Source organism: Carcharhinus amblyrhynchos, chromosome 9 (genome assembly GCF_965287045.1).
Source record: "Carcharhinus amblyrhynchos chromosome 9, sCarAmb.v2.hapA, whole genome shotgun sequence".
Classification (NCBI taxonomy): domain Eukaryota; kingdom Metazoa; phylum Chordata; class Chondrichthyes; order Carcharhiniformes; family Carcharhinidae; genus Carcharhinus; species Carcharhinus amblyrhynchos.
In genome coordinates, this window is record NC_137332.1 from 35746467 (window position 1) to 35818555 (window position 72089).

The 72089-nt window shown below is 42.5% G+C and overlaps 1 protein-coding gene across 1 annotated transcript; it reads left to right on the plus strand.

The window, feature by feature from the left end:
* The first annotated feature begins 16331 nt into the window (after positions 1-16331).
* On the plus strand, positions 16332-23817 carry tspan1 (tetraspanin 1). Its single transcript, XM_080195438.1, has 8 exons — positions 16332-16448; positions 18608-18685; positions 21221-21427; positions 21829-21903; positions 22298-22396; positions 23008-23151; positions 23226-23309; positions 23759-23817. The coding sequence occupies exons 2-8, from the start codon at positions 18629-18631 to the stop codon at positions 23813-23815; spliced, it is 723 nt and encodes a 240-aa protein (XP_080051564.1). The 5' UTR covers positions 16332-16448; positions 18608-18628; the 3' UTR covers positions 23816-23817.
* Positions 23818-72089: the final 48272 nt, after the last annotated feature.

Below are 72089 nucleotides of genomic sequence, written 5' to 3' on the forward strand. Positions count from 1 at the left end.
GGCCGTCCTCATGTATGTGGAACTTGACTATCAGTTTCCGTTCAGTGATTCTGCATTGTTGTGTGTCATGTAAAGGTCACCTTGGAGAACGCTTACCCGAAGATCAGAGACTGAATGCCTGTGAACGCTGAATTGTTCCCCAACTAAAAGGGAACACTCCTGCATGGTGATTGTCATGCGGTGTTCATTCATCCGTTATCATAGTGTTTGCATGGTCTCCCCAGTGTACCATGCCTCGGTAGATTCTTTCCTGCAGTGTATCATGTAGACAACGTTGGCAAGTCGCAAGAATATGTATCGTGATTTGATGTACCTATAAAGACTTGTATTCCAACCATTATTTTGTAAATTGAGTTTATGTTTGTATATAGGGCATTGGTGAGGCCGCAGCTGGAGTACTGTGTGCAGTTTTGGTCGCCGCACTTACGCAAGGATATTTTGGCCTTGGAGGGAGTGCAGAGGAGGTTTACTAGGCTGATATCGGAGTTGAGGGGGTTGAGCTATGAGGAGAGGCTGAATAAACTAGGCTTGTACTCGTTAGAGTTTAGAAGAATGAGGGGAGATCTCATTGAGACATATAAGATGATGAATGGGATGGATAGGATAGAGGTGGAGAGACTCTTCCCGCTCAGAAAGGACAGTAGGGCTAGGGGGCACAGCCTCAAGATAAAGGGGGGGCAGTTTAGAACGGAGTTGAGGAGGAACTTCTTCACTCAAAGGGTGGTGAATCTCTGGAATTCTCTGCCCGTTGAAGTGGTGGAGGCTGCCTCGCTAAATATTTTTAAGACGCGGGTTGATGGGTTTTTGATAAGAGAGGGGATTAAAGGTTATGGGGAGAGGGCGGGAATGTGGAACTGAGCCACGACAGATCAGCCATGATCTTATTGAATGGCGGGGCAGGCTCGAAGGGCCAGATGGCCCACTCCTGCTCCTATTTCTTATGTTCTTATGTTCTTATATGCCCTGTTTGTGAACGCAAGTCCTCACTCACCTAATGAATGAAATCTTGTGCTGCCAAGTAAACCTGTTGGACTTTAACCTGGTGTTGTGAGACTTCTTGCTGTGCTTACCCCAGTCCAATGCCGGCATGTCCACATTTTGTCACATCAGCATGTTAGCTGGATGACATTTTACTTAATCTCTCTAATACTCTCTATATAGTTTTCAAAACCACCTAAAATGTTTCTTTTGATTGATTGAAATCCTTTGACCCTTAGGGCCCCTTCATAAGCTGTGATTGTTGCCTGTCCTAATAAACTGATGTGATAGTCTACATTCTGTATTTATTCATCTCCTTCTTACAGAAGGTTTATAGATCTCGCAGTGACAGAGGCTTCAAGATAGGGAGGGAGAATTCTCATAGCTACTTGGACTACACTTCCTCACAGCCCTCTGCCTGTAAGGGCTCCATTGCGTTCTCCAATTTCTATCTTCCACACCAGTGCTTTGGATAAACCTTCCTTATTTCGCAATTGAGGATTCCCTGACAGAAAATTGACAGGGCCTTCGATCGTGGCAGTCCCACTTCCTGTACTTCTGTTTCCACTCCTTCCCTTCCCACCCAGACCCCCAGCGGTGTTCCCCTCATCTTCTCTTCCACCCACGAACTTCTATATTCAATGTTTCACTCTCTGCCATTTCACTCACTTCCACTGTTACACCACCACCGTGCACACCTTCTCTGGCCCACACCACCTTCCCCCCACCCAACCTTGCAGCATCTGAAGGGACTTTCCCCTCTACAAAATCTTTGTCCTCTTCCCAGGACACCTACTTATGTAAGTGCAGGAGATGCAAAATCTGCCATTTTTTCCTTATTTTTGCCCACCAACTAAGACATCAATCACCTCTTCCAGGTGGAACAATGATTTACTGTACTTATTTTAATATGCTGTGTCATCTAGTCACAATGCAATTATTTTGACATGGGGAGACCAAACACAGATTGGGTGACCACTTTGCAAAACACCTCCATTCGGTCCATCAGCATGACCCTGAGCCTCTGATCACTTGTATTTTAACTCTCCATCTTGCTCTCACACGGCATTTAAGGCCTTGTCCAATGAAGCTTACTGCAAGGTTAAGAAACTCTTTAGACATGACATGACAATACTCCCACACCACCTCACTAGTGCACTACCCTCTGCAGCCCAACTCCATGAAAACATAATTCCAGATTAAATGTGGTAAGTTATATTATAGAGTACATTCCCAGCAAGCCAGATATATTATATAAACATTAATCCTGATCCTGTGGGGCATTGTCTCGAGGTGATTCAGGGTCACTCCAAAACATGTCCTTACAATTCACTCAAATAAGTAAAATACGATGGATTCTGGAATCTGAAAGAAGAACAGAGGATGCTTGAAAAACTCAGCAGGTCTGGCAGCATAGAATCACAGAATCCCTACAGTGCAGAAGGAGAACATTTGGCCCATTGCATCTGCACCGATGCTCTGACAAAACATCCGCCTTGCATCCATTTAAGCTTTCTTCCCAAGTATTCACCCCACTAATCCACCTAACCTACACGTCTTTGGACAATTGCCTAAGGGCCAATTTGCCATATTAATCCACCTAACCGACACATCTTTGGTCACTAAGGGGCAAATTAGCATGGCCAATCCACCTAACCTACACATCTTTGTTTGGACTGTGGGAGGAAACCGGAGCATCCAGAAGAAACCCATGCAGACATAGGGAAAACGTGCAAACTTCACAAATACAGTGACCCAAGGCAAGAATTGAACCCAGGTCCCTGGTGCTGTGAGGCAGCAGTGCTAGTCACTACGCCACCGTGCCATATCTGTAAAGGCAGTAAACAAAGTTAATGTTTTGAGTCTATTTGACTCTTCATCAGAGCCAAGGAGAGGGAAAATCTGTTGGATATTATATTGAAGCAGAAAGAGATTGTAATAAGATATAACAACTTTAAGTGGGGGTAATGGGGAGGGGAAATTGAGACAATAAATGTATGGGATATAAAAAAATGGTTTAAGATGGAGGAGAAAGGTCACAGTGTCAAGTTGCCGAACTCAGTGTTGAGTCCTGAGGGCTGTAACATGTCTAATTGGAAGATGAGATGCTGCTTCTCCAACTTGTGGTAGGTTTCACTGAAACATTGCAGCAGGCCTAAGTTGGACATGTGGGCGTGGGAGCGAGGTGCTTTACAAATGACCACAACGATTTATATTTCAGAAGAAGTGAGGCCTGATTAAGTGGCAGGTTTAGTCTGATTGATGGGGCATTGCCATGGAGAAAGCAGCAAAGAACTTGCTAATACCATATCCAACATATAGGCTGCTAGGTGATTTAAAATAGATGCAGGCTTGAACATATTCCTTGTGCTTGCAGAGAACATGTCCCTGCCTATAAATGTACGTTGTTTCTAGTAAATTTAATTGTCCACATTACAAGTTGGACTGATTAATTTAAATTATTTGACCATGTAGCTATTAGCTTACTCAGGTTCTCCCCAACTGCAGAAGCATAATTAACAGTAAATGTTTTGTTTAGGAATTTGCTATGTGGGCTGGTTGAGTATGGTTTTTATCCTGCTTGTTACAAACAACTGAAGGGGCAAGCAACTTAATTTGACCAGTTAATCAATGTAACATTTAGGCTACATACCCAACATCGTATGACCTTGCTCAATTGTGTGGTAGGCAGAATATCTGTTTGGACTGATGGTAGCATCTTGCTCATGGAAAATACCTCTCACATAACCACTGCATTGTAACAGCATGAAACATGCTGCTGAACCTGGTGTTCAAATTTTTGAAATATTTGCCTTTCCGGGATAATTTGTAGTACATTAGGTAATTTTCAGGCCTGCAAATGGTGGCCATTGGCCCATTTGCACAATACACAATGAACAGAAATCTGATTAGGATAGCCATTATCTCCGAGTATAGCATTGATGTTCTCCATTTCTGCATGTGGTTAGTAAAAGGCTAGGGTTCTATTTACAGGATTGCTGATAAAGCCAATCTGATAGTGCAAGGAGCTATACAAATCCCACCGTGTATACTGATCAATGAAAATCGGCATCTGGTAGAGAATGATGAATAACCCATGAGTAGAATTCTCAGATAACACTCTGAGAATAGGGAGTGCATTAGACTGTTCCATCTCATAAGTGATTGAGGCATGGGATAAAGCAAGTGGGGAAGGAAATCACATAGGAAGTTGGAGCTCATTCCATCAAAAATGCTTCTCTCATGGAAGTAAATGTAAGTGTCACGGGCTCAAGGTGAGAGGGGTGAGGTATAACTCAGATATCAGGGGGACGTTTTTTACACAGAGGGTGGTGGGGGCCTGGAATGCACTGCCAAGTAGGGTGGTGGAGGCAGACACGCTGGCATCGTTTAAGACTTACCTGGATAGTCACATGAGCAGACTAGGGATGGAGGGATACAAACAAATGGTCTAGTTGGACCAATGAGCGGGACAGGCTTGGAGGGCTGAAGGGCCTATTTTCTGTGCTGTACTGTTCTTTGTTATTTGTTAGTGAACCCTGGACCTAGATGGGGATCCAATAGATACACCATCCACTTGGGCAAATATAGTGTCATTAATACCAAACTCAACTGTATAAGTTGGTAAATTCAATAAATACAGATTCAGAAAATGGCAGCATATCTACATTGCCTTGATATAGTGACACAGTGCAAATGTGGGAGGCTCCCTTCAGCAGCGAGCAATGTTAAATGAGTACATACAGAAGGTGTTGTATCAATACGTGACCCTTCATTAAGGTGAAAGAATCCTTCACTGTCCATGTGGAAAACTCACTAAGAACTGGCTGTAGCAACTGACTCGACAATTTGGCCATTTCATGTTGCACATAATCAGTCATTGATAAAATAAAGCTTTACAGACCTGACAGCACTAGCTGCATTAAGAACCAATTAAAGGTAGTCAGTTGAGCTCATAAAGTGGCTCATTTACTCTTGCTGGAAGGACAGAACATCGAACATTACAGTGCAGTACAGGCCCTTCGGGCTTCGATGTTGTGCTGACCTATGAAACCAATCTAAAGCTCATCTAACGTACACTATGCCAATATCATCCACACGTTTATCCAATGAGCATTTAAATGCCCTTAATGTTGGCAAAGTGTCATACATTCATACATAGCGACCCATTCTCTGCAAATAAAATGCCTGGGCACCTATAGTTCTTCATGCAATGTCTCAGCCAATCAGAATGGACTTGCCAGCCATCAGCACCCTTTTCTCCTAAAGCATTTTTTTGTTGTGATTGTTTGAAATTTGGCATTCTTATGTTTGTCCTGATGAGTGCAAGACAAAAAGCATCAGCAACATGTCTCTGATTTGATTTGATTTATTACTGTCACGTGTGTTAGTGTACAGTGAAAAGTATTGTTTCTTGTGCGTTTTACAGACAAAGCATACTGTACATAGAGAAGGAAAGGAGAGGGTGCAGAATGTAGTGTTACAGTCATAGCTAAAGTGTTGAGAAAAATCAACTTACTATGAGGTAGGTCCATAATTAGAGCACTGTCGGACAGTTTAATAGAGTTAGGGTAGAGTTCTAGAAGCATAGAATGTGAATAAAAGATAGAATCAAAGGGTTTGTTGGGTACAGCTCGCAAGAAGTCACCTCGCTCTGGCGCCATCTCTTTTCAGCAATATTATAGAAGAAATCATTAAGCCTTTGTTTTGAATCAAATTACATATCTTTCATTCAGATTATTTAAAGGGGCAAGGTATTGTGGGTGTCAGTGCCATGGTGTGGTCTAAAGTGTAGAACCCTGACACTGGAGTACACAAGAACAAACATGAGCAGAGGGGATGTGTGAGAGAGAATCCGCTACCATTACACAATTTCTCCTTAGAGAGGCATTTTGTACTTGTGCAAGACAACTTGCATTCATATAGCATTTTAATGTAGTGAAGCATCCGGTTGTTCTTTGTTCTTTGTTCTTTGCTCATGGGAGCATTCTCAAATAACATTTGGCTCCAAGCTACCTAAGAAGATATTAGGGAGAATGGCGAAATGTTTGGCCAAAGAGATAGGTCTTAAAGTATGTCTTAAAGGAAGAAATGCAACATGTTTAGAATTTCAAGTTAATTATACAATAGTCATAAGGGAACAATGAAGTGCAAGCATTGTAACAAGGTTCTAAATACTATAATCACTGAGAGAAAGGCAACCGCTCGGCTTTAAAAGAGCAGGTGAACTGTTGGCATGAATGCTTTTATCTCCTGTTTAGCCTCTCTTATGGTATCAACAGGGTAACTATGGAGAAGTTACTCTCCACATTGATTATGGGTAAACTCATAAACATTGCTGGAGACTAACCTCTGGGTGACAATGATGTTGTTTCTTGTCAGACGGCAATTTTGTACTGCCTCTAAATTTATTGAAGGGGGACTGCATTTTAACCAAAAAATGGCGGGCTTATGTTGGGTGAGGGAATTTAAGTTTGAAATATCAGATTTCCAATCCAAACCTATGTTTGGAATCGGCCCACTCCTGGCTTAACTGAAGTGCAGCGGAATGGGTGATTAACCCTCACCAAAGAGGCCGGAAAGTACTTTAAATATGATAGTGAAGCTGTAAATTTCATTGTTATTCAACTTTCCAACTTTAATTCTTGTCAGCTGTTTACCAAGCCTTAGAAACCTGAATTCCAGATTCCTGCAAGAAGTGACATTTCCAGGAGCATCACCCCCACACCCCCCCACCCCCCACCCTCCCAGATCTAACGTGCCTGTCTATGGTGCTTCCACTGGCCTAAGGCCTCCATAGTTGACGCAGCTATAGTTAGAGTACCCTGTGTGTAGTTGAAGATTGAACAACATAGGGCAGCACAGTGGCACAGTGGTTAACACTGCTGCCTCACAGCGCCAGGGACCCAGGTTCAGTCCTGACGCTGGGATGACTGTCTGTGTGAAGTTCTTACATCCTCCCCGTGTCTGCATGGGGTTCCTGCAGATGTTCCGGTTTCTTCCCACAGTCCAAAGATGTGCGGGTTAGGTGGATTAGCCATGCTAAATTGCCCATAGTGTCAGGGGACTAGCAGGGTAAATACCTGGGGTTACGGGGATAGAGCCTGGGTGGAATTGTTATTGCTGCAGGCTTGATGGGGCGAATGCACTGTAAGAATTCCATGATTCTAATAAAGCCACAGAAAGCATGCGGTGTAGGTGAGCTGGAAGATGTCAGACAAAGGAAACTATAGTAATAGCAGATGTTTCAATTCCTTTGGGGCAGAGAAGGCTGAGGAGCTATCTGCATCTAATCCCTTTCCCAGCTCTCTCTTCTAGAATAATATAGATGCAAACAAGTCAGTGGATGAGTGTAGTACTAGACAGTCAATGCAAGTTTATTAATTGTCTTCAAGTAAATCACAGGGATTAAATAGTCACTAGTCAAATGATAATCATAGCGAACTCTCCTTAAAATTAATTGTTAGGATATGGATTTTGGTGGAAAAGTAGGCATTTAATATCTGTCATATGTTTTCCTGAGAAGGTGATGGTGGACTGAACTGAACAGAACTGCTGTTAACGATCCGTTCCAACTGAAGGGTTTGTTAGACCACTTCAGAGGGCAGATAAGAATCAACTGACTGATGAAGAGTCACCCAGACTCGAATCATTAGCTCTGTTCTCTCTCCATAGATGCTGTCAGACCTGCTGAAATTTCCCAGCATTTCCTGTTTTTGTTTCAGATTCCAGCATCCGCAGTGTTTTGATTTATCTAAGAATCCACCATATTATTGTGGGACTGGAGTCATGTATAGGCCAAGCCTAGTAAGCAAAGAAATCCCCAGGGATGGACACTAGATGGAGTCAATGCTCCTGAGTGCTGAACAAAACTATAGTCAAAATCTACTAGACAGATGTATCCTGCAAAGTCAGTGAAAAGACAGGAAGTCCCACAGAGCCAACTTGGTTCCAATTTCCAAGGATTATCCTTCTCTCAGTAATTATGGATCTAGTTGGTGACTTATGATCTCCTGAAAGCATTAAGTGAAGTTTCGCACAAAAGATAGCTTCTGCAGTTTAAGTCTCCTGCATTGAATTTAAAGGAGGGTAAGAAATTAGCTGGAAGTGAATAAGAAAGTAGGGGAATAAGTCAGACTGGGGGGATGTGTTGTTTCTCATCTTTTTTTTTGTTTGTTTTTATTCCAATTCAATTCAATCAGGTCCAATTCAGAGTCTCAACAAGTTGAGACAATCCCGATGCAGGCTGACAAGACAGGGCTCTCACCTCCTGTCTTGGGCTTGATCTACATGATCCAAGCTGATTGGAGCAGGCATAGCTCCTTCTCCAAAGCTTGATCTCATTTGCATCTTAGCCAAAAGGCCGAGATGCCGCTTTTAAAAATTGCTTCAAATGAAGCTGAAATGTAAGCTCATGACTTACAGCACAGCATTTCCACACCACACCTGATCTTAGCCAAAAGGCCGAGAAGTGATATTTAAATAGCTTGCTTTCAGAAACATATTGCAGGTTTGCCTGATTGGCATATTATACAAACTTAACGGGCAATAGGATCAGACATACCAGTCAGAGAATTTTGCATGAGTGGGAAAAGGTAGATTAATGCAAAATTGTCAATAGTGGATTAAAAATGGAGTATACACCTAATGAATGGTATCGTCCTACTGAGCGCAACAGCCAGAAGAAATCTGAAAGTGATAGGAAATGTAAATCTGATCACATCCTGTCATTGTGAAGCAACATTAAAGCAAATATTAACATATCAGAGGGGATCTCCTGCTTGTTCTATCCTGCTAGACAGAAGAGCACCCAAAGGATAAAATTCTTCCCTTGCACCAGGATTTCATGCAGTGGGTTATTTACATATCAAAGGTACAGGCATTTTTACAACATCCTACTGCTAGAGAACAGGAAAGGAAAATTAGGTGAAGGTGCAGGATAAGATTCTGATGCCACCCACATCAGGTCTGGGGACTTTCTAACCAGCAACACCAGGAGATCCTGATTTTCGGGCTAACAGCATTTTGTTCTAATTGTGGAAACTAATCCTACATTGCAGCCTGCGCCCTGCTCTTGGAGTCCAGTACCCCATCACAGATTAAATACAAACAGAAAATGCTAGAAAACCTCATAGGTCGCATCTGTGAAGAGAGAATCAGAGTTAACGGTTTGAGTCCATAGCTTGGCTCCATTAAGGGGCGATTGTTCATGGGTTATGTCATCGTCCCGGGACCTATCGGAACAGGATGCACAAACCTCGGCCTAGCGAGTATTAGGGTGCAGGCCCAGTGTAAGCCTGGCAGTCGGTGGGACTAGACCCATATCTGTGTCACGCTTGTGTGTGTATATATTGTTTAATAAATCACCACTGTGATTTAGAACTTCCTTGTCGTGTTACCTTGTGCTACAATACATTGTACTTTTCTTCAGAGCTAAAGAGATGCAAAATGTGATGGATTTTATTATCTTAAAGAGGGAGTGGAGCAGAAGAAAAGGCAGGAATTTATTAAAGATGTCATGGGCACAAACAAAGGGAGAGTTAATGGTAGTGTTAAAGACTAAAGCAGGTGCTGATAGTGCCATAAAGGTAAAGAGCAAGATGTGTTAACAAAGATCAATGCTCTGTGAAAGCAAAACTTCAGAACAAGTGACAAATGGCCTTGTGGGGGACTGAGAGGGTTTGGAGATTGGGACAAAGTAATTGATTTAAAAAGTAGTGGGGCTGGGGTGGGGATGGGGGGTTGGGAGGGGGCTTCATGCTTTGAAGTTGTTGAACTCAATGTGCCGAATCAGAAGGTAACATTCTGTTCATCCAATTTGCATTGGGTTTCACTGGAACATTATAGCAGGCCAAGGGTGGACATGTGGACAAGAGCGCAAGATCTGAGTTGAAATGGTAAGTGACAAGAAGGTCAGGGGCACGCTTGCAGACCACAGGTGGTTCAGTTATCAGGACTATACAGATGGCCTTAGTGCCATGCTCCTCAGCAATTGGAGGAGATAGTGGTATAGTGGGTAATGTCACTGGACAAGCAATCCAGAGGCCCAGGCTAATGTTCTGTGGACATCGGTTCAAATCCCACCATGGAAGCTGGTGGAATTTAAATGCATTTAATAAATCTGGAATTGAAAGTGGTCTCAGTAATGGTGACCATGCTGTTAAACACCCATCTGGTTCACTAATGTCTTTACCTTGTTTGGCCTACATGAGACTCCAGGACACTCAGTTCAAGAGAAATTAGGGATGGAACAATTGCCAGTGACACCTACATCCATGAAAGAGTAAAAGAAATCCCCACACTAGCTGCGTAGCAATCTATTTAACAGGAAAAATAAGCTGGAGCCCATCTGCCTGTCCTGCTTCATCAGCATTCCTGCATCCACATCAATGTGAGTCAGGTCCCTTATCAGGAATCCCCAACAACATAAGGGCAGAGACTGGATAATTTAGGACATTGTCCCTTTTTCTTAACCTTTGCACTCAAGCGGCTAAATGTTTACAGGCAGGCGCACAACCTGTTGTGTCAAGTGCAATCCATCAGAGACAATACAGTTTTTATGAAGGGTAAATCATGTGTGACTAATTTGCTGGAGTTCTTCAAAGATGCAGCAAGCAAAGTGGATAATAGGGATCCTATAGCTGAAGTGTATCTGGACTTCCAGAAGGCATTTTATAAGGTGCCATACAAAAGGTAAGATTTCAGGAGTTGGGGATATTACAATAGAAAAAGACCCATTTATCCCAACTCTCTGCTTTTGCTTGGCCTCCACCTTCCTCCTGCGCTCCCCAGTAGCACATAGCCTTTCTCAGAGCGCATTTCATGCTGGACGACTGTTAATTGGCCAATCAGTGTAATAAATTGGTCAGTCAGTGTAATATTGCTCGAGCAATGCAATCTTGGGTGGGAGCAGGTTTCACATACACTCCCGCCTGTGTCGACTTCAGAAACACCCCAAATGTAAAATTCAGCCCAGAATCACAGAATTGTTACGCACAGAAGCAGACATTTGGCCCACCACGACAGCACCGGCTTTCCAAACAAGTACCATGAATTAGTGCCATTCTCCAAATTTTTCCCCATATCCCTGCACATTGTTTTGATTCAAATAATGATCTAAAGTCTTCATGAATGTCTCGATTGAACTTGCCTCTACCACGATTCCAACCACAGCATTTCAGATCAGAACCAGTTACGTGGAGAAAGGATTTTCTTACATCACATTTGCAGATTACCTTACACCTGTGCCCTCTGGTTCTTGACCCTTTTTATGAGAGGGAATAGTTTCATCCTATCTATCCTGTTCAGCCCCCTTATGATCTTTTCTTAGCCTTCCACTCTCCAAGGAGAACCGTCCCAACACCTGAATCAGAGGGGAACCAATATCCTGGGGGGTAAACTTGCAAAGGCTATGCAGGGAGGTTTAAACTGATTCGGAGGGGGGGTGGGATCCTGAGTAGAGGGGGTGAAAGTGAGGGGGGCATAGATGGGGACTGCAATGCACGGCATCGCGGGGGTGGGGCGGAGCAGGGTTTGAAATGCGTATACTTTAATGCGAGGAGTATTCGCAATAAAGTGGATGAACTTGCAGCGTGGATCAGTACCTGGGACTTTGATGTTGTGGCCATTTCAGAGACATGGATAGAGCAGGGTCAGGAATGGTTGTTGCAGGTCCCGGGGTTCAAATGCTTTAGTCGGAGTAGAGAAGGAGGTAGAAGAGGGGGAGGGGTAGCATTATTAGTCAAGGACTGTATCACAGTGTCAGAGAGGAAGTTTGATGAGGACTTGTCTGTTGAGGTAGTATGGGTGGAGATTAGAAATAGGAGAGGAGAAGTCACCCTGTTGGGAGTCTTTTATAGACCTCCTAAAAGTTCTAGAGAGGTTGAGGAAAGGATTGCGGAGACGATCCTGGTTAGGAGTGAAAGGAATAGGGTAATTGTTATGGGGGACTTTAACTTTACTAATATTGATTGGAATTGCTATAGCTCTAGCTCGTTAGAGGGGTCAGTTTTTGCACAAAGCGTGCAGGAAGGTTTTTTGACTCAGTATGTAGATAGGTCAACTAGAGGTGAGGCTATATTGGATTTGGTGCTGGGAAATGAGCCAGACCAGGTGCTAGACTTGGAAGTTGGTGTGCATTTTGGTGATAGTGACCACAATTCGGTTACGTTCACCTTAGTGATGGAAAGGGATAGGCATGAACCTCGGGTCAGTAGTTTTAGCTGGGGGAAGGGTAATTATGAGGCTATTAGGAGAGAATTAGGAAGCATAGGTTGGACTAGGAGATTACAGGGACTGGGAACGTCCGAAATGTGGAGTTTTTTCAAGGAGCAGCTACTGCGAGTCCGTGATAGGTATGTCCCTGTCAGGCAAGGAGGAATTGGTAGGGCTAGGGAACCGTGGTGCACTAAAAAAGTTGATTCGTTGGTTAAAAAGAAAAAGGAGGCTTATGTTCGGATGAGACTTGAGGGCTCAGGTATGGCACTAGAAAGCTTTAGATTGGCTAGGAGGGAGTTGAAGAGTGAGTTAAGAAGGGCTAAAAGAGGACATGAGAAGACTTTGGCTGATAGGATGAAGGAGAATCCTAAGGCGTTCTATAGGTACGTCAAGAACAGAAGGTTGGTTAGGGCAAGATTAGGGCCAGTTACAGACAGCAGAGGGAAGTTGTGTGTGGAACCGGAAGAGATTGGTGAGGCATTGAACCAATATTTCTCTTCGGTGTTCACGCAGGGGGACATGAATATAGCTGAGGAGGACACTGGGTTGCAGGGGTGTAAAATAGACAGTATTGCAGTTGATAAGGGGGATGTGCTGGATATTCTTGAGGGTTTGAAAATAGATAAGTCCCCTGGTCTGGATGGGATTTACCCTAGGATTCTCTGGGAGGCAAGAGAGGTGATTGCAGAGCCTCTGGCTCTGATCTTCAGGTCGTCGTTGGTCTCTGGTATAGTACCGGAAGATTGGAGGATAGCGAATGTTGTCCCATTGTTTAAGGAGGGGAACAGAGACTTCCCTGGGAATTATAGACCAGTGAGTCTTACTTCTGTTGTGGGCAAGGTTTTAGAAAAAATTATTAGGGATAGGATTTATAGTTATTTGGAGAGTAATGAATTGATTGGAGATAGTCAGCATGGTTTTGTAGCGGGTAGGTCGTGCCTTACTAACCTTATTGAGTTTTTTGAGAAAGTGACCAAAGAGGTGGATGGGGGTAAGGCAGTTGACGTGGTATATATGGATTTTAGTAAGGCGTTTGATAAGGTTCACCATGGTAGGCTTCTGCAGAAAATGCAGATGTATGGGATTGAGGGTAATCTAGGAAATTGGATCAGGAATTGGCTAGCAGATAGGAGACAGAGGGTGGTGGTTGATGGTAAATATTCGTCATGGAGTTCGGTTACGAGTGGTGTGCCTCAGGGATCTGTTTTGGGGCCACTGCTGTTTGTAATTTTTATTAATGATCTGGATGAGGGTATAGTTGGGTGGATTAGTAAATTTGCTGATGACACCAAAGTCGGAGGTGTGGTAGATTGTGAGGAAGGGTGTCATAGTTTGCAGGGAGACTTAGACAGGTTGCAGAGCTGGGCCGAGAGGTGGCGGATGGAGTTTAATGCGGAGAAGTGTGAGGTAATTCACTTTGGTAGGAATAACAGATGTGTCGAGTATAGGGCTAACGGGAGGACTTTGAATAGTGTGGATGAACAGAGGGATCTAGGTGTATGCGTACATAGATCCCTGAAAGTTGGGAATCAAGTAGATAAGGTTGTTAAGAAGGCATATGGTGTCTTGGCGTTTATTGGTAGGGGGATTGAATTTAGGAGTCGCAGCGTCATGTTGCAACTGTACACAACTCTGGTGCGGCCGCACTTGGAGTACTGTGTGCAGTTCTGGTCCCCACATTACAGGAAGGATGTGGAGGCTTTGGAGAGGGTGCAGAGGAGGTTTACCAGGATGTTGCCTGGTATGGAGAGGAGGTCCTATGAGGAGAGACTGAGGGATTTGGGGTTGTTTTCGCTAGAAAGAAGGCGGCTAAGAGGGGATCTTATTGAAACATATAAGATGATTAGAGGTTTAGATAGGGTGGATAGTGATAGCCTTTTTCCTTGGATGGAGAAAGCTAGCACGAGGGGGCATGGCTTTAAATTAAGGAGGGGTAGTTATAGGACAGATGTCAGGGGTAGGTTCTTTACCCAGAGGGTGGTGAGGGATTGGAATGCCCTGCCTGCTGCAGTTGTAAATGCGCCTAGTTTGGGGGCGTTTAAGAGATCCGTGGATAGGTTTATGGACGAAAAGGGATTGGTTTAGGTTAGTGGGTCATTGTTTTTTAACTGGTCGGTGCAACATCGTGGGCCAAAGGGCCTGTTCTGCGCTGTAGTGTTCTATGTTCTATGTTCCATGTTCTATGTTCTCCACATCATCGAAGTTTCTCATCCCTGGAACCATTCTTGTAAATCGCTTCTCTATTCATTCCAATGCATTCACACCCTTTCTATTGTACACTTTGAACTGTACACAATATTTCAGCTCAGGTCTAACTAATGTTGTGTATAAATTCAGCATAACTTCCTTGCTCTTGTACTCTATGCCCCTACTAATAAAACCCAGCATACTATTTGCTTTACTAAATACTTCCTCTACCAGCTTCAATGATCAATGCATATATGCACCCAGGTCCCTCTACCCCTGCCCGTACCCTCCCCCCCCGCCTTAAAGATTTTACCCCTTATTTTGTATGTTTTCTCCATGTTGTTCCAGTCAAAATGCATCATTTCACACTTCCCCACATTGAACTTCATCTACCATCAATCATCCCACTCTGTCAACTTGTCTATGTCCATTTGAAGTTTTACACTATTTTCTTCAGTTTATAATGCTTCCACATTTTGTATCATCCACAAACATTGAAATTGTCTCCTGCACCACCAAGATCAGGATCATTATATATAAGTCAGGAAATGCGAGGGTCCCAGTACCGACCCCTGGGAAACACCACTACAGCCTTTCCCCAGCCTGAAAAATATCCATTGACTTTTGCTCTCTGCTTCCTAATATCCAGCCAATTTTATATCTGCATTGTTACTGTCCCTTTTATTCCATGAGCTATAACTTTTCTCACTAGTCTGTCACGTGGCACTGTAATGAAAACTCCCAATGGAAAAGCTTGGGAAATGTCCACCCTCATCAGTCCAAGGCCATCATATTGTAATTATACAATGCTATGTTTAGGCACATCATCAATGGTGCTTTTAGCTCATGGTCCAAGAGAAACTGGGTGCTGGGTGCCAACAAAGCTGATCAGTAGAGAACTTCAAATGACCAGAGAAGATTGAAAAATGTGTGACTTTTATGAAAATGATTTATGGAGAAGCTTAATCTTGGGCAGTACTTCTAGATAAACACTAGGTATATAAAAGGAAATTATAGATACAAACTAGTTAAAAGTAAATTTAGGATGATGCCAGCAAACACATTTTGATATAAAGAGAAATTTGTACTTTGAGTGATCAAATGGGAGCCAAAATCTCTGGTACTCTTTTAAGAGGGATAATGAGATAAGCATCAAATGATGTCCATCATTGGTGTATATAGTCATTAACTTTGTGGGGTCTCTTTTAAGGCACCAAACAAACTCAAATTAACTTAGGGAGTACTGTGTGGCCATATAAGGAATATTCCCCTGCCCCTGTACTTGTGACCAGACGCCCAGCTGAAAGAGATGTCAATTAATACATTTTTATAAAGAGAGTTGTGGGCTACATGAACCAATGTAATTGAACAGTTACTGTGAGAAGTGTTGAATACGATGATCATGAAGATTGCTGATCTATTAGGCCCCTGGAAGCACCATGTTAAGGAAGATAACTACCCTTTGAGGCCTGATGTAAGGAAGACATTCTGGGGGATGTTCTGTTTTTACTTCGTAGTGGTTATCTACATAAGTTGCTTTTTGACTGTATATTTCCCTTCAGAGAAAAGGGAAGAAAGGTTCTGTAAGTTGTGGCTCCGGCTTCAGTATGCCGCATCAAGTGGTGTGAATACCTAGCGTTTTATAGTAAGGAAAATTTCGATATTGTTGTGAAGAATTTCGGGCCTAGGAACCAATTATTGGGTCCATTATGAAAAACCAATATATAGAAGGCCCCTTTTATGACGACTTGATTCTATATTTGAACATTTTCCATGAGTCATCCGAAAGATACGATCCGACGTCAGGATGTGAAGTTTTAGTTAATCGTTTTTACGCCCACCTATTCACAAGAGGGCGTGAGCACCTGGTCTGGTATGTAAATAGAAGCTATATTATCAAAAGCCCAACCCACTGCCGAGAACAATTGGTTAGGAACTATGTCAATTAAAACATTTCCTTTAAATACCTTACCTGGTGACTACTAGGTATATGTAGGCTTTGGCCAGAGCACTTGTTCAACATACTGAGTTGCACAACATCTACTTAACCGTACCTGGATTGAAAGGTATATGTTCCTTGTTAAGTTTATATATTTTGAAAAGTTTTTACTTTTTCGTAGCTGAAATCGGAAACGTTCAAACTTTTCTAACGTTTCAGTTTGAGAATCTGACTGTGTTTAGACTAACGATAAAATCTGTATTTATTTTAAAATGGGGGATTTTACACTTCGTATAAAATTAAACTATGCCTTTGAAATCTTGTGATTAACATATGTGACAAAGTGGCAAAGTCACTTGTTAAATGCAGATTTAATTTTAATCAAATGCTTCGGAACAAAAATTCCCTCCGGTTGGAAGTTTTTTAACTAGATGGTAACATTTCTTACCAGCTACTGAGCTATTAATTTGGTTAGTGTTATTGAGCGTGGGCTCACCACTGCGATTTTTTTCCAATCTTTGTGCGGGGTTTGGGGGGGGGGGGGGGCGGTGAGAAAGCTACTGATACGTTCCTTGCACTCTCCCCCTTGAGAGAACCCTCTGACTTTTAAAGTGCACATCGTCACTAAGGAATTTCAGGCAGTGTGCTGCTTTGTTGCAATTTATTCGCATTTCACTAACGTTTCGCGGAATTTGCAAATACGGAAATATCTTGTTAAAGTTTGCCAAACACTTCCACTTGACATTGAACCCTTAGAGGACAACGCGGTTCAAATGTCGCAGATGTGTTGAATGTTACTGTAAGCCTAAACTTTCTCCGATTCTGTAGTGATCCCCAAGGACACGGTTCTACTGTGTTCCACTATTAAAGGTAGGAGTTCCGGGATAAAACAGCACACTGCCACCAAACTCCATAACCACCATGAGTACACCATGTACTGCAGCATCTCGGTGCGCGGCAAGCTCGTTCTCTATTGGCAGAGATTCCCCTAATAGTGACTTGCATGTGTAGTACTTACTGGACATAAAACGTCAGCAGTTCAAATGGAATCAAACTAGGATAAACTTTCAAAAGTAGCATCCAAAGCCTTATCTAAAATAACTCGAACTTGCTTGAAACTTCCTTTCTGAGATCAAGGAAGTATATGATAGCAATATTGAGGAACGAGTTTCCAGCTTCTAGTATTGGTTCAATTGACAATAGTTAACCAAAAGCAGCGAATCGTGCCTGCTTCCCCCTTTTGATACCTTGGGACTATGATACTATCTTCAGTTGTAATTGAATTGTCAACATTGAAGGCTAGTTTTTCCTTTACGCCACCCTCATTCTAATGTTATCAGTGGGGTCAAGGAGCCCTAGCAAAACCTGAGATCAGTGGAGTGTGGGAAAGAGATGGTTGGCAATTTGTGGCCCATCTGGATTCTAAGTGCAGCTCATCTTCAAAATATCCCTGCAGGAATTTTAGATTCAACCTGCCCTCCACATAATGGCCAAACAGGTGTGGATATTCCATTCATAATTTCTCAGATGCTGAAAGCAAAGCAGTTGTCCTTGACAATGTTTCTTTTGGAGTGGATGTTGTTGAGACCATATGCCATGACCACCTGAGAATCCAACCATTTTTCCTTGATCCCTTCACTGAACCCCCCACTGTCAACATCCTGGGTTACCATTGTCCAGGAATTGCTCTAGCCCTTAAGAGCAGGTCAAAGGCTCTGTGGAAAGTAACTCCTCTTTTTTGCATGTGCATCATCTGCAACACTGCAAGGGAATAAATAGTCCCCTTGCTTGAGTGCAGCCTCCCCACCTATCCCTTATCAAATCTGAAAGGCATTCATTACACTCCCATATGAGAAATTAAATTGGGAGGTGTAGGTCAGATCTTTGAAAGCCCTTGAACACATAGAATCTCTACAGTACAGGGGGCCATTTGGCCCATTGAGTTTGCACTGACCACAATTCCACCCAAGGCCCTACCTCTAACTACATGCCCCTTAACATGGATCAATTTAGCATAGCCAATCAACCTAACAGCACATCTTTATACTGTGGAAGGAAACTGGAGTGTTAACTTCTCAGACTTTGAGGCCAAAACTGAGCCTGGCTGCTCTGAGGCAGCAATGTAACTGCTGTGATGCCTATTCTGTAAATGGTAGAATTTAACCACTGGATATTATAATAAAAGGTGAGCCTTATCTTTCTGGGTACTGAACGTAGCTTTGAAATGCCACTGGTATACTTGATGGCTAACAAGGTTTTTAAAATTTGACGGGGTTGTCATTGCAGGCCTCCACTTGCCAAATAAAAATGGGTTGCTTTACATTTGTGAAAGTGATGATGGTCCTATTCAATCTCCTCATCTTTGTAAGTAGATTGCACAGTAGCATATCTTATCTTGATCTTGAATATTGCCTTCAACCATTAAGCATTCTTAAGTTGTAAATGTTAAGCCTTGTATAATTTGGTGTAATTTTAACACTTTGGATACAGAGCATTAACTGGCCTTAGCCTGGCATGCATTTCTCTTACTCCAGCTGGAGCATATTCTCATTGTTTTGTGCTTGTCTAGTTCCCTGTCAGTTACTTCATGTTGGAGTAAAAGTTTTCCTCCTGAATTTTAAATATTGCCATTTTGAACTTGAGCTTTAAACCTTTTTAAAGGAAAAGATTTTATACTTCAGGAAGTACTCCAGTTTCTCCTCCCCCTCAGAGGGCTTGAGTTTAGGAGTAAGGGTGTTTTGCCTAAGTTATGCAGGACCTTGAGGTCACACATTTGAGGTCAACTAAAATCTGGAATTAAGAATCTACTGATTGTGAAACCATTGTCAGAAAACTGCATTTAGTTCACCAATTTCCTCTGGGGAAGGAACTTTGCCATTCTTGTCTGGCCTGTGCATGACTCCAGAGCAATATGGTTTGACTGAACTGCCCTCCAAGGGGCAACTAGGACTGAGCAATAAATGCTGGCCAGCCAACAACACTGATCCATGAATGAATTAGAAACACCTTGAGTCTTTGCAGTTTTGATCTCCTTGCTATGGAGGGAGTCCAGTGAAGGTTTATCAGACTGATTGGCAGGACTGACATGAGACCAGACTGGGCTTGTACTCACTGGAATTTAGAGGTATCTCAAACAAAATCCTAATGGGGCTGGATGTGACAATGTTCAAAGCCCAGAACTTGGGTCACAACCTAAAAATTACATGGTAAGTCACTCGGGACTGAAGTGAGGAAGAACTCCTTAACTCAGTTGTGAACCAGTGGCATTCTCTACCACAAAGCTAGGGCCAGTTCATTATATATGTTCAAGAGGGGGCTGGACCTGGCCCTTCTTGACTAAGGGGTATGGAGAGAAAGCAAAGTGGGATGCAAAATGCACAATATTGAATAGTGGTGCTGGCTCAATAGACCAAGTGGCCTACTGCACCTATTGTCTATATTCTATTTTTCTGTGATCCCTTCTAAAACACCACTACACATAATGTATTGACTTCTATGCCATCAACTTGGTGTTCATTATGTACACTAATCACCTGATATTAACATCAGTTCCCATACTGACAGCCTAAAGTTGCTTTTCTCTTTGCAGCTACCTTACTCTCCTGTTCCCTGACAGCCTTGAATTAAATCCAAAAGCCTTAGTCATCAAGACAATTTTGTTGCCTTGAATAAGCCTAGGCATCCACACTACACAGTAGTGACTTCCAAGGATTTTCAATCCTCCAGGTTAGCTTCTCCATCTTAATGTCTGACTCAATGCCTGAAATTTGGGACCCTAGTCTTGAACACTTGCAAATAGTCCCAGTGAGATCATAATTCAGCCTTCAAGACCAAAACATCAGGCTAGTTGAGCCATTGTCTTGCCAAAGTACTGACTGTAGCAAGACTTACTATATTTCATTACCTTCCTAATCACTTCTAGCTGCTTTGAATTGTGCACAGGAACACTTTTGCTTTCAAGGGGTGGCCTGAGCTGATCTTGAGGCACTTTGCTTGTTAGTCTAAACTGCCCTGTTTGGGGGACATTAATATGAAGGATAATCAACCTTCAATTAAAGCTAATGCAGCTCCCTAATCTTGTCACAAGTTGTGGCTGATACCTTATCAAATGCCTTTGAAAATAATTGGTGGTTCCCTTTATCTGCCCTGTTGGTTGGCAGTTTCATTCTTGATAGCTTTGTCAAACACTTTCCCTGTCAACCACATCCCTCAGATTCTGGAATATTGTCACTTCAGAAATTAAATATTTGGGGATTTGGGTTGTCTTTTTACCATTTATTTCTTCTGAACTCTGATCATTAGTTTGTCTACCTAGTTATTCATTTGTGGGGTGGGGAAAAGAATAGTAGATTGTTGAAACTGAAGTGTCTCCCCCTTCAAATCAGATCACTGGACTGTCCAGTTAGGAACTGAACACAATTAAAAGGCAGCCAGTCCTACTCCCCTGCTAATGTCCACAACCTGAGATGAGACCAGTCAGCCTGTTGACTAGCTGACCTGTGACCCTCTAACAGGACTAGAGAGGGTAGACATGGGGTGACATTCCTGATGGTGGGTGTGTACAGAACCAGGGGTCACAGTCTGAGGATTCAGAGTAGACCACTTAGGATGGTGAGGAGATACTACTTGCAGAGTGAACCTATGGAATTCATTACTACAGAGTAATTGATGCCAAAAGATTGAATGTATTCAAGAGGCAGCTAGATATAGCACTTAAGGTGAATTGGATCAAAGATTATGGGGAGAAAGCAGGATTTGGCTATTGGATGACCACAAAGGGATAAATTGTCCCCATCTTAATCTACACTGTAACCTAATCACCCTGGTTCTATTATCTCTGCTGTATAACTTTAACTGTGTTAATGACATAAAACCAGTTTGTCCTATTTGTGTTTTCAGCTGGCTGGAGGAGTGCTTCTGGGGGTTGGCATATGGGTCAGTGTGGATGGAACCTCTTTTGTGGAAGTCATTGGCCCAGTATCATCTCAAGCAATGCAATTTGTCAATATTGGTTACTTCTGCATAGCAATTGGTGCTGTGTTAGTCATCCTTGGATTTTTGGGATGTTGTGGAGCACAGAAGGAAAGCAAGTGTCTGCTAATGTTGGTATGTACAAAACACTCCACTTTTGGGTAGAGAATGTTCTAGTAAATGCTAAAAAGCTAATTGAATATAGGAGGGAGGAGGAAAAATGAGCACTTTAACTTCTGAATGTTGAGGGATTGATTTTTTTTTTTAAAAAAAATCTGGATGTAATGAATGCTGAGTCAATTTCAACTTCAGGAATGTTGGGTTAAGGGATGTGGATCAAACAGGTACAGATTCAGCTCAGCTGAATAGCTTCAATGCACCTAAAAGGAGCAACATGATTAACTTGATTTAGCTGATCAACTGAACACCAAAATATGCAGATATTTAGTCAATGAAATCTCCTTGTGTAGAGACTTGTTTTCAACAGGTGATCTTGATTGTTTGAACCACACTGACAACACATTCTTTTCTTCTAGTTCTTTGTCATTGTTCTGATCATCTTCATTGCTGAGATTGCTGCAGCAGTTGTTGCTTTAGTGTATTCCTCCTTTGTAAGTACATACCATTAAATTGTTTATAGGATACTGCATGTAAACTTTACAAGTTCATCTTGCTTTGTTACATAGCTATTTTCTGGCAATGCAGTCACTAATAGATTAAGTCAAGTGGGACATAAATGGCACATGGCCAACAAGTTTCTTAGCATTTAACTTTCTGAAATGTTCATTAATACTTGAAGAATGTGAATCTTGTTAAAGAAAGTTATTTCAGTTTAATTTTGTTTCCATCCCCACCTTAATTCCTGTTGGACTTCTGATGAATGAATTTTCCAAATGAGGGTTTAGATTCTGCACTCAATACAAAATTACTGCATTTTGAGTTGAGCAACTCTGTTCTGTTAGAACTACAGCCATGTCTATTAAGGCTTTACATTTTTGTTTTTAGGCAGAAAGTCTTCTTCGAGCATGGGTTACTCCAGTACTGCAGAATGACTATGGAAGACAAAAGGATGTGACTGGCATCTGGAATACAACAATGCGTGAAGTAATTATTCTTGTGACTTGGTCCTACTGTGTCACTAGCCAAGTGCTCCTTTCAATTGAATGGACAACTGACTTGAGGGACTCAATAACCCACTGCTGCTGTGTCTACAAGTGGATCTATAGTTGAACTGTAACCAGAGCTCCCCTACTTGAATAATAGAATGCATTACCCCAGTGGCTAAATAGGAAATTTTAGTATCTGAATATAAGTGGGGAAAGAAATCATCTGAATGTTTCTGCTGGCACTAGCTTAATCTCCTGTGCTGCAGTTTGGTGGGAGGAGAAAGACTAAATTGAAGCACTTGTATACAAGAGTTCAAAATTTCTTCCACTTTGCAGTGAAGATTGGGGGGGGGAAAAAAAGTTAAAGCTGGAGGTAGCAAACTTGCAAATGCCTCCAGGATATCAGTCAGACAACTTAGAATTGCAGGCATTTAAACCTATAATTTGAGAGCTTTCCAGATTGGTTGCCATTGTTGGAACTTTGGTAAAGATGGGATGATGTGGAGATGCAACTTGTATACCCATTTATATCTTTAATAGTATCTCTAGAGCTAGAATTTTACTGTAAAAATTGTACCTCTGGTACTTATCACCTTTTTCTCATTACAGCTGAAATGTTGTGGCTTTACCAACTACACAGATTTCATAGGGTCATATTACACCAATAACCACAATGACACCTTTCCAGAATTTTGTTGCAATTCAACAGTCACACTTTGTGATCAGGCTGCTGCAGCTAACAGCTATGTGCAGGTACAGTTCCTTTCATTTCAACAGCTCATAACCAGTCTTAATTTGGCATTACTAATAACCACTATCTCTTTTAGGGATGTTTTCGTCAACTTTTCGACATTCTGAAAGAGAATGCTAACATTGTTGGTGGGGTTGCAGTGGGAATCTGTGTACTGGAGGTATGATGCTTTATCCTAAATATTGGTTAATATTGCAAGTGGCTTGCACTGCTACAATAAATAGTATTTAGAAATGAATTCTGACAACTTCAGTCTAAGGGCTGCATGATGGCATAGTGGTTATCACACTGCCTCAGTGCCAGGGGCCCAAGTTTGCTTCCTGGCTTGGTATGGAGTTTGAATGTTCTCCCATGTCAGCATGGGTTTCATCAGTGCAAAAGATGGGTTGAGTGCATTGGCCATGCTAAATTCTCCATTTTGTGTATCCAAACAAGTGCCAGTGTGGTGACTGGAGGATTTTCATTAACTTCATTGCAATGTTAATGTAAGTCTGCTTATGACAGGAATTTAAAATATCTAGCCCTTATGAAGAAATAGTACCAGTAAACTGACCTGTAGAACCTTGATGAATCATCTGAGCTGTCACACTATATCCTTTTTGTTTGCAGATTGCAGCAATGGCAGTGTCCATGTATTTATACTGCAAGATAGATGGCAAAGACTAAAACATGAAGTGATTAAAGCAAGATTTTCAATTTGTATACTTGGACTGATGGAACTCTATGAAATCCAATGCCATAATGCATGATTGTTTGATACATGAAGTTCTGGTTTTTAAAATGTAAATATTAAATTTGCACCTATTTATAGCTAGGAATTGAACTGGAATTTCAGGCAAGCTGCTCAACATACTTTTGAACTAATCTCCAGGCAAGAGTAACTATATTTTCTTTATGCATAAACACTCCATGGGTTGTAGTAAGTGGAAATCATAAAATTGAGCAGTTGCTACAAGAAGTTCTTTTTAACAAATGTTGTATCCAATCATCCAAATTCAAAAGCAAACTTCACTGACAATAGTACAAACACCTGAACTATTCTGGTCATTAGAGGGGGAATGTGTTCAGTGTTTGTCAACAATTAATGGCCTGTACAGGATAAAGCCTGCATTCATTTTTGTATATGCTTTCAGATGCTAGTAATAAAGTTATAGTTAACTGTTATAATGAAGTAAACAATTAAATGGAATCTAGACTTTGTATAAACTTGATCATTTTGCTGTCTTATTGGAGGGGCAAACTTGACCATTGTATCTTCCATCTATCCAGATCATCTAAATAACTAAACAGTCTAAATCAATTGGGTGTTGCCAAGAACTTGTATATCCTGACTCACTGGTATATAATCTTTGTTACTTCCTTGAGACTGTCTAGTATGGGTAGGGCTACCAAGTTACCATACATACACTTTGAAGTGGCAGGGAGTGCAGGCAGTGTTGCTACCAATACAAGAACCCAGAATGCTGTCCAAACTCACTGACAACTGGAAGGAGGTTACATGCAAAGGGATCCAAGATGGTGAAAATAAGCTGAAAGTAACATGCAGTACCAAAGCTTGCAAATGTGCATGCCAGGCTTCATTGCATCAAGGCCCAATGATGGACAAGTGGGCATCCAACACATGGTGCACTGGAGGTTGAAGTCATGCTTGTGGACTGAAGATGTTCTGCAAAACACAAGTGCATTGGGAGCAGTGACTGGCATGTAGGGTCTGGGGACAGGTATTGTACCTTCTGTAATTGCAAGGAAAGTGTTAAGATGAAGTTGGATGTCATGGAAGGTGTGGGAATGTCCCTAGAATTTGCAATATTTTGTGGTAGTTGATGGAAGATAATTTGGAGACTAGTGGCATGGACAAGGGAACTCTTCCCCTCCAGAACAATGAGGTATGGATCAGATAGGTGCCCTGGCAACCACAAGTGGTGGCTTATGCAGATACGTTGGAAGTATCATTTATCAGAACAAAGTGGGAGAAATGGTGCAGGATGTGAGGAGCTATAATCAGGTAGCTGTGGAGGGGGAAGGTGGGAACTAAATATTGCTAGGTCCAGACAGAGCATGAACCATGGTCACTAACAGTTCCAGGAGTGGAGGACTATTGCATTTGTGTCCCTGTCTAACAGACAAAACCACACCCAGGTGAACAGGTATGAACTATTCAAATTGTTTAAATCCAAACTGATTTGTACTAAACAATGCTGGTGATTCTCTTTGCAATATCTTCAAACAAGCTATGATGTGGTGAAATCAGCTCAGATCACAATAACTCAATTGCAGTGTTCAATGCAAGCCTACTAGTGACAACTACTTGGTAGTTGTGTGACTGAGACAGCAACACCTAGTCCTTCAGGCTTCAGTTGTAGCATTGCAATGTTTCAAAATGTGTTTTGACTTGCAGAAAGTCCATCCTTTTCTGTACCAACTTGGCTTGGGCAAATTCATCAGCTGTGAGTGAAGGTGTCGTCAGGCTAGCCTTGTCTTTTAACAAGGCTGAATTCTTCTGCTCATAACTTGCAAACTGACTGCATAAATAAGCAATCTTTTAAAAGCATCTTGCTGGTTAAGACATGTTTTTAAAAGCTTACTGATTGCAGACATTGGCACTAGGTCATTTTACAGTAGATCAGGAATTTCATGCAACTGTAGGCTGTACATCCAGAATCCAAACAATGGGATACATTTTACTGCACATATTCAATTGATGAATATAATTGAAGTATTTCAGTACACCAACATTGCAGTGTTAGTATACCTTTAGACTTTTTTAAATTGTCTGAAGTTTAAGATCTTCAGCTTTTTCCTCAGTTGCCAGGTTGGTTAGAGAAGTCCTTGGCTCCTTTTGGTGGTTTGGGATTTTTACTTTTTTGACCCTGCATTTGAGGAAGGTCATGTTTGGACAGTTTTTCCTTCCTAGTGTATTTAAAGTTCCACTTTTTTCTGGCTGGCAGCTATCAAGTTAGAAGCCACATCAAGCTGAAATGAGATGTTTCTCTCCCTGGCTTTTTTTAAAGAAATTCTACTTGGCTGAAAGCAAGGCTTCTCCTTCTAGAGAAGAACAGTATGCTTGACCAGAGTGTCTCCCTGGTGTTCTGGGTATCTAAAACACTACAAGCAGTTGCAAACAAAGGACTCCATTCCAGTATCACATGTGCATTAGTCAGTGTTTAAACCTATGAAAAAGGGTTTTTGTCAGAAGTCTTGTTTAATGTACAACTAAATGTTCCAATCTAACATGGTTTTTTTTTTGGCTTAAGTTGCTGCTAACCTTCTTTCCATGTGTTAACTATATTCTTAAATAAACTTCTTTTGATAAAAGCTCCTAGTGGCTCATTGTCATACCTGAGAAACATATCATGCTAGTCAAGTTCAAGTGCAAACTTGAGCCAAGTAGGCTTCAAACAGTTTCTGACCTGAATTTCAGCTTCGAGATAACCACATTTTCAATCTCCTGTCAAAATTACTGTCCCAACTGCCAGTCAATTCAACTACAGTCCAAGAAAACTGCTACCTCAATCCAAGAATATGTTGTCATCTGTGCCTACCTGCCTCAACTCATTTGTATTCCTCAACTAGATTTCTGCTCTTCAGTGGCTGAATGTCATGACATTGGCCAGTGATGCTAAATCACCTTTTGTCTTTTCAACACTAGGCATTGATCACAACCCCCTACTCAAGTAGCTAGCTGGCTGACAGCACTAGCCTCATTCCATTCTTAACTAAGCCTGGCTGTTGAATTCCCTCTGCACCCCAAATCCATCAAAGAGCTGTTTCTCATCTGTGTACTGCTGCTTGGTAACATTTGATAACCATGGTTCCTCTATCTGACATTAATATTATAAATGCAGGAATTCTCCAATTAAATATTGGGAATACAATTTTTTTAGATCCACTGCTAACTGTTCATCTTCAGGTAAATTTGAGGCTGAACAAGAGTGTAACCTTAATATCATGTTTGTGGGTAGGAGCTTTTAGAAATCACTTTCTACCATTTCCATCTCTAACGTTTACTCAGCACCACTCATGTTTCAACTCATCTGTTGAAACCATCACTCATGCCTCATGATCTTGAGATTTGAGTATTCCCAACTACTCCTGGCTGACTTTTCACATTTTGCCCTGGTACATTAAAATTTATGCCAAGTCCCATTCACAATTGTGTACCCTGAACTACATTGCACTTGGTTAAGCAGCACCATTAATTAAAATTCTAAAGCTTGTTTTCTAATATTATTTCCATTTTATTTCTAAGCATTCCATTGCCAATTGTTAGAGGCTATGCCTCTTTATTTTGAAAATGATTTTTCAACTGATTGGATCTTTTCTCATTTGAATTGAGACAGAGCAAACTACTTAGTTTCTCACCTCCACCTTTCTACTCTTAAAATTAGCAGATCACCCTCAGGAAAGGGTGAAGAGATATTTCCCATAATCCAGGCATCCATTAAAATTCATAAGAGACATTAAAAATGCAAAGTACTAGATATTGGAATAATGATTGCCACAGACAGAAACACTCAAACCTACTTGGCAATACACACTAGGTGAATTATTTTAAGACAAGACTGCCTGCAGGTGGTCAGGAAGGCTAATGGGATGCTGGCCTTCATAGCGAGGGGGATTGAATATAAAAGTAGGGAGGTCTTGCTGCATAGGGCATTGGTGAGGCCACAGCTGGTGTACTGTGTGCAGTTTTGGTCACTGCACTTACGCAAGGATATTTTGGCTTTGGAGGGAGTGCAGAGGAGGTTTACTAGGCTGATACTGGAGTTGAGGGGGTGGGGGTTGAGCTATGAGGAGAGGCTGAATAAACTAGGCTTGTACTCGTTAGAGTTTAGAAGAACGAGGGGAGATCTCATTGAGACATAAGATGATGGATAGAAGTGGAGAGACTCTTCCCACCCCAAGGACAGTAGGACTAGGGGGCACAGCCTCAAGATAAAGGGGGGTGGTTTAGAACAGTTGAGGAGGAACTTCTTCACTCAAAGGGTGGTGAATCTCTGGAATTCTCTGCCTGTTGAAGTGGTGGAGGCTGCCTTGCTAAATATTTTTAAGACATGGGTTGATGGGTTTTTGATAAGCGAGGGGATTAAGGGTTATGGGGAGAGGGCGGGAATGTGGAACTGAGCCACGACAGATCAGCCATGATCTTATTGAATGGCGGGGCAGGCTCGAAGGGCTAGGTAGCCTACTCCTGCTCCTATTTCTTATGTTCAAATCATGAGTGCGAGATTGCAAGTGACATAGGCAACATCCAGAAAACCTTCAGCAGAGGAAATAGGTTGAGGGCTCCTTCTCTTTCCTTCTCTTTAAAGAATAAGCATGTCACCCAGCTTGAGAAACCAACTCAATTTGGTACTGATGAGCAAACTGAGGTTTTGTAATTGCAACATTTTCTACATCTGACTGCAGCCAAGAAACCAGCCTAAATTGGCTCATGTTAGAATCTATGCCTCAAGAACAATCAAAGGACACAACAATATATTCTCAGCTTTTTTATTGACTCCTTATCGCTCTCAGCTTAAATAGTTAAATATATTCTGATTTGGAAAAGAAGAATCCTCACAGAAAAGAAATTTAAACTTTTGTTGTGACCAAACAAGGAAGTTGAATAGAGAGCCAGCTCACCCCTGGTTGTAACACAATGAAGTACTTTAGAGACATAATTGCTGCAATGTAGGGAAACATGACCATTTATCTGCACACATAACAGAGTTGCACAAGCAGCAATGAGATACCTGACCACTTAATCTTTTAGTCACGTTGATTGAGGGATTGAAACTGCTTAGGATACCATATTACTCCTTCGAATCCAGCTATAAGAATATTTGGATCCACCTGACAGGCCATGTTTTGCTGACTTTGGGACAGTATATCACACTGGAGTGTTAACATAGATTATGTGCTGAAGTTCCTGGAATGAAACTTGACTCATGACTGGCTGATTTAGAAGCAGAATGCTACCATTGTGCCAATGCTGAATTCTGATGGTTACTGTTCATATTCATTGGATTGTTCCAACTGTAAAAAGTCTGACAACACCAGGTTTAAGTCCAACTGATTTATTTGATAGTTTACTATCAAATAAATCGGTTGGACTTAAACCTAGTGTTGTCAGACTTTTTACTGTGTTTACCCCAGTCCAACGCTGGCATATCCACATCATTGTTCCAACTGAGCAGCTGTATTTCAGAGACTGGCATCATTAAGTCAATGGATTCTGGTCATAATGACCATGCCTGTGTTAAATCAAATTCCTTCTGAAACAACTGGTATTGTAGAACATGTTCTGACTGGCAAAGGGTCAAATTGTTTCTGCAATGTTTCAGTGATTCAGAGCAATGCTGTGGCTAATGATCACAACACACAGGTTTATTGATTAAATAGATTTGCATACAAATTTCAAGTTTATGACTTGAAAAGCAATGAATTGAATACAAGTCCGCGATATTTCCCCAATGACAGTCGTGAGCGTTGGTGTTACAACCTCAGGTCATTCTTAAGACCATTTGTGTCAGTAGTAAGATATGGGCCTGAATTTTCCAAGTCCTTTAGGGTCAAGCTGGGAGGGGGGAGGAATGGCAAAATGGCAGAGGTAGGTTGTTGGGACATTTTCCATCCCCATGTTGCCAGCAGTGGGAAAGATGGGGGTAAGGATGCTCACTTGGAGGCCAATTGAGCCACTTGAATTGACTGAAAGACAAGGAATAAGAATAGTGGAGTGAACCGTTGTTTTTCAGATTAGAGGAAGGTTTGTATGCCAGTGATCATTGTTAGGATCATTGCTCTTCGTGATATATATTGACGAATCAGATCTTGGTGTAAGGGGCATAAATTTGAATTTTGCACATGGTGCACAACGCGGAAATATTGTAAGGATGGTGTAGAACGTCTAAAGGACATGGAAATAAAAGTGAGTTGCTGCGAAAGCTGGAATCTGGGGGAAAAAACAGAAAATATTGCAAAATCTCGGCAGGTATGGAAGTAGCTATGGAGAGAGAACAGAACTCTGACAAAGAGTCATCTAGACTTGAAACATTAGCTCTACTCTGTCTCTACAGATGCTGCCTGATCTGTATTTCAGCATTTTCTGTTTTTGTTTCAAAAAGACATACACAGTTTGGCAGAGAGAGCAGACAAGTGGGTGGCACAGTAGTGCAGTGGTTAGCACTGCTGCCTCACAGTGCCAGAGACCCAGGTTCAATTCCGGCCTTGGGTCACTGTCTGTGTGGAGTTTGCACATTCACCCTTCTGTTATGGAGATAGATTGGAGAAGTTGGGATTGTTTTTCCTGGGGTAGAGACAGCTGAGAGGAAATTTGATAGAGGTATCCAAAAAACTGTTCACATTGGTTGAACCAGAGGGCAATGATTTAAAGTAATTGACAGAAGAAGCAATGCTGATATGAAAGAAAAATAATTCAAGTGCTGAGTTGTTAGGATCCAGAATTCACTGCCTGAGAGTCTGATGAGGCAGGGTCACCTGAGGCTTTCAGAAGAGAATTGAATTATTTGAAAAAGAAAAATATTTTGGGGCTTTGGGGAAAGGGCAGGGGAGTGCCGTTAGGTGATTTGCTCCCTCAGGGGGCCAGTACAGACATAATGCGCCAAATAACCTCCTTCTCTGCTGTAACCATTCTATGACTCCAAATGTATTGTGTCTACTACAATATCTTCATGTACCCTTTCTGTTACTTCCTCAGAGTGCAAGAAGAATGGCCAAGCATAACCTTCCTCTCTGACCAATCTCTGTAATCTTTTCAATTTCTATACATTTTTCTATTGCGTCTTTCAGCAAGAATTCCATTCGCATTGATCTTAAGCTAATCGGATAGTAGTATACCAGTTTTGTTAGTTCCCTTTTTTACAAATAGAAATTATATTAGTTGTCTGCCAGTCCACTTCAGAACTGGAAAGGCACTGTGTAAATATGAGAGAAAGGCCCTAGGTCCAATCATCTTCAACTGCATCAACAATGACATTTCCTCCATCATTAGGACACTAGTGGGATGTTCACCAAGTGTTCAGCTTCATTTACAGATTCTCAGATCATGAACCAACCCATGTTTGCATGCAGGAAGTTTTGGCATTTATCAGGTTTGGGCAGATAAATGCTTAGTAACATTTTCATCACACAAATGTCAGGCATTAATTATTCACAACAAGAGAGAACTTAACCATTTCCCCTTGACTGTCAATGACATTGTCATCACCACTGCAGATCAGCATCCTGTAGATTACCTTTAACCAGAAGTTTGATGAAAGAAGCCACATGAATGCATAGGTGACAGGTCAGAGGCTGGGCATTCTGCAGTGTGGCTTCTTTCTTGACCACTGGTGGGAGTATGTTTCCATTGCCACTGGGTGCCTTCTCCAGATGACCATTAGTTATGCCTGACTCCTGATGGAGCATTTAAATGGAGCTTTTGATGTCGATAAACAATCTTGCATTTTCACTCAAAGTTCCTCCAAATGCTAGAGGCAGTCAAAGGTTATCGAGGCAGAATGTAGAGCTGAGGCCTAATCGGATTGGCCATGATCATATTGGATAGCAGAGCAGGCTCAAGGGGCCAAATGGCCTAATCTTGTTCCTAATCCATATGCTCGCATGTTATTTCAGCAGACTTCATTAGATAATAATCAGAACGCTGGAGGCGGCATTGCACAATAGGAACACCCTAGACATTCTGTGCCAGAAAGAATAATGATAGAGTTACATCTAATTGATTCTTCTACTCCCACTTAAAAGAATTATTTGTTTGTGTGACTTGATTATTTGAAGTTCTCAGTAGTGATCTGATAGATGCAAATGATTGCACCCGAAATGAATGCATGCATGCTGTATATAATCCTTGAATTCAATCAGAGGTTTCACTGGTCACAGAGGAAGAGAATTGTGTCACCAGTTCTCATTGTACAAGTTTCACAGACCTGTGGGCAAAAGCTGGGTCTAAAGGTTAGCTGATCTCACTGGGCCTGGCAGGTGAGATAGGTACGAATCTAAGAGGCAGCAGCACCTTCATAAAGACTGCCAAGGGAATTGAGTGTAAAAGAAAAAAGGCATCAGTGGTGTACTTTTCAATCAATGGGATAATAGTTTAGAAAGCAGGAGAGGGAATTTGCAGTGTTGGCTGGTACAAAGTCCAGGAAGAGAACTTGTGTGGCCAGGCATTGATAGGAATTGAGGCTGAGGGAAACACCAACTGAAGAGAATGGTCTCTATCTTGATATCCATCAGGAGCAAACACCAAGGTTAAAAACAGCCATAATTAACTGATTTACCTAAGCAGCCTGGAATATTTAGCAGAAGCAAACAAAAATCTTAAGAAGTTATTGATAACACATTTATGTGGCTGACCTACTTTAGTGTTGGAAATCCATTACAAATGGTTACATATAAATACAAATTTCCTGCCGAAATTTATATGCATTAAAAGTTGCAACACACCACAAAAAAATTTAAACAATGTTAAAATCCTGCAAGTTAACAAACCAAATGCTGCCATGTCTGATTCCAGCAAGGTGAATACAGCATGTGGGTATATAAGTAGACCCACAGAGTTAAATCCAAGGAGTTAATGTTCTCACTCCAAACTCACACAAAAAAGTATCTTGGTTGTATTTATTTAGATTAGCCTCCCTCACAAATGAACAGAACAGGTTTCTAGATGGCAGCTAATCACAGGATTAAGAATAAGTGAGCTGCCCTCCTTTGTCACACAATCAGGTTGCAGGCTTTTCAACAGAAGACCAGTTTGAAAAGTATTTCCTATGATCACTTACCAGCACTGGAAATACTGGATCACCAGGGTTCAAAAACAGAACAGTTTCAGACAGGGAAGCATCAAAAAGAATTAAAAATCCATGCCCAACCAAAAAGAAACATCCTTTTACCACCGGGGTAAAGCTCTTTGATTTGCAGGGAGTTTTTAAAATAAATCTGACTAAAGAATGACAGATCCAATGGGTTTGAATTGTGTAGGAAGTGTTTGCAAATTGGAAATTTCATCAGCTTCTCTTTCTTAAAGTGGATTTGGGAAACTGCTGATTAAATCTGACCTTGAGGATTTTTTTTCTACAGTCTAATGCAATGCCGTCAAAGAATGTACGTAATGCAATTGCATCACAAAGGTTTGTAGCCCTGTAAATAACTTATGACTGACCTCACTCAGTGCTTTGCTAAATAAATATAGAACTTACAGGTGAAGAACATTTTCGTGCCGACAGTGCAGTGCAGCCTCTCATTTACATACATATATGTCATAATAATGTATTTTATATATATATATATATATATATAGCACTTCTGTAAACTGGATTTTTATAGGCACCCAAACTTTGAAACTCATTGAAACAAAGAAACATTGAAAATAGAATCAGGAGTAGGCCATTCAGCCCTTCGAGCTTGCTCCACCATTCATTTTGATCATGGCTGATCATCAAATTCAATATCCTGATTTTGCATCTCACCTACCACCACCCCCCCCACCCCCAGCCTCCCCCCTCCGCCACCACCCCCCATCTTGCCCCAATATCCCTTGATCCCTTTAGCCACAATAGCTACATCTAATTTATTCCTGAAATCACACAATGTTTTGGCCTCAACTATTTCCTGCAGTAGTGAATCCCACAGATTTGCCACTCCATGGGTGAAGAAGATAAGGGTGAACCTTTTAGGACCTCACAGCTTATCTTCCAACAATGACCCCTAGTTCAGGATTATCCCACCATCAGAAACATTCTTTCTGAATCTCCCCCGTCTAATCCTGTTGGAATTTTATAAGTTTCTGTGATATCCCCTCCAATCTTCAAAACTCCAGTAAATATGATCCTGACCGACTTAGTCTCTCCTGTCTTGTGGCAGTTGTCTCTGGGCAAGTGTAAAAACTTTTACATTCAGACCATTGAGGGTGGACTTCCACAGTGCTCTCTCATTGGTCCACTGTAATCTCTGAGGTTCTCATGACTCTTCTGCCAATGTTATCTTAGAAGAACTGCCATAGAAATTCACCTCCAATGTTTGCAATTTATGTTTTTTCTTCCTTCTCCCTCTCCCCTCCTTCCTCCACACCTCTGCTTTTTTCACCCTCCTTTCCCACTCCTTCAAATTTGCAACAGGCTCTTGCATGACATCAACAACTGGTTAATCCTTTAAAATAGAATAATAAATTACCCAACCAATACTCAAGTGTAGTGGATGCATATCCATTTCACATGACTGGCTCTCAGTGACCTCAGCGGTAGCCTAGCAAGTTGCACCAACAAATACTTCAGGGTAATAAGAAATAGACATTAAATCTGGTCAGGCCTGTGGTCTTTAGTTGTTGCTTTTTCCAGGCTTTTTGTTACTCTTCCACCAAATATAGGGAAGTGGGACAATCGCATGGGAATGTAAAATAAAAACAGAAGATGCAGGGAATATTCAGCAGCTCAAACAGCATCTGTAGAGGAGGAAGTAGAAGGAGAAGTTTTCCCCCTGTTGCATGAAAAATGTGTTTTTACTGTCAGCCACAATGGTGGGTTTTTGACATTGTCACCTGTCTCCTGTCTCATTAATTAAAAACAGACAGGAAATATTCCGGTTCACTGACTTACGGCCTCTGATTCACCCACCCCACTGCTCAGCCCCAAGTTCCTTTCCCCGAGCTCTATATTAAAATAGCACCTATGCACAGCTTTCTCTATCTCTCCAGCCCAAAAGTGCTACAGGTACAACAGCTGGCACCATTAGAGGAGAAGACAGCAGCCCCCAAGTTCAGTGACGCCTCTCTCCTATGCCAGCTGAATGGCATGGAGGTCCGCTACCAAGTCCTGTACCCACACTCTAACTGCAGGAGGCCAACCAACCTTACCACCCCAGCTTGGGAGATGATGGCAACAGTGGTAAGTGGTCACCCAGTGCAGAAAGAGAATGAATGACCTTATCTATGCTGCCAGGGCAAGACAACCATCTGCCAACTTCAATTCACACACCCATGCTCCCATCACACATCCACTGGCATCTTGCTCACTATCTGTTAAGGGATATCAGCACTCATTCTCCCACACACCCTCCCATCTCCATCTGGCCTTGTCTCCTCTGGAGCTTGTGCCCTCATCACGTCCTTGGCTCCCCTCACCATCCACACACGTGACAGGCATCCTTATTATGTGCCCTAATTTGTGCCTTACCCACACTCCGTCCATCTGGCTTTATGTATGAAAAGCTCACCCACAATAAAAGGGAACGATCCCAGACTAGGGGGCGAAGTGCCGCAACTCAATGTCCTCTACATTCCCTTTGAAAGTCATGCCAATGGGATGGCCTGAGAAGCTATGGAGTGTGACTGCACTGACAGTGAGGTCAGTGGCTAGCACCCACTCAGCCCTCCATTCACCCAGCTGTGAGTGCACTGTCCTGCTATTAATTGGCTGCCATGCAGTAGTTGGCTCTTTCTCTACTATTGTTACACCAGCCAGGCCCACAGCTTCAACCCCAACAAAACCTCTGAGGAGGAAGCTGAGGACAGCACCGTCACAGCACTTATCCACACCCTCCACCAACACTGAGACACGTATGCATCTCATTGGGATAAGTTGTACAGCAGCCTCTGAATCACAATCTGCTGAACACAGTGCACGATCTGGTGCACAGCAGGCAGAAGAAGGGACATCTGAGGTTGCCAGCACTGAGTCAAAGTCAGATGACATCTCCACACTCGGTCCACAATCAGTCTCTGGAACTACAGTGGCAGTCAGGGGAATATATGGAAAGGATAGCAGTGGCATTCCTTAGGTTAAATGTATGATGGAGGAGTCCTTCCACCTTCAATCTGGGGGTCATAGGGTTGGCATGCCAAAGCATTGAGGTCAACAAAACAGATGGCAGCTGCCATGGAGACCCCAATGTAACCCATGGCGGTATCCACCAGTGTCAATGTGAAAGGGCTGCAGGCAGCTTGATCTCACTCCAGCTGCTTCTCCGCAAAAAGTCAGCCATGGGCTCTCAGGCACACATAGAGAGGAGGACCAGCATCTGAGCTCCCCAGGGACATCCAGCCAGGTGACTCTGGGACTAATTCAAATCCCCTTTTCCTGTGAACCCATCACCTCAACTCCACAAGCCCAGGGAAGTGCACCTGCCTCACCACAGGACAACCATACCAGGCAAGGGCCCTCTTAGTCTCAGCCCACCACGATCGTCACAGATAACAGGGTGTAGCAATCAGCAGGCTGCCTCCAGATGTTGGGGAAGTACCAGGAAGTAGTGACAGCGTAAGGAAAGTTAGAAAGGTTTAGGAACATGACGTAAATACGTGGCCCCATTCAGGGATGGTCCTTTGAAGGCCACATGATGGGCCAGACCCTATGGAGAAACCGTACAGGAAATCAGGAGCCAGTCAGGAGAAAGGACACACACCCTGGGATGGACCCTCAGTTGGAACCAGGGAGGAGAAGAGAGTAGACATGCATTGCTGTTCTGTCTGATCCTTACTTCGTATATGTGTATTATTGATAATAAATCATTCATTGTTAAAGCCACAATGAGTCACCTTCGACTTTACTACACATTCATGTAAATAGAATCACAATCATTTCAAATCTCTTCTTGTGAGTGCTTTCTTTATATGATGAGCTGCCTTGCTGTCAATCAACATGCAATATCATGGTCCTTCCCCGATACATATTGCTACCATGAGCCTCTTGTCTATAGAGTATGTTTCCACATCACCACATTGTGTAGCCCTTTGCCAGATTATTTTCCATGTCGCTGATGCCTCCAGCTTAATGTTAAGTGTACTTGTGGAATGATCCTCATTCTCATGCCTGGCAGGGTCATGTCATGTTTGTTCTTGGCTGTGTAAGACTGAGGCAGAGATGTTCTCCTATCCTGTCTGCATTCTCAAAAGGTGCAGGTGTGGCTTACAAGAAGAGATATGATCACATCTGGAGAAGGGTGATATATTGCACAACCCCCTGTCAGCAGAGGTTTCATTATATAAGCCCACACTCAGAGCTCATGTGTACTGCTGTCAATCAATCAAGTTTTCAACTTTCAGAGTGTCACACTGCCAAGCTCATCAATAAGTGGGGGGCATCTTGCCCCCTCAAGGTGACGAAGCTGTGCTCCTCTCACCCACATTATCATGCTCCTGCTTAAATCTTCAACCTTGAGCACATCTCACTGTAGTTGTGTCTAATGTAGGGACAAGACTCCCATTACAAAGTAACAATGCCACACTGTGTGTTTCCTCACCCGAGCACTCACTGGGGTCACTGATGCTAATTCTAAATGGTGATTTCTGGTGGGCAATGAGGCTGTGAGCCATGTACATCATTGCTTCAGACAATGTGGTGAGGAGAAATGGGATCAGAGTGAAAATACACTGAATCTGGATTGTGCTCTTTATCAGCAATGGTGTGTGTCCTTAGGGATTCATGGTGTGTGAGAATTTTGGACTTTGCAAGAGCCATGAGGGGGCAATGTCTATGTTAAAGAGGAGTGTCTGGCAGATAAGAGTTTGATATTATCATTCTCTGGTGGCTCCTATCCATATCAAGCTGAAGATAATAGCTGTGGAAGCTATTGAGAGGATGCAGAGGAGATTTACGAGGATGTTGCCTGGATTGGGAGGCATGCCTTATGAAGACAGGTTGAGGGAGCGACGAAGGTTGAGAGGCGACCTGATAGAGGTTTATAAAACGTTGAGAGGTATAGATAGGGTGGATTCTCAGAGGCTATTTCCCAGGGCTGAAATGGTCGCTACGAGAGGACACAGGTTTAAGGTGCTGGGAAGCAAGTACAGAGGAGATGTTAGGGGTAAGTTTTTCACTCAGAGGGTGGTGAGTGAGTGGAACGGCTGCCGTCAGTGGTGGTAGAGGCAAACTCACTGGGGTCTTTTAAAAGACTTCTGGATGAGTATATGGGAGCTAATGGGATTGGGAGTTACAGATAGTTCTATGGCTTGGTAGGTATAGATGTGATCGGCGCAACTTGTGGGCCAAAGGGCCTGTTTGTGCTGTAGTGTTCTATGTTTTACGTTCTATGTTCTACATGTTCTATAACTGCAGCCCAGGATCCCAAACTGAGAGTACCGGATGTCAGTGTGACTCTGAAGTTGCACCATTGATGACAGTGTCATCTCTAAATGGATTCACAGCAAAGGAACATCATTGGCTGCCTTATCCCAGTGAGAATGATCTGATTCACCATCAATGTTACACGGCGTGCATTGTCCAGTTGCTTGAGGAGCCATGTCAGATTGAAGGCACACACAGCTACAAGCCCACTGAGGGTCATACAATACCTCCTGCCTCTTGTAGGATGCTGCTGCGACTTGGCTGCTGAAGAGATGCTTGAAAAGGCAGCAACATCTGATGCTGGGACACTCTCCTCCAGTGAGCACCTCATCTCAGCAAGAACACCTGCTGCTGAAATGTCCTCATCCTTCACAGGAACAGGACAATATAAGCCTGATGTTTAACTATTCACTCTCACATTGAAGTGAGTGGGTGAAATGAAGGTAATAATAATGCTGGTGTTTATGCTGGCCCATGATGGAGGCACTTGCACAAGAGAATACTCACTGCAACTCATCATCTTTCTGGAGGAATTTGATGGCAATGAAGATCTCACACACATGCCTATCTCAAGTGGACCATGCTCCGGCCTCTTCCCCTGCAGCCACAGCTTTCTTGAACTCATTGGCCTCATCCCCTTCGATGTCCTCCTCATCAGAGAAGACGTGCAGCTCCTCCATCTTGTCATCAGGCAAGTCTTTGCAGCGCCAGGTTATGCAACAGGCCTTGATGATCTGTGAGATCCTCTGGGGACTATACTGGAGTGCTCCATCGGATCTGTCCAGGCATCAGAATCACATCTTTAGGATCTCTAGGTGGTCCTCCATAAATGCTCCATCACGAGCCCCGCTATAATGTCTCTCTACTGGAGTCTGAGTCCACCACACAGGCGCCATCAGCCACATCTTTTGTGAGTACACTTTGTCACCGAGGAGCCAACCCTGGATCCTGTGTGGTGCCTTGAAGATGTCTAGGATCTGTGATCTACTCAAGATGTATGAGTTGAGGACATTTCCTGGGTGTCTGGTGCAAATCAGTATGATCAGTTTGTTGTAGTCACAGACGGGCTGTGTATTGAATGAGTGGCAGCCTTTCCAGCTTACGTATTGCAGTGCCTATTGCCATGGAACTTCTTTAGCCACATGAGTTCAGTCGATGGCACCCAATATCTGAGGGAATCTGGCAATCTTAACAAAGCACAGTGCACCTGCATCCTGAGTGGCTTGATCTCTGTAGATATTGATATAATTAATTGTGGGTCTTGATAAAAAAGACCTTACGTGAGCTCACAAATACATCTGTGAGTGGATGTTTGAGAGATCCTGCAGAAGACACCTGTAGAAAGCTGGAAGGAGCCATTGGTATAGAAGTTGAATGCAGTGGTTATTTTCACCAACAGTGGATGCCCTCCCAGTCCCCAGTGCAACCATGTCTGGAAAATGTGAGTCACCAGATCCCTGGACATGCTGATCCATCAACAATGCTTCTTGCTCATCTGCAGGTAAGACATGCACAAATCACCCACATATGACATCTCTGTGAGCCTCATCTTCTACATCCAGAGGAGGCCCTGATGGCCATTGGTCTTGTGAATTCTGCTCCTGCCTTTGGCAACCAGCCACCTCTGTTGCAATCTTCTCCTTCTCCCCTGCCTGTAGGCGATAACGCAGCAACAATAATTCCAACCTCCATCTTCCTGATGGTTTCTTCTCTGCAATGAGAAACAGACAAGTGTCAGAAAGTCTTCAAAGGTCCTCCTTCTATCAATGATTCATCAGTAAAAGTGGGTTCAAGGACATTGTTCCGTTGTTAAGTTTACCTGTACTTACCCCCATACGATAGTCAGTACAGAGTGTGTATCAAGCCCACCCCAAGATAGCCCACTGCAGTGACATTGTTTTGGCCAGGTGCTTGGATGTACTGGGATATTCATTTGCAGCACTCTAATACTACACTTCCGGAAATAGGGATGAGACTAAACATTTAGTCAGAAAATGCACTTATTTGAGGAATGCCTGAGGATTCTTAATGAACCATCCAGCTCCAACTTTCTAATATGTTTCTGAAGCTTACCCAGTTACTCTGGAGTTTTATATTGGAATTTCCACACTGCGAACAAGGAGCTAAAACAAAGCAATCAATCAGTGCCACTTTGCAGGATTAGTCTCACATGAATGTGCATCATTGCTTCGCTTTCCTGATTTCCTGCATTATCATTGAAATGTTCTTAACACATTTTAGCTGTGCCTCTCTGGTCATTTGGGAAAGCACAGTTCCCTTGGGTGTCATGTAATCAATCCCACTCATGGTAGGTAGAGACTTGCCTATGACACCCCCCTGAAAGCAATGTGGCTCTGCCCGCAAAGGCTGGCACTGATTCCTGTGAATACAGCACAATGCACGGTATGTGAGCTAACCTTGGAGTACAGGTCGCCAGATGCATACCGTGTATGTACCAATGTGAAACACTTCAATCTAATTTCAAGCCCATGTGTCCTGATTATCCAGTGCGAGGAGCTGATTCCAGTGAGGAACATGTATCATGGGATGCAAATATACTGAAATATTGAAATGATGTTCCTGATGTGCCACTGAGGGAGACATAGCCTGCCATTGACAGCTGGAGCACACACTTGTGACTTGGTTTTGCAATGATGTGAAATTGATTTAGGCCATCTTGCGATATTTTCTGCTTCTGCCCACCATGATGTCCACCGCAGATGGACACGGAAATTCCTGGTCAGAGTTAACATTTCAGGACGGAACTGGGAAAAGTTAGAAAATTAATAGGTTTTAAGCTAGTGAAAGGGCTAGGGAGGGTAAAAATGAACAGAAAAGGTCTATGATTGGGTGGAAGACAGGAGAGATTAAATGAGTTGGTGATGCTGGACCAAAGAGATGTCAATGGAACAAGTGGGGCCACACAGTTGCACAGTGGTTAGCACTGCTGCCTCATAGCGCCAGGGACCCAGATTCAATTCCTGATTTGGGTCACCATTTGTGTGGAGTTCACACTTTCTCCCCATGTCTGCGTGGGTTTCCTCCAGGTGCTCTGGTTTCCTCCACAGTTCAAAAGATGAGCTAAATTCTCCCTCAGTGTACCTGAACAGGTGTTGGAGGAACATGTATCATGAGATACATGTTGGAGCTGGATGGTTCATGGCAACTAGGGGATTTTCACAGTAACTCCATTGCAGTGTTAAATTAAGTCTAATTGTGACGAAAAAAAATAAAGAAACAAAAGATGTGTCAAATGAAAGTATGAATGGCAGAACCATGAAAAGTTGGATCAAAGGGAAAACAACAGGAAAATTAGATTAGAAGTCCAACGGTATGCAGTTTAGGTTCATTGGCTAAATTGAGCCTTAGTGTCATGGGGATTAGAAGGGTAAATATGTGGGGTTATAGGGATAGGGCCTGGGTGGTTGGTGCAGATTTGATGGGCCGAATGGCCTCCTTCTGCACTGTAGATATTCTATGATTCTATGAAAATTGAAACCTGAAAAGAAAAAGGAAATAAAATGGAGGCAGAGATTAATCTGAAGTTGTTGTCTTTGATGTTGAATCCAGATGGCTGTAAAGTACCTAATCGAAAGATAGGGTGTTGTCCTCAAGCTATTCTTGAGCTTGATTAGAAACTGGATGAGTCCAAGGACAGAGAGTCCAACTTGGGAGCAAAGTACAGAATTAAGATGACAAGACACTGGAAGCTTGGGCTCATGCTTGTAGGAGAAGGAGAGGTGTTCCCACAGAGCAATCAGCCACCCTGTGTTTGGTCTCCCAGGTATAAAGCAGGCTACATTGTAAGGAGTAAACACAGGAAACTAAATTGAGAGAAGTGTGTGAAATTGGCTTTTTCATTGGAAGGGTGATTTGGGCCTTGGATGTGGAGAACAGCTGGGATAAAAGGGTAGGTATTGCACCTCCTGTGCTAGGATGGGAAGAATTCATGGAAAGGGGAGAGTTTGTTAGGGGTGATTGAAGAGTTGACCATTGTGTTGCAGTGGAAAAGATCCCTTCAAAATGTTGAAATGGGAGGGGACGATGTATTTTTTGGTGGTGACATCACACTGTTGGTGGTGGAAATTGCAGAGGATGATTTGTTGACTGTGGAGGGTAGTGGGGTGGCAGGTGATCTATGGGTTCTGCAGGGGAAGGGAAAGGATGAGGGCAGAAGTGTGGGAAATGGTGCAACTTTTGTTGATAGCTTATGGTCAGTAACGGACAGAGAAGCTGAGGAAAGGACCAAATGAGTTAGAACTGGATCATGTCAAAGTGAGGGAAGGGTGGAATTTGGAAGGAAAGTCAATGAAATTTTCCAGTTCAGAGTGAGAGCAGGAAATGGCATTGATGGTCATCAATGTACTAGCAGAAGAGGGGACGGGGTTGGGGGAGTCCCAAGCAGGACCAAAATAAGGAATGTTCCACACATCCCACAAAAAAAGGCACAACCAGATTCTACACAGGAACCATTAACCACATCTTCGTTTGGAGGAAGTGAGTGAAGTTAAAGAGAATGGAAATGAACCCTACTAAATTCTATTTTCTTAGTATTGATGCGATCTGAGTTGATCACCTAATCTAACAACCAAAAAGACCTCCATGAGGTTGAATAGAAAGCATCGTTCCTGACTTTTTTCCACAAATCCGTTACATATTAATCAATGTGCTCTCGTTGAACATCAAACTAGCTAATAAATGGTTGACTTTCTTACGCAATGGCCTGGAATTTGCTGGAGTGGGGTATCTCACCATGTGGGCCATTAGACTTTTTCTGCATCCATCAGCTCACAATTGCTTTGTGCTGTAATTTACTGGAAGGGCATCTGGGAGCTTAGTGATCAATAAAACCAATTAACAGTCTTAACAAATGAGGATTAAGGATTGAGAAAGAAACAAGGACAAAGAAAGAGGATGAGTGACAGATCAGACACAGAAAGTAAAGCAAAGAGAGGAAAAGAAGATTAGATTGAGAAAGAAAAGGAAAGAAAAAGTAAGATTTTTGTGAGACCGCACCTGGAGTAACGTGTATAGTTTTGTTTGCCACAGTTAAGAAGGAAAATATTTGCATTGGAGGCGATTTGATGAAGATGTGTTATACAGGTCCTGGAATGAGGGTGTTGTGTCATGATGAGGGACTGAGTAAATTGGGCTTATATTCATAGAAATCATAGAAACCCTACATGCAGAAGGAGACCATCGCGTCTGCATCGGCAACAATCGATGTAGACTCTATCTCCACAACCTCACTTACGTAACCTGCTAATCCCTCTAACCTACGTATCCTGGGACACTAAGAGGCAATTTAGCATGGCCAATCAACCTATTGATCTTTCTCTGGGGTTTAGAAGAATGAGAGTGGTCCTACTGAAGCATACAAAATTCAGAAGGAGTTTGATAGGGTAGACGCTGAGTGATTGTTTCCACTGGTCGGGGAATCTAAAACACGGCAACACCCTTCAGGATAATGATCATTTAGGACTGAGGTGAGGAAACCTTGCTTCACTATAGGGATGGTGAAATTTTGGAATTCTCTGCTCCAGAGAGTTGTGGATCCATTGTTGAGTATATTTAAAGCTGGTGGGATTTTTGGTCTCTCAGGAAATTTAGAAACATAGGGAGGGGTGGGAAAATTGAGTCAGAACCTAATACAAGCTGCAATTGTATTGAATTGCAAAGCAGGCTCGATGGGCCATGAGATCTACTCATGCTCCTGTTTCTTATGTCCTTCGATAAGATTAAAAGATTTAAATGGTTTAAATATGAGAATAGCGTAATACATGCAAAAATAAGGCCCAATAGTTCAAATAATTCTAATTTCTGTGTTGAAGGGATTGGTTGGGATTGAATCAATTATTATCACGCTGTTAAAAAGATATTTACACTGTTATGCATCAGCTTAAATTTTCTGCTGTAAGTTTGGTTTTAAATAAATGTACAAATTCAACAAATTCTTAAAAATAACAAAGAGGTTGAGGATGAGATGTCAGTCGGGAATTTCTCAAAAAAATTCTAAGTTCCCACTATGCAGGAAAGTGGGAGTAAATCCTACATTTTAATGTGATTTCCAGAATGAATCTCTGATACTCTGAGCGCCGCAGAGTGCCTCAGCCTGATTAACACTGCTGCCTCACAGCACCAGGGACCCAGGTTTAACTCCAGCTTGGGCCACTGTCTGTGTGGAGTTTGCACGTTCTCCCCATGTCTGTGTGGGTTTCCTCCAGATGCTCCAGCTTCCTCCCATAGTCCGAAAGATGTGCTGGTTAGGTGGATTGGCCACGTCAAATTCTCCCTCTGCGTAACCCGAATAGATGCCGGAATGTGGTGACTAGGAGATTTTCACTTCATTGCAGTATTAATGTAAGCCTACTTGTTACTAATAAATAAATAAACTTTTAAACTCTGGAAATCTGGGGCGGGGCCTATTCCTGTCGGAGAGACCAGCAGCATAGCGCTGAGCAGGCCACTACGCATGTGTTGATCTGTTAACATCACGATCAGCGCTTGTGCAATGGCTCCCCCTCATTGCTGGCCTCCAGATCGTTTGCCAGCCCGATTGTTGGCCAGTCCCGCAATCTTGCATCGCTGGCCTACCGAACCACAACCCCCCAAACCCCAGTCGCTGGCCTCCCAGACCTCTCCGGGCCAGCCCTTATGTCCCCAAAACCTCAGACAGCCCCAGCCTGCATGGCCTACCCCCAGATAGTCCCAACCCACCACTCTGATCCTGATGACCAGCCTCAATGTTCGCTCCTTCCCCACCACAAGCCCCAATCTTCCCCCTGACAGTCCTGACCTAACCCATCACATGAATGATCAGCCCCAATTGCCCTCACTCTCTTCCACCTACCAATCCCAATTGCAGAGTGGCAACTGGCCCCCCCAACCAATAAACCCCTGCACCCAGTATACCCCCGCCTCCACTCACCTCATCCCTTGGCATTGTCCGATGCCTGGAGGGCAGTGCCAAAGTGCTCCTTGAGCAGTGCCAGTTTGCCCTTTGGGCAGTGCCAGGGTGCCAAGCTGGCACTGCCCAAGGGGCACCCCTCTTACCAATGACCTCCTGGGGGGGCCTCAATGGCATCTCTTCCCTCTAGTGGGGTGGGGATGCCTGTTCCCCATTAGTGGGGAGTTGTTGTAAACCCTGTTGGAGAGAAGCATTCCTGGCAGGTGGGGGAGACACTAGGGGGCCTGAAGAATTCAGTCCCGGGCCCATTAATCATATGGAAATGTCAATTTGAGTGACATTTCCATATGATAATCAGCTCTGTGCCAGAGCTGATTATGTCAAAAATCTTAGGCTCAGAAACACCCATAGGCCATGATTAGTAGTGGGACTCCGCTCCTGCCCCCATCGCCCCCTCCACCCCCGCACCACCCCCCTACACACACACACACACACACAGACACAGACACACACACACACACGTGTGAAAGGCAAACAGTGAAGAGGTGGGGAGGTGTGAATCAAACAACAAGTCCTGGTGATTAGAAACTCCCAACGTATTTCCTCCTCAACTGAACTTATTGGCTGATTTGCATATTAATAATGGCATATACTGTAAGCCTTATCATTCTGAAGTATGAACTATTATTCAAACTTGTACATCAATATCCTCTTACGTGGTGTATGTGAGGAGATTATCTATCATTTCATCACAAAAACTCAACTTCTTTCACTCCAGTTCTGTTTCTATTACATGGTACGCTGAGATTTTTAGCATTGCTTTGGGGATCAAATTTCACCACTTTCTCCATTATTCTGGAAAATGAATGATCTTTCTGGTTTTATATACAGGCCTGCTGCTCCCATGCTTGGAAAATGGGGCTTATACTCATGATAAAGTGAGTCTTAATTTTCATCATTTTTGTTCTTCTGACTCCCCTCAGGACATTCATAACCATGAAAATGTAGAGCTGGCAGATTCCAATAGTGGTTACTTCACAACCAGTAAATAATAATTAGCTCAGAAAGCATTTGGTGAATAACTTGTAACACTGGACATTCTAACAGACCAATTGTCATCATGAGAGATGACAACATTACCAAAATTAATGCTAGCAGGAAGTTGAGCAGGAAGTGTTGCACAAATATAAGACTTGTGATTATACATAGGTCAGATTGTCTACACTCCTCACAGAGCAAATGTAAACTATGTGTTTATTGTCTCCCTTGTTGCAAAAGGTATGCATAATATAAAGCAATTTGCAGTCTGCTTCCTCTTCACTTATGGTCCTTAGGACACCTACTGCCTCATGGGTATAGTTTATATTTAAGCCTTTCCCAGCAGTGGAATGATGGCAATGCAGAAATTCAAAGTTACTCTTTTATCCTCTGCATTGCAGCAAAATAGAAGCAAGGAATGTAATTTTATAGCATGATTATGTTCAACTTCCATAGAGGCAATGAAAGAGAAGTTCAAACAAAGTATATATGTGTATATATATTTATATCCTATATTTATTTCTCTTCTCTTTGGAAACCTCCTGCCAACAGATTACTTTGACAAAACATATATCATTCAAATCATAAGTGCAGGTCACAATCCAAATTGCGAGTTACAGCATTCATGAGGTGATCCTTGAACGAAATATTAATAAATAACTCTGATTTATGAAATCTCAAAGATAAGTGGTCATGAAAGTGAGGGCAGGCAATCTGATTATTTCAAAGGGTAAAATTATTGCATAGAGGAAATTAATTCTGCAAAAATATGTCAATGACACCTTGTGGATGTATTTTGCAGCTTATATTTCATCTTTATCATCTTTCTCCTTTAGTTATCTATGTAACGCTAACCAAAGAGAAGATATGGGCAATTCTGCCCAAGGACTTGTTTAGTTGCTAGAGGAACGGTCTAAGTCCACTTAACCTGATGATTGAAGTATCAACTATTTTATACTATTTTTTAAATATGGCAACTGCAGAGATAATGGTTGTTGTGAATTTTAACTTCAATATTTCCTTAGAACCTGGAAAGTGTCGAAAGATTGAAAGGTATGATATATGGCCCTGCTATTTAAGACTAAAACCAGTGGTAGGGTAAATACTATAACAATTTGTTAGTAGTGTGGCAATAGAGACACTAAGAAAATTAATATATGATTAAACAGAGTCAATGGCCGGAATTTGCTGGTCATTCTCACTGGTAGTATCTTCCTGTCCCATTCACGGCGAACCTCCACCATGGGTTTCCCAGTGGTCCGGTGACAGGGGGACATATTCAACAGGGAACCCCATTGACAAGGGCGGAACCAAGGGATCCTGTTGTTGGCCAAAGGCAGCTACCTGCGCTGCCATGAAACACACCACAGAGATCAAGGAAATCCTGCCCAACATGTGCTTATCAAAGGGTAATCATCTTTGAGAAATCTGTTAAAAGTTTTTGAGGATGTAACTAAGAAAATGATAAGGGCAAACCAATGGGTTTACTGTACTTGATTTTCAAAAAGCATCTGGTAAGCTACCACACAAGTTATGACACAAAGTACTGCTGAAAAAGAGACACGCAGTCAAAACTTTTCACCTTGCATTTATCAGGACAGATTGACAAGAATATCAATTCTCTCAGCCCACTCACTTCCTCTCATTCAATGTCCCTCTAACTGTTTCCCATCCCAACCTCTTCACATTCTTCCACTCATTATCCCTCTCATTGTTTCCCAACCAACCCCCTCACTCCCTCCCACTCCCTGCCCCACTTGATGTAATGGCATCAGGAGAAGGAAGTCATGAGAGGGAGGGAGAGGGTTGGGAAAGTGAAGTGGTGAGAGGAAGCGAGTAAGAGAGTTGGGAAAGGGATGTGATGAGAGGGAGCGAGTGAGAGAGTTGCGGAAGGGCCGTGAAGAGAGGGAGCAAGTGAGAGTTGGGAACGGGATGTGATGAGAGAGAGCGAGTGAGAGATTTGGGAAAGGGATGTGATGAGAGAGAGCGAGTGAGAGATTTGGGAAAGGGATGTGATGAGAGAGAGTGAGTGAGAGAGTTGGGAAAGGGATGTGATGAGAGAGAGCGAGTAAGAGATTTGGGAAAGGGATGTGATGAGAGAGAGTGAGTGAGGGATTTGGGAAAGGGATGTGATGAGAGAGCGAGTGAGAGAGTTGGGAAAGGAATGTGAAGAGAGGGAGCAAGTGAGAGAGTTGGGAAAGAGATGCGAAGAGAAGGAGCGAGTGAGAGAGTTGGGAAAGGGATGTGATGAGAGAGAGCGAATGAGAGAGTTGGGAAAGGGATGTGAAGAGAGGGAGCAAGTGAGAGAATTGGGAAAGAGATGAGAAGAGAGGGAGTGAGTGAGAGGAGCTATGAGTGACTGAGGGAAAACATCAAGTAGGGGGCAGGAAGCTGCAAGCAGAATGTGTACAGTTATTAAGAATAATAAACAGTAAGAGTAGTTTCTAGTAAGAGGATTTTAGGGCTAGTTAGATTCAAATCGAAAGTAATTAAGGCATATGGGAATAATGCGGAAAATGGAATTGAGGTAGAATATCAGCTATGGTCTTGTTAAACTAAAGGGCTGAATCGTCTCCTTTTTCTTATGTTCCAAGAGGAATTGTGTACAATTAATGCATTGATTTTTTCCCCTCCTTTCTGGGAAGAGTCTGAACTTACTGAAATAGCTGAGGCAGATGCGGAGATAATGTGATTTATTTTTACTGATGTTTGTATCAATTGTGGTAAAAGTTCAGTTGTGCATGAAATAGGCACAAGGAATGGTGTTAGCACTATTTGAATAAGTTTCGCAAGCTGTATATGCCTACCTCATGTTGCAAAGCAGATCACCGAGGATGGGGAGGCATTGGCAGGAGAAACACTTAAGTTTTAAAATGTTAAGAAACATTGATTTTTTACAGGTGGGCCTCCACAAATCCCTTCAAGGATCATTGGTTAGATCACTGTCAAACAGGTAAAACTAGTTGAACAAAAGCAAATTACCGCGGATGCTGGAATCTGAAACCAAAAGAGAAAATGCTGGAAAATCTCAACAGGTCTGGCAGCATCTGAGAGGAGAGAAAAGAGCTGATGTTTCGAGTCCTGATGATCTTTTTCGAAGATTTTCAAACTTAGAGGGGCAGTAAATGAAAGGGAGTGAGGGGGCTAGGAGAATCTCTCTGCTGAGATGTTACAGCATTTTCTCTTTTGGTTTAAAACTGGTTGAAGTTGCCTGCTCTGAACTCCACCTAGACTTTGACTAATTTTGGAAAGGGATTCTTGTTTTACTGTTATATTATTTGAAAAGAGTTAGGAACTATGCTGTTCTGAGTATGTATACATATACATGTAAATATATATATTTTTTAAAATGCCACATCGCCCACTACAGCATTACAATAAGTTCATCAAGAAACAATGCATTTCTCTGAAACACATGGTGAGATCTGGCAAATACATTTTATGTTAACTTCCGCACTTATTCAAAATAGTGTGATTATTTCAAATTCTAGGAAACATAAAATGTAACATGGTAGTATCAAGTGTCTAACGGAGAAACCCAATTAACACAAACAAAATAAATGCTGGATTATGTGGAGAATAATCAACCTGTGAGAGTAAAAAAAACTAAGTGACTTGTGTAAAAGCTAATCCCTGTTGCAGTAATGAATGCAGAGCTAGTAGTGAATTAGGAGGTAAATAATGTTGTGAAGGCATTTAATGAAAGTTTAGACAAAAGTACAGATTGACATTCAGTAGTGAAGAGGAAAGGGTCAGCAACATCCTTTGTGGGCAGGAGAGAGAGCTTTTGATGTTTTGAGAAGCAGGGAGGTGAATGAAGATGATAGTATGAGTCTCAACACAATTATTGAGAAATCCAGCATACATCTCCAGCCAAAGTCAAACTATCAATCCATCAACATGAATTTCATAACTTTAGGCAGGAACCAGGTAAGTCTATTGACAATTTCTCCAGGAGATTGAGGGAAGTAGACAGTAAATGTACATTCAAAGAAATGGGCGGAAGGCTGGTAGATCAGCTTATTTGGGGATCAGAAGTATAGCAGACTCTGATTGGACAGGAAGAGCTCATAATATGTCAGACTGGGCAATCAGGTATAACATCACACCCTTTTTAAATTATACTAAACGTGATCAAAGCAGTATATAACTAAAGTTCCTCAACAAACAAACCAAACTTCTGGTTGACAATAATGTTACACTCAGGATTACATTCCTTAGCAACTAATAATAAATCATAAATAGTCTAATGTTTCTGAATGACAATCTAACAATACAATCTGTAATGTGTACTTGGACCTTTTAATGCAATCCTGTGTTACCATTGTAAGGAACTTGATCCAGGCTCTTTATGCAAGAGAAACAAATCAATCACCCTACTCCCCATGGAATGATTGGTTAAGCATACTTCAGTAAATTAGCTACTGCCAAAGCACATCTGTTTTTCTAACAGATGTTTCCAAATTAATACAATAGGTGGAATTTCAGGAAAAGTATAACTATGTGTTATAACAGCGAGAAAACTGGAGTGATCTTCACCGGATCAACTGGTACAGTCTGGACTGCAATCACCCCACATTTAATCATTAAGTTGATTTTTCTCTCTACCTGTAGCTATGACTGTAACACTACATCCTGCACTGTCTCCTTTTCAATGAATGGTATGCTTTGTCTGTATAGCACACAAAAACCAATACTTTTTACTGCATAGTGATACATGTGACAATAATAAATCAAATCAAAATCCAAATCATTTTCTGGGAGAATGGTGAGTTTTGCGTCGGTACTGGGAGGGGTGGGGTTGGTAGTTTATTTATTAGTGTCACAAGTAGGCTTATGTTCATGCTGCAATGAAGTGACTGTGAAAATCCCCTAGTCGCCACACTCCAGCATCTGTTCGGGTTCACTGAGGGAGAATTTAGCATGGCCAACGCACCTAATCAGCATGGCTTTCAGACTGTGGAAGAAAAATGGAGCACCTGGAGGAAACCCGCACAGACACGGGGAGAACGTTCAGACCCTTCACAGACTGGGAATTGAACCCGGGTCCCTGGCACTGTGAGGCAGCAATGCTAACCACTATGCCACCTTGCCACCAATAAGCCCAGTTTCAAAGCTATCAGGTGCCATTTTGAAAGGATGTCCCAATCTTACAGTGCACTGGGAGACCTCTTTCCCCTATGGATATCAGCACCGCCCTTCCATATTGGCAGCATGTTTCCCATCTCCTCTCCTAGATGGATCACTGACATCGGGGCATTGGGGCCTCCCAGTGGGTCCACCTGAATGATCCCCAACATGCTCCATCATATGACCCTTGACATGCTTCCCTTCATGCCTCATTCTTTCACAAGCCCATTCATGCCCCATCCCTTCATGAGCCCCCATGATAGCCCTCCATCATAGCTCCCCATCATAGCTCCAATCAGTGCCCATCTCCACTCAGGCCCAACCCCTTTGCACTTCCCCTGGCAGTACCAGTGTTCCAGGTGGGCACTTCCAGTGTGCCAGGTGGACACTGCCAGATGAGCACTGCCCAGCATGTCCCCGACCATGCGGGTGCTTCAATAGCCTCTAAGCCACCCCGGTGTGGCCATCGCACCTGGTCTCCATTAGTGCATAGCAGTAGTAATTCTCACTGGGTTCTCGCTGCGCTTGAGGGTGGGAAGATTCCAGAAGCTGGAAGAATCTGGCATCAAATGGGCTAAATTTATTTAGCTGCTACTTTGAATATGCTAATTGACATCATGCCCTTTCTGGGCAAGATCAAGTTTGTGCCATTAGAAAGAGACTGGGACAATCGCAAAGAGTTTGGTGCTGAGTGCAAAACCCATTTCTAGGCCCGCACATAGATCTACACCTGGCACGGCGAGGCCAGAAAATTACCCCCAAAGTTGTTTTTCCAAATTCTTCTGGCACTATATTAGGTTCCAGTCAAATGCAAACAAGAGTTATGACACTCCAGTAACTGATGCACGAAGATACATAATGATGTGTGGTAACTCGATTGGCACCGCAACCAGATGTACTCCTTTATCTAGTGTCTTCTAACATGCATCTCTTTCATAGAGAAGTTATGTAATAGATTAAAATCGTAGAATTCGTACAGTGCAGAAGAAGCCATTTGGCCCAACAAGTCAGCACCAACTCTCTGTCAGACTATCTTACCCAGGCTCTCTCCCCTGCCCTATCCCCGTAACCCCACACATTTCCCACGGTTAATCAATCTAACCTACACATTTTGGGACACTAAGGGGCAATTTGGCATGGCCAATCCACCTAACCAGCACATCTTTGGACTGTGGGAGGAAACCGGAGCACCCAGAGGAAACCCACACAGACACAGGGAGAAGGTGAAAACTCCACACAGACAGTCACCCAAGGCCAGAATTGAACCCAAACCCTAGAAGCTGGGAGGCAGCAGTGTTAACCATTGTGCCACTGTGCCGCCCCAAAATGCAAACAGCTACATTTTGAACTCTGTGAAAAAAATGAATGTTGGCTTGGAATTCATGCAGCAGCAACATTCAACTCAATGTCATTCACACAGGCAGGAGTGAGGACTGGGGACCCTGACTGATAGCTCCTTTCTCTAGATATTTGAGCAGCTCACTGGCAATCAGAATCTAGATTCACACAAGAAGGCTAGTGGCTTAGGTAAGTGCTAAAGAGCAAGAAAACAGGAAATTTGGTTTTTAAAATAATCATAGAATCATCAAATTCTACAGTGCAGAAGGAGACCATTCAGCCCATTGAGTCTGCACTGACCATAATCCCACCCAGGCCTTATCCCCAAACTCCATGCATTTACCCTAGCTAGTCCCCCTGACGTTAAGGGGCAATTTAGCATGGCCAATCCATCTGACCTGCACGTCTTTGGACTGTGTGAGGAATCTAGGGCACCCAGAACCATCTCAGGCATCATTCAAAAAAGGAGAGAACAGTTACATTTATATGGAGCCAGCGTGTGATTCAAAGCAGTTTACAGCCAGTGAGATATTGTTGAAGTGTGTTCACTGCCTTAGTGTCGGAAACACGGCTGCTAATTTGCATACAGCAGATTCCCAGAAGCAGAAATATGATAGTGACCGGATAATCTGCTTTTTGTGATGTTGACTGGGAAATAAATATTTGCTGGGACACCAGGGTAATTTGATAATTTGTAAAAGGAAAGGGAATCAGAGCAATAGATATCCTTATCCTACATTATCCAATGTGTTCACCACATGAAAGAGAGAACCCAGGTTCTATGGCAAATACATACATATGCTGATTTTAACTTGGACGGGTTTTTCTGGTTGAGTGAGCAATTTTAACTCTGTAGCCTCATTAATATAATGCTGATTCGCCTTCGTGACACCTGGTCGGAAGCAGCTCCCATCCAGACAAAATTCACATGCTCTGTCAGCATGTATCTAGGTGTGGGGAAGGGGGTTCCAGGAGTTCCTCCCTCAGCTGAGGGAACGGGGAGAGTCCAGGGCTCAGGAGGCCTAAACATTCCTAGAGTGGCTTAGCAAAATGCTCCACGAATTAAAAATATGACTTGAAATGATCTTTCCTGGCCTTCACCCCACCTCTGGCTCGACTTTATCAGACAGCAGCCGCCACACCATGCCCCTCCCACTAGCAGAGTAGTTGGTGATTGACGACATTATTGAATTCTGATCTGTCAATAATGTCCCTATGAATTTCAGCTTGATTGCACTTGCGCAAGGATATTTCAGCCTTGGAGGGAGTGCAGAGAAGGTTCACTAGGCTGATACCGGAGATGAGGGGGTTGGACTATGAAGAGAGACTAAATAGACTGGGTCTGTACTCATTGGAGTTTAGAAGGATGAGGGGGGATCTTGTAGAAACGTATAAGATAATGAAGGGGATGGATAGGGTAGAGGTAGAGAGATTCTTCCCGCTCAGAAAGGACAGCAGGACTAGAGGGCACAGCCTCAAGATAAAGGGGGGGCGGTTTAGAATGGAGTTGAGGAGGAACTTCTTCACTCAAAGGGTGGTGAATCTCTGGAATTCTCTGCCCGTTGAAGTGGTGGAGGCTACCTTACTAAATATATTTAAGATGCGGGTAGGTAGGTTTTTGGTAGGCAAGGGAATTAAGGGTTATGGGGAGAAAGCAGGAAAGCGGGACTGAGCCACTTCAGATCAGCCATGATCTTATTGAATGGCGGGACAGGCTCGAAGGGCTAGATGGCCTACTCCTGCTCCTATTTCTTATGTTCTTATGTTCTTATGATCTCCCATTCAGTTACTTGAGTCAAAATTGCAGCCGGTGAAAACTGGGCCAGTGGGGTTAAAATGATCCCATTTGCCATCCCTTCCCAATTTTTGTTTGGTAATGGAGATGTTTACACCAGTTTTACACTCCAAAATTAATCCCCCCCCTCCCATCTCAAACCCCGAATTCCCTTGCACCAGCCAGCAAACATTCATTTACCTCAGTTGTACAAATATAGCAAGGGCCAGAGGGATTGAGCTGTGAATTTCCTGCTTTTATACTCACAATGCCTGTGGGTTATAACCAGACTGCATGTTTTCAGATGCAGCTGTTGCCAGGATCAGCTGAGATAGGTGGAAATGAAGCACTACTGAGTCTCTGTAGAGTTTCGCTGCTGATTGCTGCTGCAGGCAATGACTCTTTACAGCAAGTTTTCCATTTTTCTGCCTCTGCAGATTTGGCTCTGCTTCCAACTGCTCTTAGCTGTTCCTGGCATCTTGCCCTCAGAACACTGACGTTACTCCTCATGAAACAATGCCTTCACTTTCTTTGGCTCTGTGTCAGGCCCTGATACCTTGCCTGTTGTAACTGAACCTGTGTCCTGAGATACTTTGCCACAAAATGGTTCATGAACCATCCAGTCCAGTTCGCTGACAGTCAAATAAATGAATCAAGGACTCAAAGGTGATCCGAGCACAAGAGTTTGTGAAAGACAAAAAGGAAAACAGAAACCTCTGGGAAGAAAGTTGGCTAGTCTAGCAACCAGGATGCCCAACTCCTAAGAGTTTTTTTTAATGTTACTCCTTTCTCAGAGTTACAAAGCCAATGTGCAGGTTGGACAGGTTGACCAAAATCCATCACCTTGCTTGCTCCAAAACCAATTTAAATTCAAATTGAATCCAATTCATGAGCCTCACAAGAGAGTTTTAAAAATTTATTTATTATTGTTACATTAACAGTGCAATGAAGTTACTGTGAAAATCCCCCAGTTGCCACACTTCAGCACCTATTTCAGGTACGCTGAGGGAAAATTTAGCATGGCCAGTACACTTAACCAGCATGACTTTTGGACAGTGGGAGAAAACCAGAGCACCCGGAGGAAATCCACGCAGACACAGGAAGAATGTGTAAAGTCCACACAGACCCAAGCTGGGAATCAACTCTGGGTCCTTGGTGCTGTGAGGCAGCAGTGCTAACCACTGTGCCAATGTGCTACCCCTAGACTAGATCCAATCTGACGTGAGATAATAGGCATTATCCTGATCTCACGTTTGATCCTAATTTTGACCTTGGCCAAAAGGCCCATGAGATATAATAAGGGACACTTTAACTGTAATGCTGGGAGAGCATGGGATGCTGTCATTGCTGTTGACTGTATGAGTGGGTGGCTTGAGAGTGGTGGTTGAGTTTCCAGTGACGATAACAGGGGGGAGTGGGTGCTGGGGGAGTTAAAGCAATTAAAACGTACAATCTTGTGGATTCACAACAATATTGTCATTCGGATAGCTGACTCATAGACTTGCAGTCCCACTCAGATCACTCAAGTAAGATTCTCAGGCGCAGTCTCCTGACTATCCGAGTAATATGGGACAAAGGGTGTCCTTCCAGGTCAACAGTCAAATTGAAAGATAATCCCTCAAAATATGGAACAGTTGGTCAAGCTGCTAGCAACACCTAGGGCGAGAGTGACCATCAGAGGCTTTGTTCTTCAAATTTCTAGCACCCAGAAGACAGGATTGTGTGAATCTATGAAACAAGAGTGAGAATTCAGTGTGGAGGGGAAAGAAGCTGTTAAATAATTCAATACAATATTAATAGCAATTATGTAAATAATCACAATACTCTCATAGAGTTTACAGCATGGAAACAGACCCTTCAGCCCAACTTGTCCATGTCGCCCTTTATTTTTTTAAACCCCTAAGCTAGTCCCAATTGCCCATGTTTGGCCCATATACTGCTTTACCCATCATACCCATGTAACTGTCTAAATGCTTTTTAAAAGACAGAATTATACCCACCTCTAATATTACCTTTGGCAGCTCGTTCCAGACACTTGCCACCCTCTGTGTGAAAAAATTGCTCCTCTGGACACTTCTGTATCTTCCCCTCTCACCTTAAACCTATGCCCTCTAATTTTAGACAGCCCCACCTTTGGGAAAAGATGTTGACTAGCTAGCTAATCTATGTCCCTCATTATTTTACAAACCTCTATAAGATCACCCCTACATTTCCTACTGTCCAGGGAAAAAAGTCCCAGTCTATCTAGCCTCTCCTTATAACTCAAACTATTAAGTCTTGGTAGCATCCTAGTAAATTTTTTCTGCACTCTTTTTAGTTTAATAATATCCTTTCTATAATAGACCAGAACTGCACACAGTATTCCAAGCGTGGCCTGATCAATGTCTTGTACAACTTCAATAAGATGCCCCAACACCTGTAATCAATGTTCTGACCAATGAAACTAAGCATGCCAAATGCCTTCTTCACTACTCTGTCCACCTGTAACTTCACTTTCAAGGAGCTATGAAGATGTATCCCTAGATCTTTTTGTTCTATAACTCTCCCCAAACCCTACCATTAACTGAATAAGTCCTGTCCTGTTCGATCTACCAAAATGCACCACCTCGCATTAACTAAATTAAACTCCATCTGCCATTCATTAATTAGATAATAATTAAGTAGATCTAACAGAATGAAATTAAAATTAACTAAATGGCATGGTGGCACAGTGGTTAGCACGGCTGCCTCACAGTACCAGGAATCCGGGTTAGATTCTGGCCTCAGATGACTGTCTATGCGGAATTTGCACATTCTCCCTGTGTCTGGGTGGGATTCCTCCTGGTGCTCAAGGCTTCCTTCCACAGTCCAAAGATGCTAAATAGCTCTTTAGTGTCCAAAGATGTGTAGCCATTCCAAATGTGCATGGTTACAGGGATAGAGCAGAGGGGAGGGGGCCAGAGGTGGAATGATCTTTCGGAGGGTACAGGCTGAATGGCCTCTTTCTGCACCATAGGAGTTCTATGGAGGATCTTAACATTAAAGCAATCTGCATTGCATTGAATAAAATCTGACATAAATAAACGATTAAATAATAAATCGGGGTGAGGAGATGGATACAGTCACATATTAAAGAGTGAAATCAGTGAACTGAGCACTGGAGGTTACTTACCTGCTGCCCTGATTACAGAGCTTGTTAAAGATAGAAATAGGAAACGAACATTTGGGAAAAAACTAGGCTAGTCTAGCAATGAGGGTGACCATCTCTTATGTAATATAGCAATATATTTAAACAATATGATAGAACAACTGAGACCCACTGTCTGTAACCTTTGTGCATAATAGGAAATCCAGGATGTTCCACTGGACAGCAAGTTTTCCATGCAAGGTCATACGGGAGGCTGAGAATTCCCTGGAGCATCAATGGTACATATTTTCCAAGGGGATTTAAGTGGGTGACCATCTGGCAGAATAGGCAGAGGCAGGCAGTGTAGAATTCCACCAGGAATGTGGCACTTTCGAACTTGTTATTGATGCTGAGGGTGATGACACCCTAGAAGAATGCAATCCAGTGCACATCCACGATGGTGTGGGCAAATAGCAACAAAGGAGGGCATGGCAAAATCTGCAAGTGCAGTGATCATATTCAGAGGATAGATGGACATGTCTGCAATTGCCAATGTGAATCTCATACAGTTTGATTTGATTTATTATTGTCACATGAATTAGTATACGTTGAAAAGTATTACTCCTTGCACGCTATACAAAGCATACTGTTCATAGAAAAGGAAAGGAAAGAGTGCAGAATGTAGTGTTACAGTCATAGATAGGGTGTGGAGAAAGATCAACTTAGGTAGGTCCATTCAAAAGACTGATGCAAGCAGGAAAGAAGCTGTTCTTGAGTCAGTTGGCATGTGATCACAGACTTGTCATGGTGTGTTTTCACTCTGGTACCAGGGCAAATGAAAGAACATTTTGTGCAGTTAAGTAGAAAAGTCAGAGTTTGTGGTCCATGTTGGAAACAAATTCGGAAAATTGTGGACCTGCAGTCAGTGTTTCAGGAGTCATTGAAGGAAAGTAAAGAGCAAAACCTTAAAGAACTTTGGATTACTCTAGTGGCGTGTACTAATTAGTCTAGGAGCACTAACATAAGGCAGATAAGATCCATGACTGGCGATATGGTGCAAAAGGGACGATGTTAGATCCCGGGGGCATTAGGATCAATTCAGAAGCAGGACAGTCCTTACAAGATGGAAGGGTGATCTTTCAACAAGGCTGGGACTAATGTACTCAAAAAGAAATTTACTGGAACTGCAGGAAAGGGTTTAAACTAACCTAGGAGAGAAACCATGATGAAGTATTGGGAAAGAGATACAAGTACAAAGATCTAAGCAATGGGTAAAAGTAAAGAGGAAATGGGAAGTATCAAATAGGGGAAACATGAGGCAAGGTGTACATGTTTTTAAATAACCACAGCAAGTTAACTAAGGTTGGTGCAAGTAGCTACATGGGGTTATGATATTGTGGCAAGAACAGAAACCTAACTCAAACAAGGGAAGGAATTGAAATTGAATATTCTTAGCAGGAAAAATAAGGAAGAAAAAAGAGAAAAGGATGACAATATGAAAGATGCTATTACAGCACTAGAAATGGATGGCGAATTTATCTGATTTGAATTAAGGAACAATGGAGGAACCATTGGATGTATAAGCCCCCGAGTAGTGAGACTGAGATTGAAGAACAGATTTGAAGCCAAATTGAAGAAAGATGCAAGAACTACTGAGTAATGATAATGAGGAGAGCCTTTTTTACCCAAATATAGGCTGGGAGATTTAACAATGTCAAGGGCAAAGAGCAGGGGGAATTCCTGACATGTGTATAAGACAACTTTCTTGATAGGTTTGTTTCTTGCCCAACAAGAAAGGAAGGAAACTGTGCTGAATCAATAGTGGGTCAAATGGAGGATGTTTCAGAGTTTAGTAAATAGTAGTCATGATATTATTAGATTTAGAGTGGTTTGGAAAAGTACAGGGAATAATCAAACACAAAAATATTCAGGGGAAGAGGACCAATTGCAATGAGTTAGAATCATAGGGAGAAAGATAGTGTATGAGAAGAGACTGGCAGGTAACTGAAAAGGAAACACAAATTATAAGCATATAAATAGTGGAACAGTAGACAAAGAAGGAGTGTGGCTGATTGGAGACTTAAAAAGAGATATTCTTAATTCACCAAATATTAATCATTCATCAACCAATAACTTCTGTCTTTTAAGACTCATACCTGACATTCATATGGTACTCCACACCATAACACATTTAACACAGCAAGCCTCACACAAACATTTCACAGATTACACATACTTTCAGCTACCCTAACATAACACATCACCCAAAATATTGCATTACATTCATTCATTAAAAGTTCCTAATTTCATGCAGGACAAGTTGGGACACAGCCAAAGGTGGCAGGATTGAATTGGATGGGGATGAGTGCACCTACATATCTTTAAACCCAAAGAAGAGACTGTGCTGGTCATTCAGTGTCATTGAGACACCCACAGCCAGAAGACTGTGACGGTGAAGGCACACGCTGTCACTCAAACTCAGACTCGCAGTCACTCAGCTCCAATACTGATAATGTGTGTAACTTAATGGATAGCATAGAAGAGAGATCTGCATGTGATAAAATATAGGGGATAGGTGTCCTGTATCCAGGCCAAAGTGCACCTGTAACACAGCTTGCCAGGGGGCATGTGTTCTGATGCAGAGGGCATAGATGAGCACTTTGATGCAACAGCATACAGATGAAGGTTGATCAATATGTACAACCAAATGATTGGTGCCAGAAAGGCTGCGCTCGATGTCACGGAGTAAGGAGGAGTCTGGCACAGGTTTGGCGCAGAGCTTTGGCAGAGCTTAGAGCCTATCCTCTGAAGCGTGCAACTTCATGAGCACTTATGGACCCAATTATAATGCAACATCTGATTGTCAATGTCTCAGCTTCAATTGCAGCAAAAGCAGTTTCCAATGGAAGTCTGTGAGCAACACTGGAAGCACAGAAAGAAGTCATACAGTCTCGACTTGTTGCCACGCAGGTTTAGATTGCTGGCTTCATAGCTACAAATATCAGTCCTAAAGCAGCTTACAGAATCTCGCTGCAGTCCAGTAATCAGATGTCCAACACAATTTCTTGGATTCCCAGAGTGAAAATGTGCTGTCCTCTCTCAGGGTGACAGCAATCCATCAGCCTCCTTGTTTTTGACTGTCAGTCAGCCAGCCCATGGTTGGCCTCCTGCGACCATCCATGTCTGGATGGTGCAGTCAGAAACCAGGTCTTCTAGAACCAGAGCTGCTCACATTCTTTCTGCAAGACCATCCACAACTTCCTTCATTGAAATTCCACTGCCTTCCATCAGCCATTCTGCAGCCAATGGGTAACACTGGATAGAAGAAATAAGGTAGACAAAGGCACACAGAAGTCAGGCATTTAGGGGATGTATAACGATGACTTTTGTATGCCATATAGAATAATTTCATTTAAGAATTGAATTTGAAATACTTATTTTGTTTTGGCTTTTATGTTTGCATTGAGGCCAAGTGGACACAGTGTTTGTCAGTGATGGAGGGATGGTGTAAGGTATGGGATTGTAGGTGAATGGAATCAAGTTGCATTTTCTGGTATCACACACATCACAGTCAGAAAGAGTCTGTCCAGGTTGCCTCTTTTATTCTTCCTCTTCTTGCTCATGCTCCTGCTCCTCAGCTGCTTACAGTATTATTGGCGGAGAGGACTGTTTCTCCATGATCATGATCACACACAACAGATCACCATGAATCTTGCTCCTTCTCTGCTGTGTTTCTCCAGAGTCTCCAGGTAGCAGAAGTGTTCGTTCACTTGCCAATGATCTGCTTGCTTGCATTTTGTGTCAGAATATGACTGGAATTCTCTGATCTAGCGTATGGCTGGGATTCTGTAGTCCCACTGCAGTGAATGGAGATTTGGATGAGCACCAGATTGTCCATTCTCACTGGCAGAATTGGTGGGGTGTATGACATTGGAGAATTCCAAGCAATACCTTTTACTTTACATACAGTGAACATGTGTGCATGGGTTGTGCAAATTCACATTGCCAGCGGATAACCCTTGGTAACTACCTCAGTAACTACCCTTGGTTTGTCATGGTGCAGTTGGCACTGTGATTGCTGGAGAATGAAAACATCTTGACTGCCGGGTCCCGGATACTGGGTTCCTGTCCAACATCTCTACCCACGGTCACCACCAACTGGAAGCTGATGGAGTGAAATTTTTTTCAGTCACATTATAGGGCCTAGCTGACATGTGGACCACAAGGTAGTGCGTGTGCAAATAGTGACATCCTATACTGTAGGGAAATTTGGAGTGTTAAGCTGCAGCATGACACTGCTAATGTTAAATCAATATTATATTACCGATGATGTTAGCATCTGCTCTGTGGGTAACCATTTATCCTGTGCTTGCACTAAAGCTTCACTAATATGGCATCTGGTATAACACATTAGTATGTGTGCATGCCAGGGTGCCATTTTGGATTTCAAATACCCATAGCATACAACCAAGAGGGACTACCATTCCAATTCCTGAGTAGATAGCATTAAAATAACACAACCTTTATAGCATACAGGTTAGGACAGAACTGGAGTAGTTGTTGGCCATTGTTGGCAAGTACATTATAGGAAAGGTGTCAATAATATTAGAGTGTCGACAAGATAAAAATGCTTGGATGGTAGCAGGGATGAACAATTTCAGTTATGTGGACAGCTGAGAGAAACCATGGTTGTTATCCTTGGAGCAAAGAAGATCAATGGGAGATTTTGCAGAGGTGATCAAACACTTGAAAGGGATTAGGGAGAATTTTTTATCTGTGGTAGAAGGGTCAGTGAGCAGAGGGCACAGATTTAGGACAATTGACAAGGGAGCCAGAATCTACGTGAGGAAAAAAACAGTGTTACACAGTGATTGGTATTAACTGGAATTTTCTGTCTGAAAGGGCGATGGAAGCAGTTTCAACAATAATGTTCAAAAGGGAATTGTGTAAATACCTGCAGAGAAAACTTTGCTGGGCTAGGGGACAGAGCAAGGAACAAGTGGGCAGCATTTTCAAAGAGCCAGCTCAGATATGATGGCCTTCTGCGATGTATCATTTTCTGAACATATGCTGGATTCATTGGCCAGCCTGCTTCATTCACTCTGATTTCCATGTATCCCAGCAAGTTAATTCTGTCTTGCATTTGGTTTTGTGCTATCACTATTGTATTAAACATGCAAACAAACTGATCCAGGAAACTCTCATGTCAATACCTCGCTTCAGTAGATTAAAACAATTCTAATGTCTAAAATGCAGTGAAAGTCCTGATTTGGAAGCTCTGGGTAATTAGCTTACTCTTTTCTATCAGTGAGCCAATCACAAAAACAAATGCAGAGAGGCTGTATCGCAGCAGATGTTCTATTCTAACTGATCAACACAGTAGAATTTGAATAGCTTCCAAAAAATGTAGGCCACTGTCTGAATAAAAGGAACTGTAAATTTGGTGTCCAGTTAAATATTTAGCAGCCACAGTGCACATTTCTGCTCCAGTCTTGCTGAAATGTACACCCTGCACTTTGGCAATCCAGTGTGCCATGTGCCACTGTAAGTTGTTAAATCCTCAGTTATCACCGTCCAATCTTCGTTGAACTCGTAGCAGTTTTATAAGAACATCATTGGCTGATGCATGTGTTTCCAAGGGAATACGGTGTGGAGTCTGAGGTGTTAAAAACTGCTTGTGTGTCTCATCAGCAAGAAAACAGTTGAGGCTTGTGTGATGTTTCAAGCTAATGTTTAACGTGCACCATCCATCTATATCATGAAAGTAAGTCAAATATTTACAGAAATTACTGTGTGTTTATAATACTTTTTGGGACTTGATCCTAGCAACATGTTTGTTGTGTGTTACAAGTCACAACTGATGTTTTGGTTTTAAAACCTTGTTAGATTAATAAATTGATGTGAACATATTTTAATTTTTACATTGTACAATAACATTGCTGGAAAACCATTTCCTTTTCTAATAATATTAGTACTATAATTCAGTTCAATGACATTGACAAATGTACGGTCATGTGTATCTTTTATAATAATAAGTGACTCCCCCACACTTGTTCTGCCACCGCAACTGAAAACCTCCAGGCCTGAAGATGTGTTGGGAAGCTGAATGAAAACAGTGGTACTTGCTGGCTGGATCAAGTTCAGATCAGCTCTGGGAAGGACAGACTAGAATTCATCACTGAATGCCCGAGACAGTGAGGAGCTTTCAAAAGTGGTGGCTTAGTAATACTTCTGAGTAGTGGTCTTTTGAATGTTGGTTGGTGAAAGTGAAGCTGGGAATCTGGTACACCACTACATATCTGTTACAGAGTTAAAGCATTGCCTTAGATATTCTCTCAGGGACAGCAGTGTTGGTCTCTCCAGGTAAGTGCCTCATGTTTAGGGATTTGCCTATACCGTGTAGTGTTCAACTATGAAATAGATTGTGTAACCCTGGGATCAATATTTGAATGTAACTCTTTCCCAAATCATTTCTATAGGAAAATTATCAGGAAGTCCTCAAATGGGACAGAATCTTGTGGACTGCCGTCAACTGTGTTGATTTTGCTTCTGGGTGCACATGACGGTGAACGTAGGTGAAAATGTTCAGCAGGGTAGGATAGCACTGAGACCACTGTTCTCACTAAATCAATGCTATATCATCAAAGCTCCTGATGAGAGAGCTGAATATTGGGATAGAGGAATAGTGTCATGTCCAGTGAAGGCACATCCTATTCATACATTTAAACATGGACTGTGTGCCTGTGGAAGCCTCTGGAAGTGCCTTTCTGCATTTTAAAATGGATACCCAAAAGATATCTGCTGAGAATCAGGTGACTTTTGTCTATTCAACACAAACTTCCTCAAGCTTACAAAAGTTCTAACTGAATCACTCTGAGTGATTCAGAGAGAGTGGCACGGTAGCACTGTGGTTAGCGCTGCTGCTTCACGACTCCAGGGACCTGGGTTCAATTCCCGGCTTGGGTCACTGTCTGTGTGGAGTTGCACATTCTCCTTGTGTCTGCGTGGGTTTCCTCTGAGTGCTCTGGTTTCCTCCCACTGTCCAAAGATGTAAGGGTTAGGTTGATTGGCTGTGCTAAAATTCCCACTTAGTGCTCTGAGATGCGTAGGTTAGAGGGATTAGTGGGTGAAATATGTAGGGATTTGGGGGTATGGTCTGGATGGGATTGTGGTCAGTGCAGACTCGATGGGGTGAATGGCCTCTTTTTGAACTGTAGCGTTCTATGATCTATGAGTGGAGGCCTCTGCCTGGAATGGGCATACCAAAAAGAAGGTTGTGTGTGCAATTTACACATGTTAATGTCTGTGATTTAACAAAAGCTTAAAGTTAATGAGCCGCTAGACTTGTCTCCAAGAACTGAAGGAACCGATCGTCCCCAAAATGTGGAAGACCACTATCTATTGCCCCAGTATATATCAATGCCCTTTTAGCTTTAAGAAATGCTGGATGGACAATGACTACTGATCATGTGAGTGAAACTGGGCTCTGATAGTGAAATCTTCGTTATCCTCAAACCCAGAAAGATGCCTGGATAGTCTTCAGAAGATAGCAATTATACCAGCAGGAAAAAAGGCTGTGCAATCTTTGCCTTTTAAGAACCAGGAGGCTGCAAAATCTTTAAAACCTCCCAGACTTATTCCCAAATCCAAGACCACCTGTAAAACCAAAGCCTGCTTCACATTCCCCTCTTCGAGGGAATCTTACAATGATCCTGATATCCAACTCCAGCTATTTGAACTCATCAAAACTACAACCCAAGAGTGGGAAAGATGCCCCCTTCACCAGATCCACAAAGACTGTTACCCAACAATGAGCTATGAATCTTTCTTTTGTTTACAACTTATAAAAGTTCTCTGTTCTCTTTAACTCTATTTTCTTTTGAGAGTTTGTGTGTGTGTGTGTGTGTGTGTGTGTATATGTATGTGTGTGTGTGTGTGTGTGTGTGTGTGTGTGTGTGTGTGTGTGTATACATGTGTCTGTGTGTGTGTTGAATGATTGACAAAGCATTTACGCTTGGATGAGTGTTTGCACAAATAATATTTATTTCCAAACTCACAAAAGTTTGCTGCTGGTCCTTTAAATGGACCACATGCTAAATGAGGCTTAGAACACATTTCCAAAACAAGCAGACTGATTGCCGGGACAGTAAGGGAAGGGATTGTAGACTTTCAGTTTATCTCTCCTCCTCACTCTGTAACAAATGGCAGTTTTTCTAGATGGGCTTGGAGAACAGGACCCATTTTAATCTAACACGCAGGCGTTTAAAATGCTTAAAGTGACACACCCTAAACATCTGCTTTCCTGTAGGTTGTAACCTTAACCCTGTCCTTTTAGCAGGACAGTCCTTCCTGAAAAATGGCGATTGGATTCTGCTGGCATCATCAGGGCCCTACTGCAACTTTAAGCCAAGGCCTGCGAGTGGAGACTGCTGTGGCTTCTCCACCTGGCCGACCTGAAGGAAAGAAGAGCTGGGGCCACAAGGCACCAGGAAAGGTAAGTTCATTTTCCTTTCATTTCGTAGTGAGCCAAAAGGACAAGGAGTGCTACTCCTAAACCCACAATGAAAACCTGGTCCTCCCTTACGTCTATTGCCCTGTCAACCTTCTCCCAACTATTATCATAGGATTATACAACACACACTACCAAAGGTCCCACCCTCCATTCTGTCCCCATAGCATCCCAAGTTGTTTTCCTTTCCAGGCCTATATCCAATATTCTTTTGGGAATGCACTGATTTGAGAACCAGGGTCCGTTACCTTGGGTGCGCAGTGGTGGGCTCCTACTCCTGCTCCTGCTCACATACCAAGCAACTAGGACTTCCCATTGGATTTTCACAGTAATTTCATTGAAGTGTTAATGTAAATCTACATGTGACACTAATACACTTTAAACTTCAAAACTTTAAGGTTCTGAGGGGAGATAGGTTGAAAGGGCTGATGCAGCCAAGGCCAAAGTAATATAATCTCCTGGATTGCATGCTGTGGGGGATCAGACACTTTGCACCCACCTCAGCGACCACCCACCAGAATACCAACAGGGGTTAAGACCGACACTTGTGGGATGCCTTTCATCACCCATGCTTATCTTTTGTTTTTGTGATGTTGTGAAGCATTTCCCTAGATCATGTTCTGGCTCAGCTGAATGAAACCTGTTTCCACTGGCTATTCCTGAAACCATTTTGGCTAAGAATTCTGATTTTTTTTAATATTAGATACTTCCTTGTGTTCCACTTCATTGTGTTTGAAGCATTCTACAGTTCAATGACTGACTAATGATGTAAATGGACAATGAATCTCATAAACCTGGGCAATATATAATGAGATGTAACAGTTGACCAGTGACTCTGCACTCCCATTGTGCATTTCACATTACTGGAATATGCTGCATGTTACCAAGTGAGCTCAATGTGTCAGCAGGGAAAAATCTGACCATGGCTCACAATTTAAATCACTCGACAAATGTATTCAGTACTAACTATGGGAGTGCAGAGTCACTGTGTACAGTTCTGGTCACCCTGTTATAGAATGGATATCTGAACCTTTTTCCTCGGATGGAGATGAATAGCACGAGGGGACATAGCTTTAAATTGAGGTGTGCTAGATATAGGACAGATGTCAGGGGTAGATTCTTTACTCAGAGAGTAGTAAGAGTGTGGAATGCCCTGCCTGCAACAGTAGTGAATTCGCCAAGATTAAGGGCATTTAAATGGTCGTTGGATAAATATATGGATGATATTGGAATAATGTAGGTTAGATGGGCTTTAGATTTGTTTCACAGGTCAGCGCAAAATCGAGGGCTGAAGGGCCTGTACTACGCTGTAATGTTCTATGTTCTATGTAACCTAAAAAGAGTGCAGAAAAAATTTACGAGGAAGCTATGGAGACTTGATGGTTTGAGTTAAAAGGCAAGGCTGGAAAGACTAGGACTTTTTTTCCCTGGAACATAGGAGGCTTAGGGGGTGATCTTATAAAGGTCTGTAAAATAATGAGGGGCATAGATAAGGTAGATAGTCAACATATTTTTTCAGAGTTAGGGGAGTCTAAAACTAGAGGACATTGGTTTAAGGTGCGAGAGGAGAGATACAGAAGGGTCCAGAGGGGCAATTTTTTCACACAGAGGGTGGTGAGTGTCTGGAGTGAGTTGCCAGAGACAGTAGTAGAGACAGATACAATTTTGCCTTTTAAAAAACATTTACACAGTTATATGGGTAAGATGGGTATAGAGGAATATGAGCCAAATGCAGGCAATTGGGAATAGCTTAGTGGTAAAATCTGGGCAGCATGGACAAGTTGGGCCTAAAAGCCTGTTTCCATGCTGTAAACATCCATGACTCTGTAAATCTAAGTAAACAAAGTGTATTAAGTATAAACAGTGCATTTACAGAAATTATGTGCCAGGAGTTTTCCAGCCCTGGCACAGCAGGTTTTCCTGCGGCAGAGGTGTCAATCCATTTGACATCAGCGGGACTGGAAGATTCCGCTTGCAGAAGGGGCTGGAAAATCCGATGGAATCTTACTCTCTGGAATCCAAATCAACAAATATACTTCTACTGTTTGAACTTTCGATGTAAATGTCATCCTAGATAGCATGTTATTTCAGAAGTTCTCACACAGCAGTACATTAAGAAAAAAGTCTTCATCGAATCCTAGAATCATGGTTACAGCATAAAAGGAATCCACTCAATTGGCCAGAGGAGGAAGTGGCATAGTGGTATTGTCGCTGGATGAATAATCCAAAGACCCAGGGTAATGCTCTTGGGATCTGGGTTCAAATCCCACCACGGTAGATGCTGAAATTTGAATTCAATAAAAATCTGGAATTAAAAATCTGATGATGACCATGAAACCATGTTGATTGTTGTAAAAACTCATCTGGTTCACTAATGTCCTTTAGGAAAGGAAGTCGGTCATCCTTTCCCAGTCTGGCCTACATGTGACTCCAGACCCACAGTGATGTGGTTGACTCTTTTCAGCCATTTCACAGTTATGGCTGAGTGAGATGCTTAGTTCATGGGCAATTAGGGGTAGGGAATAAATGCTGGTCAACCATGCACATGGTGCCCACTGTGAGAAGAAACCCTTTATCAGGCTCCTGAGATACAAACCAGTCAAATGCCCACCCACTGTTAATAAGATAAACCCACTGTAATCTCATGCCCCCATACAATGTATCAGAGTCAGTGTCAAAGGTCAGAGACTAATCCCAACATTGATACCAGAAAAGACAGTCCTTGGATTTTAGTGCTGCTAATATTTTCATGCAAGACCAGCTGCCCTTATCACCCACCTGGTCACTCGTATGGTCTTCCATCCTTATCGTCTCTAATTCCTCTTCCTCCCAGCACCACACAGCCTCCCCTGTTACTCTTGAACCTACCATCATCTGTGTTGATATTTTTAATCCCCCCTGCTGATGACCCCATGCCCTTTGTTGACCTGGCCTCTCCCCTTCTCAAGGCCATACGCATCTTGAGTTTCCAGGAAACCCCCCCATTATGGGGCCATCCAATAACCCACCATGAGTTTGTGACTGTGCCCTCTGCCATCACCTTAAACCCCTGAACCAAATTCCTTCGATGTTTGACCCCTCTATTAACTTGGAAGAGGAATGTAATTGCGCTGAGTTGGCCTTTTACTGAGCATTCATGAGATAAAAATGAATGCAAATATTGTTCCTGACCATTGTCTAGCAATATTTGACTGCATGCAAGTATGTGGTTTTGAGTGTATAGCATGGATATAAGTCATCATTGAAATACAACCTTTCGCCTGATATCATTTATCCACTGCTTGCCTATCATAGTTGGAAACACTCCAGTTGTTCCCATGAACCTGAAATAATGCTGATACTCTGTACCTGGCAGCAAATAAAAGGTAAAACTGCTAAAACTGCAATTTTAATTTCCTCCTCAAAGTAGGCAAATTAATTTTGTTTTGATTTGATCTGATTTGATTTATTACTGTCACATGTATTAGTATACAGTGAAAAATATTGTTTCTTGCGGTAATAACAGAGTACTTTCTTTCAATCTGTTCAGAAGCAAGCAAAGTGCAACTAGTTAATAGGAACTGAGCAATAAAAGGTACTTTCCACTTTGTGGATAACATTCAGTGTTGGGAAGAGGGACTACCACATGTTGCCTTTCAGTTCTAACTGGAAATGTTGGACTCTACTGCTAATACAATGACACAAACATTGAAGAGCAGTGACAGCTTTCCAGTCTGTGCAATGAATAATTATAGCATTATTCTGATGGCAGAATTGATTCCCTATTTCATTCAGTCTCTAATGCCACATAAGTTTCTTTTGCCATTCCCAATCTCATCTTGTCCATCTTGTCTATGTGAACTACTTCCTGAGACCTCAATCCTATTCCCACTAAATTGCCGACCAAACAGCTTTCCTTGCTGGCCCCTAGCTTAGCTGATATTGTTAACTATTCTCTCTCCTTAGATTCTGTCCCTTAGATACTTGCTATCATCATCCCTCTTCTCAAAAAGCCTAACCCCTTTGTGATGTGAACTACCCTCCCCATCTGCAGCCTCTCTTTTCTCTCTAAAGTCCACAATGTATAGACTCTCAAATCTGTTCCCATCTTTCCAAGAACTCTATCATTATATGAGGTTTCCGACCCTGCCGTAGTACTGAAATAGCGCTTATCAAAGTCACAACTGCCATCCTATGTGACGGTGCTAAAGGCATACTATCCACCCTCATTCCTTTCTACCTGCCCACAGCGATGCAGTTGATCACAACATTCTGCTCCAATGCCTCCCTCACCTATCATCCTGCTGGCTGGGACTAAATATAACTGGCTCCATTCTTACCAATCTAACCATAGCCGGACAATCACCTGCAAAGTCTCCTCTTCCACTGTTAAAAATTAGAAATACCAGGAGATGATGGCTTAGTGGTATTATAGTTAGACTATTAAACCAGAAACTCAGCTAATGTTCTGGGGACCGTTGTTCGAATCCTACCATGGCAGATAGCGGAATGTGAATTCTATAAAAAAAATCTGGAATTAAGAATCGACTGATGACCATAAAACCATTGTCGATTGTTGGAAAAACCCACTTGGTCCACTAATGTCCTTTAGGGAAGGAAATCTGCTGTCCTTGACTGGTCTGGCCGATGTGTGACTCCAGAATCACAGCAATGTGATTGACTCTCAACTGCTCTCTGGCCAGCCAGTGACACCCATGTCCCACAAATGAATTTAAAAAATGATTAGAATGAGTACATGTTTAATAGTTGGCTTGGAATAAGCAAAGGAATCATTTAGTGTTGCAAGTTTCCTTTTCCTGGAAACTGCTCAAAGGTTTATTTCTCTCAAAGTAAATGAATGGAAAGATGATGTTGAGATGATGGCAGCTATAGCTAGCCTGTAAAGTAGCCCATGGTCAGGTGAGGACTCTGCGATAACAGGAGAGCAACATGATAAGACACTTCAAACAAGTTAAAAAGCTGGGTCATGTTTTTCAGCTAGCCAAGGTTAATTAAACTGCTAGTTGAAATGCAAATGTCAATCAATGTGCGGAAATAGAATCAAAGTTACTTTAGTGAATCACTCCAAGGTTCAATAGTCTGATAGGAAATTTTTAAAAATTTAGTTAGTATGAATAGCTTGTCAACCAGTTTTCAAAGAGCTTTAGTCATAATTAACTGATAATGGATGGGTGAAACTCCTGAATATTAGTTTGAAGGCCAGGGATGAAAGTCTCTAGGATGGATAAAACTAGTTGGGGTGGGGGGGCAGCATGAGATGAGATAAGGAATGATGGTGTAAAGATCTGGTTGACCAAGAACAGATAGGTCAATGCCTGAAGCTCATACTGGATATGTAATACCCAATCTAAAACAGCTGGGTGGATTGAAATGTAGAGAAGACATGAGACACTGAGAAAAATAGAGGAAAATTGAGAAGTGATGTTTCCAGTGCCAGTCTGCCTGGCCTGGATCGGTATTCATTACTTAGAATCATAGAATCATACAGCACAGAAGAGGCCCTTTGGCCCATCAGCTCATTGAGTCCACACTGACACAGTAGAAACTCCTGAACTCCCATCTAATTCCATCACTGGCACTGGAAATACCTCTCCTCAATTTTCCTCTATTCTTCTCAGCACTTGGCCCATAGCCCTGCCTTGGTTGTACGCTTTTGCTGTAAAACTGATATGTTGGCCGAAATTATCCGGTCATTCATACCCACCACCACTAACGGCAAAAATGGAGAATTTGGCACTCAGCCAAATCTCCATTCACTGCAGTGGGACTGGAGAATCGCAGCCATGGTCAAGCCCGAGCATTCGGCCCATTATATCCTGACTTAAATACTGATTAAGCTCAATGTACTCATCACATTGGTTGCAGTGACCTGGTTTATATTCAGACTTATTATAGCAACCTGCATCATTATCTCTGGGGTCCCTCAAGGATCTCACCTTGCCTCCTTCTACTTCTGATCCACGTGCTACATGTCAGTTTCCACATGTAGGAAAGGTATGGTTTATTTGGGGCAGTTAAGGATGGTAGCATTGAGGTGGACAGCCAATAATTAACTTGTGGGAAGATAGAAGGTGAGAAAAGT

What these genes read in the sequence shown, in the direction of transcription:
- tspan1 (XM_080195438.1), top strand. Translation starts at nt 18,629, where the DNA reads ATGGGTTGCTTTACATTTGTGAAAGTGATGATGGTCCTATTCAATCTC. An exon ending in GGAATACAACAATGCGTGAA is followed by an intron (nt 22,397 to 23,007) that starts GTAATTATTCTT and finishes TTCTCATTACAG; the next exon opens with CTGAAATGTTGTGGCTTTAC. An exon ending in TGGGAATCTGTGTACTGGAG is followed by an intron (nt 23,310 to 23,758) that starts GTATGATGCTTT and finishes TTTTGTTTGCAG; the next exon opens with ATTGCAGCAATGGCAGTGTC.